This window comes from Pistacia vera, unplaced genomic scaffold (assembly GCF_008641045.1).
Source record: "Pistacia vera cultivar Batoury unplaced genomic scaffold, PisVer_v2 Contig58, whole genome shotgun sequence".
Lineage (NCBI taxonomy): Eukaryota > Viridiplantae > Streptophyta > Magnoliopsida > Sapindales > Anacardiaceae > Pistacia > Pistacia vera.
Window position 1 is genome coordinate 486,381 of NW_022196423.1, and position 72,089 is coordinate 558,469.

Genomic DNA, 72,089 nt, shown 5'->3' on the forward strand with positions numbered 1-72,089 from the left:
AATATGCTTCATATATCATATCACTTTTTGTAACATATAAACCTTCATATACAAAAAGCTTTATATATGTCTAACCAGTATGCAGCTATCATTTTTACATTATAATACCTAGATGATTGGAAAATTAACTATGAGTAATAGTTAATACCTTCCAATCATTCAAAAAATTCTAACAACAAAAACCATCATGCATACCATCTTCCATTTCAAATTGTGCTTTACCAAAAAAGTACTCTTGCATTTTCACAACCTACAAAACCATTAATACAAAAAAATCTTTAATTCCCATGTATATTCTCAATGACAACACATATATATTGAAAATTCAAGAAAAGATTAAGACAAAAACACCCCAAATATTTAATGCAAAAGAAAGAGGAAAATAACATGTTTAAATCTTCAACTTCACAATCACTAGTTCTAAAAAATGGCACCATGTAAGTTTAACAAACATATTTAAATATTCAACTTCACAATCACTAGTGCAAAAATGTCAACTGCAATTTTACAGTTTGCAAACTGCAATCTGTAAAATTGCAGACTGCAATCTGCAAAATGCAGATTGTAGTTTGCAAATATTCCGACTGCAAAATTGTAGACTGCAGTTTGCAAACTACAGTCTGCAATTTTACAAGTCGCAAATTGCATATTGCAGTTTGCACACCATCAAGAATCTTTCTTCACTCAATTAAATAACAAAGAACACATTATTATGTTATAGTGCAAAACCTTTAAAGTTTTACAAAGATAGTAGAGTGACCTACTTAGATATATTTCATGTCATGCTACACAATTTAAATAAAAATTAAAAACTTCTGAAGATAGGTCAAACTCTATACATAAACTGTGTGTTCATACAATTAAAACATTGAATACACATATACCTCAGCATGAGAAAATTTAGATACGAAGATAATACATACCTCACCAGCAGCTATACGAATGACATGAAGAGTACAACTTTGCCCAGAATTTCCTGCATCCAATAATTTAAAAGAGCAACAGTAAGTTTCTAAGTTATACCTAAAACCTCAATAGGAAATAATGAAGCCCAAACCGTATTTGAACTATACAACATATAAACAAAATACACCATTTTACAAGGGCAAAGTAATGATAATCAAGAATTCTTAAGTGCACAAACATGAAATTAGGATCAGACCAATAAGTAGAGAAACTGTGCTTCAAAAGCTAAAGTAATATTCTCAATTGCTAAGGAATTGACTAGATACAAGTAATTCATGATTTCAGAAGGAAAACTTTTCCCTGTAGATGGATCTCCAAAGACCTTTCCTCAAGGAACACACTCTTTCCATCCCCATGTCTCATAATTGAACATCGGTCGCTCTCGGATTTTTCTTAAAAATTCTATTCATCATTTTAAGCCATAATTTTAACAGGACATTCTAGAGACACATAAGTTGTTGCCATAATTTTCTCAAGTCATTCCGGAATCAATAACTCTTTAAAATACAATTTTCTTTCAACTCATTCAAATTTATCCCCTGTTTCCAGAATTGGGATTACTGAATTGAAAAATTCATAACAATTCAGCCCTTAATCCAAACCTCATGAAACTCTCCAGAATTAAACTAGACACATATAGGATTCATCAGAATTTAAAATCACTCAATTTGGATAAGAAAATAAGAATCAGATCATTTTCCAAAAATACATGTTCTGCAGAAAACAAAAATTCCAGAATTCACAAGGCAACTTCAAAAATCCATATAAAATTCAATCCTTCCGAGTTTTTGAGTGAAATAAATTTTTACACACTCCTAAAGAAGTTTACAACAACATATCTGAAATTCAGCTTCACACGAAAACCCAAAACATACAAACAATTTTCGGAATTCCAGATGGTCAGATTTTTGTACAGTGAACCCTTATATCAAAATCATATCTTTAATCAAATTTTGTTTAGGAAACACATGTATATTCTACCCACATCAATTTATTGAAATCAATCTCCCTATTTTAGTTTTGTTTTCATGAATTTGTACCAAATCATAGACAAAACAATCCAAAAGAGTTCTTTAAACCAATTGAATCATAAATCACCAAAAAGGGGAAATATCAAGCTTTACTCACCTCCCATTTGCTCAATCTCCCTTTGCTTTTTCCGATCACCGGAATTTGCTCGCCGGTGGCCACTTTTCCAGCTGCTTCCGTCTTTCTCTTCTCTCATCTCTCTTTATTATTGGTTCCATCTTCCTCTCCCTTCTTTCATTTCTTCTTCCTCTCCTTCTCTTCTTCTTCTTTCTCCCTTTTCTCTCTTTTCTTTCTCTCCTTTTCCTTCTCTCTTTTCCTCTCTTTTTTTTTCTTCTTCTTCTTCCCCGTTTTTCTTTTAATTGATTGGTCACTGTTCATCAAAATATCTAAAAAAATTTAAACTAATCCTCACTTATTTTGGCCATTACATTGTACTCTTCAAAACTTTAGGGAGTATGGACCAGCCCTTAGGATGTCTAGAAGTTGCCGAAAAACTAAGAAATTAAAGTCATCAAGAAGATGAATGGTCACAGATGGAGGAAGCTTAATGGTTGTTGGAATCTAAGAAAGTCTTACGTGATGACGGCCAGCCATTAGAGAAGGAAAACGGTCGTCAAAGGTGGAAGTTGGACGTTCTCCGGAAAATGGATGAAGATGGGTGGACGTTTTTGGCTCTGCATAACCTTCCATCTTCCTTTTATACTATTTGTAAAAACATTTAAGTTTGGTCCCTACATGAATGAGATGTAACAAAGTAAAGCCCAAATAGTAAATTTGACCCCTAAACAATAAAAATGAGACAAAATCAACCTCGTTTCATATTGGCGGGAATAATATTTTGTTTTCCAGTAAATAATTGGGTTTATGGTAACACTTATAAAATGTTACTGTATTTTAATTATATGGTAACATTATAAAAAAGTTACTATATTATTAGATTTATTATAACATTTTAAAAATGCTACTGTAGATATATTTTCCATAATATTTAAGAAAAAGAGTTATCATTGATATAACATGTGCTACAAAAAGTTAAAGTATTACATATAAAAATTGTTGTTGTAACATTTTAACATCAAGTGTTACCATAGATAGTCTACGGTAACACTTTAAAGAAAAGTGTTACTGTCCAGTGTTACCGTAAGCCATTTTTGTTGTAGCTACTTTAAGCCTAAAGAGGAAAATAATCCTATATGTGTTAAAAAAATTTCCTCAACACCTTAGAAATCGCTCAACGGTTGATTTTAGAACTTCTGGTGTATGAACTTATCAAAGGGCTGCACTTGAACCAAACCCCAATATATAAGTATATATTAGTTGTCATGTGTAATGATATTAAAAACTGCAAAATTTTGTCTTCTAATAGTACACCAGAAGATGGTCCGTACCCGAGATAAAATTTATGATATTTTGAACAATTTGACGGTAAGTTATGTATGTTATATATATATTAATTTATTTTTCAAGTAAAGTATCTGTATGAGAAGAGACTTGAAGCCCAAATCACATTACTGCTTAAACACTAAGATGCTTTCATACACAAGGCATGGATCGATCTAGTTTTCAAGTTGAATCAAAATGTTGCTGAAAACGTGAATATTGCAGGAGGAATTTATGTGGTTTTGATTATATAACGCGTATACTATCTTTCATCCACCTTTTATTTGTAATCACTCCTCACAGTCAGCCACACATTAAATTCTTGTAAAAATAACGTGTTTGATAGTGATGGCCGGCTCACAGATTGACACTCCATGAAGACTTCATTTTCATCCACATTTTATTTGTAATCAGTCCATCACAGTCAGCCACACATTAAATTCTTGTGCTTATTAACTTTTCTTAAGCAGATACGGTTCTCATAAGAAGATAATTTTCAGTATCTTTTTATTTTCATAAATTTAATTATTAATTAATAATAAAAAGGCAAATACATTATTGCATTACTCCTCACCTTTGCCTATTTCTCGTAGTGATGTTCTGAAAAAAAAAAAAAAAAAAAATATCACCCGTACTACGAGTGAGTGTTTTTATGTCATATTAATTATTAATTAATAATAAAAAGGCAAATCTTTTTATTTGAATTTTCATAAAGGGCCTGTTATGGCCGTCGACGGCCGGGAAGGTCAACACGACGGCCATCTTTGGCCGTCAGCGATGGCCAAAGATGTAGCCGTCGTTTTCGGTCAACGACGGCCAAGATTTGGACGTCGTTGATCGTCAACGACGGCCAGATCGGTGTAATTCCGGCCATTTATGGTTGGAATTTAGGCCGTTGTACAGATTTCGGCTATCACCGGCGGTGGTTGCCGGAATCTGACAAATTGGGTTGATGGGGGGGTTTTTGTTAATTTTTTTAAAAAAAAATTCAGGGGGCATTTAGTGAAATTAATAACCTTATGGGGTTTAAAAATAATTAAAAAAATAGGGTAATATTTCTGGAATAGTGTGCCAAACATTATTTGGAGAATAGGATTGNAGCCACACATTAAATTCTTGTGCTTATTAACTTTTCTTAAGCAGATACGATTCTCATAAGAAGATATTTTTCAGTATCTTTTTATTTTCATAAATTTAATTATTAATTAATAATAAAAAGGCAAATGCATTATTGCATTACTCCTCACCTTTGCCTATTTCTCGTGGTGATGTTCTGAAAAATAAAATAAAAAATAAAAAGATATCACCCGTACTCTGAGTAATGTTTTTATGTCATATTTGAAATTTTTTTTTTCTCATCTAAGTTTAAAATCACTATGATGAATATTGAATTGAATAATGTGATATATATGTATATAGAGACTTGTAATATGAGTTATATAATATTGATACGATGTTAATATGATAACGTTTCTCAAGGTTCTATACTCTCTTTCTCATAAATGAATAAATTGTGTTTTTTCTTAAGAAATTTTACTTCAGTGAGAGCAAGTTAGAACTCTCCCTCTAGAAGGAATAAATTGGTTTTTTTCTTAAGAATTTGAATTCTCATGAGAGAAAGCTCGAGGTTCTATACTTTGAATAAATTTTTTTTTTTTAATTTCTTCATGATTTGAAAATAAATGTATGTTAAAATACAAATTTTCAGTTAAAAATGCTCAAAGCATCAAAAACAGCAACGTATTAAACAGAAAGTTTCAGATTTTAAAATTTATGTTAAACACAATTTATAATCTTCTTCTTTGTTCCTCATTGGCAGGTAACTCGTCTAGAATGTGGAGGATTCATTCTCGTATTACGCTGGAACAACACTCTGTGCGATACATACGGTGTAATGCAATTCTTAAAAACGATGGAGCAGATGATACAAGGAGCAATAACACCATCAACAATGCCGGTTTGGTAACGAGAGCTCTTAAGCCCAAGAAATCCACCACGTATAACATGTTTCCACCATGAATACGAACAGCTCGACGACTCCAAAGACACCCTAAAAAACACAAACCCTAATGACTTGGATAACAATTCATTCTTCTTTGGCCTTGAAGAGATCGATTCTCTGCGCAAACACCTTCCTTCACACCTCAAAAACTGTTCGACATTCGAGTTATTATTAGCTAACGTATGGCGCTGTCTAACGGCTGCTCTTCAGCTAGACCCCGACCAGATTGTTCGTCTTTCATGTTTGACTAACTTCCAAAACAAGAGCTATAACTTTCATCTGCCAAAGGGTTACTACGGCAACACATTTGCATTCCTGGCAGCGTGTTCGAAGGCTGATCTTCTGTGAAGAAGAGGCTTGGGATATGCTGTGGAATTGGTGAAGAAAGCGAAGGCTCAAATGAGTGGAGAGTATATACAATCGGTGGCGGATCTTATGGAGATCAAGGGACGACCCAAGTATACGAATATGGAGAACTTCATTATTGTTTCTTATGGGAAGATTTCTGGTTTTGCAGAGGTTGATTTTGGGTGGGGAAAGGCTGTGTATGGAGGACCAACTGGAGCTATATCATTGATTAGCTTCTGCATGCAGTTCAAAAATGTGGAGGGGAAGTCTGGGATTCTGATGCCAATTTGCTTGCCCAAATCAACCATGGAAAGGTTTCAAGAAGAACTGAAGAAGATGACTCAAGGAACAATAACTGAGGATTTCTATGACATGAACCCCGCTCTCATGTTATCCAGGCTTTGAGTATCATACGCTATGTAATATATACTTATATAGAGGTGGTCAATCTCTCGTGCGGAAATCCTTTTATTTTTAAAATGCAAATCAAAGATAAAAGTATAATCGTTACATCATTCCCTATAAAATTATATATGTATGTATTTGAGAATTTTCATATATATGTATGAGCGTGATAAATCAGAGAATTCAAACATTGTCATGTTGATCCATATTTACTAATAATAATATTTTTTTTTATATAATTAATATTTATTAGAGTAAAAAATAATTATATGATAATTGAAATATTTTTGCACGAAACCAAAACGCCCTTCCTTTTACCATATAACTGATACGAGGATTGTTGATAGATAAATTGCTAAAAAATTTCAATGTTATACATCATATCAACAATTTTGAAGAATTGCTAAGATAGAAACCCTTAATTATACAAACAAAAGTTTGTGTTAAGATAGTTATATAAATGTAATTCTCTAGTAGATTTAGTTGGAAGCTAGTTTACTGTTGAGATAAACTTTGGTTAAATGTTAACTAGAGTTAATTATGTTGGGTTAGTTACTATGTAAGTATAAAAACACTGTACAACTCAAAATTTATAAGAAATATACACGAACACAATTTCTCTTCCAAACACTTCTCTTGAAACTGTACTTTACTCTTAAACATGGTATCAGAGCAGGAATTTTTTCTGCAAATTAATAAAAATTAGATCAATTAAACTCTTAATCTTCTTCTAATTCAATCGAAGGAGATCAGATTTAAGTAATTTCTTCAATTTCAGCTCGAATCCCAGCAAGATCCAATATAGTCGACGATGGCAAAGGAATCAGTTGTGCCTACGATAGACTCGAATTCGCCTCTCTACGTTCACCCCTTAGACACGCTTGGATCAGTTCTTGTATCTAAACAACTCATTAGAATGGATAACTACGGAATCTAGAGCAGATCGATGACTGTATCCTTATGTGCCAAGAACAAGCTAGGGTTTGTTAATGGAGTTTGTAAGAAGTCATATGTGCATCCTAATTTGGTTCCACAGTGGGAAAGATGCAACTCTCTTGTTCTAGCTTAGATCTTTAATTCAGTTTTGAAGGAAATCTTTAACAGGATTGTATATTCGTCCAATGCCTCTCAAGTTTGGCAGGACTTGAAAGAACGGTATCATAAAGTCAATGGGACTAGAGTTTATGGAATTCACAGAGAAATTGTGAATCTTACGCCAGGAACGAATACTGTCGCAATCTATTTCAACAAACTCAAGTCATTGTGGGACGAGTTGGATTCTATAGTAAGTCTACCCACTCTAGAGGGCACTTCGGCTAAGGCATATCTTAAGCATCTCAACCAACAGAAATTGCTACAAGTTCTTATGGGTTTGAATGATTCATACTCTATCATTAAGAGTCAGATTTTATTGATGAACCCTTTGCCAAGTGTTAAGCAAGCTTAGTCTGTAGTTAGCCAAGATGAAAGCTAGAGATTTTAGTTGGATTGAACACTAATTCGGAGGTTACTACAGCACCTTATGCTCAGAATAATGGTAAGAACCATAATCAAGGGTAGAAATATAAAGGAAGGAAACTCTATATTGAGTGCGAGTACTGTCACTTGGGTGGACATAAGAATGAAAATTGTTACAAATTGAATGGCTATCAAGCCAACTATCAATTTACAAAAGGAAAAAATGGCTCAAGAGCTAAATTTTCTGCTAATCAGGTGCAAGTGCAGAACTGAGCTATGGAAGATGCACATGCAAAACCTTTCAATACATCAGTTGGTCCTATTTTGACATTGGAGCAGTATAACCACATTTTTCAGTTGCTAGGAAAGGAGGATGTTAATCCTTCGGATTCCTCGGTTGCAAATATGGCAGGTACTTTCAATAGTACTCATAATGCTCCATTTTCCTGTTTAAATAGTAATTCTTGGATCACAGATATAGGGGCTACTGATCATATGACATATAATTACTCCATGTTACAATCCCCTATTACCATAAAGCCTCCCTCAAAATCACTTGTAGGATTACTCGATGGAACTAAAATTCACATTGCACATATAGGTTATATTATTTTGGATAATGGTATGCATCTTTCAAAAGTTTTACATATACCAGCCTTTAAACACAACCTACTTTCAGTCTCGAAATTTACAATCTCTAATAATTGTACTATCAAGTTTTACCCTGATTTCTATCTAATTCAGGATTTTTATAGTGACAAATTGAAGGGGATTGGTAAGCATAACCAAGGCCTATATTTTCTTGATCCAATGTCACAAAACTCTATATTGTCAAACGTAGATATATCAAATAAGGCTATTTGCAATGTTTTAAATAAATTTTCAGCAGTGTCTTTGACACGACCCGTCCCAACCCTTCTTATCCCATAGACTCTAGGCGCACCCATGAGACTTGGGTGATCGAGACATGCCATGTGGAAAAACTATAAAACTTGTTTATGAATAAATTAAACATCATAAAACTCTTCTAGCCAAAACATTTATAAGCACTGTTTTATTTTTTTCTCATGAATAGATGTAACGTCATTTGCAAATAAACAAATGTAACTAAAATTTTCACAAAATGAAATGTATGGTATCAAAATTTTCCATATATTTAATAATATAGAACAAGAAATAAATACATAATGAAGAAAACATAAACTTTGCAGCGGAAAATAAAACACAACTATAGAATATATGATAAAATGAAGTCATGTGACCCAACCTTGAGTAGATTCACTCCTCTGCACGATCTCCTTCTTGACCTGGCAGGGGGAAAAGAAAAACATTTGAAAACGAGAGGTAAGCTAGAAATGCTCAGTGAGTGGGGAATAAGTTAGTTAGAATAAAACATTTCAATATACAATAAAAACACTCATGCTTATAAAATTTCATTTCCATAAACACATTTTATAATATAAGCCACCTTTCATAAGACATGTTGAAATCTCTCATGGCAAGACTTCTTTCTGAATACTATTATGGTAAACGAATCAATAATCATGCATGTTTCTCTAAAAATATCATTTTTAAGAAATAGTTCATATACGGATAACATTTACATTTATAAGTTCCCATTTTCAAATAAATGATATACATATCCAAATCATCTCTCAATCACATGTGAAAACTCTCACCCAACTAGTACCCAAGGGTAAATCTGTCCAACCTAGCATGGGCACCTTATTGTTGAAACCAAAATATTTCTAGCTCTCAAGCATGTTTAGAGCTTCTTGACATGAAATTTTTGGTGTTTTTGTATTATCATCCTCAAGATTATCATCTTCCTCTTCTTATCTAATTCTAGTAATAATTTTTTTTAAGTTAAAACATGCATGACTTCTTACTCATTTAGATTACTAAGGAAGATATTAATTTCCATTTGATTAATGTAATGAAGTTGTCAAATCTGATCACTCAATTTTCCAATGAATTTTTGATATCCATTTCCATACTATTCTAATGCTACTAAAATAATGAATTAAAATCTTAATACTACTAAATATGAATTATAAAATAAGAAATCAAAATAATAATTCTTGTAACTACCCTTCTATTAAATTATAACCTCCTTATAATAATAAATTTAATTGGTCCTAACATTATGACTATAGAGAGATTCTACTATATATATATAATAAATTCTCCAAAGGGATGATGTATTTATTCTATATAGTGACATTTGTTAATCATATACTAAGTAAAGTGATTACCTCGAAACAAGTGAGAATCTCAGATAATTTTTTTTTAAGCAAGCTTTCATTAGAAGAAAAAAAAAAAATATATATATATATATATACAAAAGACCTATAAAGGGCAGTCAACCTACCTCAGGATAATCCTTGGGTTAGGACCCAAAAAAATAACCTATATAAGACTATGAAAAACACAAAAAACTCTTCCTACCTCGAGACATACCCCTAGTTAGGAACAAAACCAAAGAAAACCAGAAGACAATACCCAAATAGGCTACAAAAAACCAACAACCACTCCGCTCGATCCGAAAAACAGACTCCACTCTCAACGCCAAAAGCCCGAGGCATCGAACAAAAAAAAATTAATTAAATTCTTGTTTTTTTATGCCTTGCGTTTTGGTAACATTCAAAAAATAAGAAATGACAGAAAAAAGGCCAACGAACCAGGAAAAAACCAACTAAGATACCGCTAGGCAGACTAGCATGTCCAGCACTACGCACGCCGGCGTTAGCACTGGTGTGTGCAAATCTCAGATAATTTTCTCTTCACTTATATATATTGTTTGATAATCAAAGCCAGACCTGGCAAACGGGCCGGTATGGGCCGGGTAGTTACGAGTTGCAAGTAAAATGGGCACGGGTCAAAAAATTTCACGGGTCATACCCGTCCGTGTGAGTACAGGTCGATCCGCAAGTCACAGCGTTTATTTTGCTTTTTAAAATTTTTTCTCTCCAATTTTTTATTTTTAAGCTTTTTCTCCTATTTATTTCTTCACTCCCAAGTCTTCGTCTTCTTCTTCCCTCTCTCTCCAATTCTTCTTGTCTTTTTCTCCCTCCCCACTGCATATTTTTTCTTCTTCGGTTCGTTTTCTTCTTCTCCCTCTCTCCAATTCTTCATGTCTTTTTGTCCTTCTCCACTTTTTCACATTTCTTCTTCTTCTAATTCTCTCTAATTCTTCTTCATCTTTTTCTCTCCCTCCCCTTCTTCTCCCTCTCTCTAACTCTTCTACGTCTTTTCTCCCTCTCCCTTTTCTATATTTCTTATTCTTCTTCTCCCTCTCTCCAATTCTTCTACGTTTTTTTCTCCCTCTCCACTTTTTCATATTTCTTCTTCTTCCTCAGTCTTCACCCTTCCAATTCTTCTCTGTTTAATTGAAAAAAGAGATCGAGAGAAATGTGGCGTCAATGTGTGTTGATAGAGATTGAGAAAATGATTTTAGGGTTTTAATTTTTTAATTATTTTTTAAATAAAACTCGGGTACCATGAGCATTATCCAACCCACTCACATTTTTCACGGGTGGTCCGGGTAGGATAAATTTTAGGGATACCCATACCTGCCTATTTGATGCGGGTGCCCGTTGACCCGCGGGTACGGGTACCCCTTTGCTTGTCTAATTAAAGGATTGTTATAAGACTCTTAATTATACAAATAAGTTAAAAGAATTCGACAAAATGTAGATGAAATGCTACATCAAAGAGGACCTCAACTGTGAAGGCAAGGCAATTTCATTATCTACTCTTGTGTCTTGTCATATTGTTTGATCTTGTTATTATTATTATGATTAAGAAATGCCAACCAATATTAATTGTCATCCACAATTTTATTTCTCACTTCCCTACACCTTTAATATTGAGTTTTCTTTTTGGGAGATTGATTGAAAAAAAAAAAAAAAAATTAATGCTAGGAAATAAATAGTAGGACCCTTCACTCAATTATTTCAAAAGAAAAAAATATCTTCGACAAATTGAACAAAATGTTGATGTAAAGTTACCTCAAGAGCTAGCACAATGAAGACAAGTCAAATTATGTAGTCTATGCCACATATTTATTACCATTTTTAAGAAATGCCTATAGATAATTGCCGTCCACAATTTTCATTTCTCACAATGTAAATAAAAAAATATGTATATATAAGAATTAATTATCTAACTCAAGGAGTTCCCTTAGCAATCAAGGAAGTTTGCTCCCTTAAATTTTTAGATTCAAACCTTGAGTTCACCTACTACGATAATATTGTGGTTTATCTAGTCCTTTGATCTTGTTAGATGTTCAATGGTTTCTAAAAAAAAAAAAAAAAAAAAAAGAATTAATTATCAGAGGCAATGTCAGCATTTTGCCAGTAAAATTTTATAATTTTCAATTTAGTAATAGATATTTAGTATGAGTAAACTATTAGTCGACATTGTCGAAAAAAATTCTGTTTTAGAATAACAAAAATCCATAGAAGAGCTCAACTAAATATATAAATGAATTTATTAGCTAGGGTTTGGAGTAATGTTATACTTTTTTTATCTATCATTGAACCATAACTAATAAAAGGAATACAATTTTCCTATAGTACACCTTTTTTTTTTTTGGGGGGGGGGGAAGGGAGGAACCAAGCTAGCACAACAATCCACTACCATGGACAGTTTATGCACGACTCGGCAAACCCCTGCTGGTATGGTGGCCATTTAAATCGAGGATGTTCCGATAGAGAATTGAATTTAAGATCATGTGCATACCTACACTATTCATAATTCACCCTAATCATCTGGACGACAGATAGATAGATAGATGGATTTGCTACTATAAACTTAAGTTAATAAAACACGTTGTTAAGACATTTCTGATGTATTTTTCAATTTGTCTTATTCATTCTCAACCATAGAGAAAGAAGTCTTGGTCAAGATTCATCTGAAACACATTTTGCGCATGTAATTACTGAACAAGGTGTGCACCGACAGTCGCTAGCACCACTCTATTAACTATAAATACCTAAACAAATAAACCCCTCGTATTCAAAGTCCTTGAACACTCAACCTAACTCAAGCTATCAGGTAATCAACCCAACAATGGCATCAAAATTTTCCCACTCTTTCAAAGTAACCCGGCAGGCCCCGGAACTGATCGCTCCCGCAGAGCTGACGCCACAAGAAGTGAAGAAACTTTCAGATATAGATGATCAAGAAGGGTTCAGGTTTCAGGTCCCGGTGATATTCCTGTACAGGAATAATCATCCTTCGCCTGCAAGGGAAGGGCGAGATCCAGTGAAGGTTATCAGAGAAGCACTGAGTAAAGCGCTTGTGTTTTATTACCCTTTGGCTGGAAGGCTGAGGGAAGGGGAAAATCGGAAGCTTCTGGTGGATTGCAATGGCGAAGGGGTTTTGTTCATTGAGGCTGATGCGAATTTCTCACTTGATGAACTTGGTGACCAAATTCATCCGCCATTTCCATGTTTGGATGAGCTTCTGTATAATGTTCCGGGCTCTGACGGCATCCTTGGATGTCCACTGTTGCTTATCCAAGTGAGTTTACAAAGACTTCAAGTCGACTTTTCTCTTCATTTTTTTCATATTAAATACCAACATCCTTAATTTTACAGGTGACTCGTTCGCTATGTGGAGGATTCATACTTGCTCTACGTGTAAACCACACCATGTGCGATGCATACGGCGTAGTCCATTTCCTAAAAGCCATGGAAGAAATGGCACAAGGAAAACCAACACCATCTGTAACCCCAGTATGGCAGCGACACCTCTTGAATGCAAGAAACCCACCACGCATAACATACATCCACCACGAATACGAACAGCTCGACGATTCCAACGACACTCTCCACACCACCAACCCCAACGACCTCGACCACAAATCCTTCTTCTTCGGCCCTGAAGAGATCTCCTCCCTCCGAAACCACCTTCCTCCCCGCCTCAAAAACAGTTCCACATTCGAAATAACAATAGCTTGCATATGGAGATGTCGAACGGCTGCTCTTCAACTCGACCATAACCAGACCGTTCGGTTTTCTTGCATAACGAGCGTCCGAAACAAGAGCAGTGGAATTCCTCTTCCTCAGGGCTATTACGGGAATGCGTTTGGATACCCCGCCGCGTGTGCGAAGGCGGGGAGTTTGTGTGGCAGTGGACTGGGGTATGCAGTGGAGTTGGTGAAGAGGGCGAAGGCGCAGATGAGCGGAGAGTATTTGAGGTCGGTGGCGGATTTTATGGTGATGAAGGGGCGGCCCCGGTACACAAATGTGGAGAACTTCATCGTTTCGAATTTGACGAATTCGGGGTTTACAGAGGTTGACTTTGGATGGGGGAAGCCGGTGTATGGTGGGACGGCGGGAGCTATGTCGTTGATTAGTTTTTGCATGAAGTTTCAAAGAAAGGATGGGAAGAATGGGATTCTGATTCCGATAAGCTTGCCGAAATCAAGTATGGTGAGGTTTCAAAAAGAGGTGAAGAAGATGACCGCTCAAGGAGCATCAATGGAGGATTTGTCTGAAATGAAACAGAGTGAGAAGTTATTATGTAAGCTTTAATTAAGTTTGATTTAGTTAGTTCCAAGATATTAGAATATTATAGATTATTGTGGGAAAATCAAAACTTTCTTTGTTGTGTGGTAAGGATTTAGAATGTCGTGTAGATTTATTTTAATTGGTTCTATTTATTTTTATTTTTGTTATAAGCTTTCACTGACACCAAATGGTCCCCAAATTAAAAGCTTACACTGAGACCCCTTTGACCTTAATCCGTCAAATTGACATTAAAATTAAATGGGTACAGTATCATATGTTGTTCAATCTTTTAAAATTACAAAAGAGAATTAAAAATTAAACTCAAAAATAAAATAATGGAGTTAGGGCAAAGTTATATCAATGATATGGTTTTAAACAAAAATAAAATTGTGAGGGGGTAAATATGATAAAAACTTGACAAAGTTACCATTCAAATTATATGTTTTTAAAATTGTAACAAATACTAAAGAAAATAAATCTTACAACTTTTGATACGAAAATATTTAAGTAAGGTTATGTATTTTAACAATTATCAATGCTAATAAAGCGTAAGATTCTAATTTCCGATTGTTAAATCTCAAAAGACCCGACGATTTTCGGAAAACAATTAAATGGGTATGCACTTCCCTATTAATATACAATGGCAGATGCTTTCACAAGCTTCAACTCGTGTTTTACCAGGTAAAAGAAGAACTCAGCATTATGCATTTTTTGCTTTATGAATTTACATGGAACCCTAATAGGAATTTACATTTCTCACCCTCAACTCCCCCCACCGCACAAGGATCAAATACGGAAAAAATGTTTAAAAAAAAAAAAAAAAAATTCGAGGGGAAAAATAAAAAAAAGCACAATCAAACCCTTCTTCAACTCTCACTGTTTTTATACCAATCTTGCTTCCACCTACCCATTTTATAACAGATGGAAAGCAAACCTAATTTGATCAATATGAACCCCCTATAAATGGTGTCGAAATCAAGAACATCACCATTACATTTACAGACGATTTTATAAGATGGTGTGTTAATGAGCCAAGTCCTCGCTCCCGATGCCTACACTTGACTTGTCAATCATTCGTACATTGTATCGTTCGCATACTCTAGGCCTGTTCTCTGCCCACCACTGCTCCACTTGTTTCTCACTAAAACGCTTCCGACTGCATTAACATTATACTGTTACAGTCAAGGGTGCCTAGCAAAGTAGGAAAATTGAACCTTTTTTTAACATAAGAGAAATGAGTGTTGCATGAAGCGAACTCACTTTAGATCCTTGAAGCCACCAGGGAGGGAGGTAAGTGTTATATATACACCAGGTTCATCTTGCTCCACCCATTCATTATCATTAAGTGATTCACCTTCTTTCGTCCTATTCCCATTTCGTGTTGCTGCTTCCAAATGTCCCTGTTTGGTATGACCTGAACTGCGAGTACTGGCAGTGCCAGACCCATTAGAAAGCAACTGATTGTTTGATCCATTGGACTCCGGTTCTGGAAATGTTGTTTGAACAGTCAGCCGGTCAAGTGAAACATTAGGTATATCATTGGAAGCAGGACTGGAACCAAAAGAAGTGAAGGTAGGTAACTTGATGCTCCGTACTGCTCCCACGGGAAGCCTCTCAGCCATATCCTTTAACTATTCATCATAAGAAAGAAATGTTATGGTCAATACAGAGGAATCGAGGAAAGCACAAGTAAACTCAGTTAACCGATGAATCCATATCACAGAAACAAAGAATTGAGTATCATGGCATTTTAAAACATGTTTGCAATTGAATATTGTGTGCCAGCTATTGACGCAGCTGGAGGTGCTAAAAACACCATAATAAATATGTACTGAAATCACCTTCAGTAAAACTCAAAAAAGGGATACTCTTATCAAACCGACACAGTATCCCCATTAAAAGACATTGGTTTATTGCACAGGGATATGAGTCAACAAGTTGCAGAATCAGAGAATGATGACCTTGCAGAAGACAAAAACCCTTTGAAAGTACAAATCAAGCCATAAGAGGGTTTACAACCTAGGATAAGTGGCTTCTACCGCTATTAATTTCCTTCTAAGCATAAATATAGCTTAAATACTTTTTTGCAGAACAAAGCAGTTACACATGCATCCAGGAAGCAATCAAACTTCATGAAACAATTTAACTACCGAACCAATTCCAAGTAAGATAGAAAATAAATAAAGAACACAAAATTTCAGCATATAGAGTCCCCAAAGAGTGATTTTAATTCCCTGCCACTTCCAAACAACAGGGTAATTGTTACTTTATGTAAATAGACATCCCTCTTACTTGGGCAGTCAGAGACTTGATAACTTCCTTTGCTGCTTTGCATTTTGCAGTCTCTTCCCCTGCAATTGCTATTGCCTCCTTCAGCTGTTTAGTTGTCCTTTCCAGCTCAACTTCTTGAAGCTGCGCTTTGCGAATAAGATTCTCCACCTGAGGGAAAATATCATTAGTTGTCAAGCAAAAATAAAAAGACATATGGGCAAGAATATAACTTGTAGACTTAGAGCCCAAATACAGCTTTTAGGCCAAAGATAAAGCTTAAAGATCCCTCCGAAATGCTAATGGCTAAATTGAAGGTATTAAATAGTACTTGCTTCAACCATAAAATTTGGCATTAAAAAAATCATCAAGAAATTAGTTAATATAAAATAGAAGGGAAAAAAAAAGATCTCTACCCAAACATGATAGTTCCCCAACTCTCTGTCAATTTTAAACAGCTAATATCTAGCTCACAATCTATTTTTAAGACTAAAAATAACCCAAGTTAAACTGAATAGTGGACTAAAGCATCCCAAACCTGACACCAAAGCATTTCAAACAGTAAAAATGATTTGAAAAGTGATATATAATTTGTAAAAGGAAGCACATACACTTTCATTCACATAAATACCACCCTATGTATTTATATGAATGCACCATTTCCATTGGAATGATTTACGCTTCACCAAGTTTACCCCCACAGAGATGATATCAACTATTAAATTTTAAAGAATGTAACTGATGAACACCCGACCTGCCAATCCACCAACAGTCCAACAATCTATCCCCAACACAGCCAACACACACACTCAATGACAAAATATCCTGTTATATTACCAATCAAACAGTACATTACATCCAGATAGTATTCACTCAGTAGCCATGTCCTAGTAGTACTCAAATGGCATATGACAGAAATAAAATAACAAGTACATAAAGGAAAAAATGGTAAATGCACGACTGACTTCGAGGGTCAGCAGCCTCCACAATCACTGACTTCGAGGGTCAACAACCTCCCTTCCTAAATGACTGAAATCTTCTCTATATCTCTCTCTCTCTCGCATCTTGCCCTTTTTATTCTCTCCTAACACCTTTGATTTCTAACAGAATTCTTCTCTCCCCTCCTCACAAGCCACCTGTCCTTCTTATAACAAACTCTAACCTCCTGCTTAACCAATATTCCCCTGCTTCTTCCCTCTCTTCTTCCTATGGTAGACCACACCCTTTGGTTGCTCATCATTACCCTCCCCAAGGAGAGCCACCTTGTCCTCAAGGTGGAAAGAAGGAAACTGACATTGGATGGTTGCAAAGTCTTCCCAAGTGTTTTCAAACAGGGGAAGGCCTTTCCATTGAATGAACACTTCCCACTGTCCATTAAGGAGTTTTCTAGTTTTGAGTACAGCTTCCGGTTCAAGTTGTAGAATAAGATCTTCATTGAGGGCAGCTGGTAGTGATTGACTATTGGGAATTGGAAAAGTAGCCTTTTTCAATTGTGAAACATGAAAGACATTGTGAATACGAGCTGAAGGTGGAAGTGCCAGCCGGTAAGCCACTGCCCCAATTCTGTCCGTGATGACAAATGGACCGTAAAACCGCGGGCTAAGTTTCTCATTAAGTCGACAAGCGAGAGATTTCAATCTGTATGGCCGCAGTTTTAAATAAACAGAGTCCCCAGCTGCAAACGTGACTTCCCGGCGATGGTGATCAGCATAAGACTTAATGCGGTGTTGAGCTTTGAGGAGATGCTCTTTTAACTCATCTAAAATACAGTTACGTTGCTGGAGTTGCTGGTCCACTTCTTCGACAGAAGAGGTGTGGTCTGAATAGGGCAAAACTGTGGGCGGATCATGGCCATAGAGCGCCTTAAAAGGACACATTCCGGTGAAGCGGTTATAAGTAGTGTTGAACCAAAATTATGCCCATGGAATCCACTTGGGCCATAACTGTGGCTGTCCACTTACAAAGCATCTGAGATACGTTTCTAGGCCACGGTTTACTACCTCTGTCTAACCATCCGTCTGCGGATGGTATGCGGAACTCATATGTAATTGGGTACCAGATTGTTTAAATAATTTGCTCCAAAAATGACTCATGAAAACTCTATCTCGATCGGAAACAATGGTGCGGAGAAACCCGTGCAAGCGGACCACCTCTTTTATCAACAGGTCCGCTACCACTTTGGCCATGTACGGATGCTTGAGAGGTAAAAAATGGCTATATTTAGTCAACCGATCCACCACCACCAGAATTGTATCAACCCCTTTTGCTTTAGGAAGGCCCATGATAAAGTCCATAGAAATGTCTTCCCACACTTGGTGAGGAATTGGTAACGGCTGAAGCAACCCCGCTGGACTCATGGCGTCATATTTATTCTGTTGGCAAACAGGACAGGCAGCCACAAATGCTTTGATGTCATGTTTCATCCCCTCCCAAAACACCACATTTGTGAGACGCTTATACGTCTGAAAGAACCCCGAATGGCCCCCAATGAGCGATGCATGAAATTCCTGTAAAATTTTCTGGGTGTGAGGCCCGGATTTAGGAAGCACCAACCGATTATGGTACAACAAATGGCGACCCACAATCTGTAAGGATGATGACTGTCGGGGTTGATTAGGAGTTGTTGCATGATCGCACGTAATCGATCATCACTCTAAATAGCATCTTCCAAACTGTCCAGGACAGCAAAACAACCCACTGAAATAGCCTGAAGGTCAACCACGTCTGGCATCCTAGAAAGAGCATCTGCGGCTCGGTTCTGAGGTCCTGGTTTGTACTGAATTGTGAAGTCTAATCCCAGCAACTTGATAACCCATTTTTGTTGATTCTCACTTAGTAATTTCTGATCAGTTAAAAAATGAAGACTGCGTTGATCCGTTCTAATAACAAAACGTCTGCCCAACAAGTAATGGCGCCACTTTTGCACAGCCAGAACCACTGCCATTAATTCCCTTTCGTAAACTGACTTCAGCTTTGAATTGAGGGACAAACCTTTGCTGAGAAAGGCAATCGGTCGACTTTCTTGCATTAGCACTGCACCTAAGCCACTACCCGAAGCATCGGTTTCTATGACAAACTCTTGAGCGAAGTTAGGCATCCTGAGAACTGGAACACTGGTCATGATCTGTTTGAGTTCGTCAAAAACCCCTTGAGCTGCTGCATTCCACACAAATGAGTCATTTTTTAACAAGGCAGTGAGTGGAAGGGCAATTTTGCTGTAATCGCGAACAAATCGGCGATAGTATCCTGTCAATCCCAGAAATCCTCTTAGTGCCCTGATGTCTCTCGGTGCTGGCCATTTGATAATGCTCTCGATCTTTGAAGGGTCAACGGACACCCCTTCAGCCGAAACCATGTGCCCCAAATATTCCAAATGTGACTGCCCAAAGTTACACTTCTTTTTATTAACCACCAACTGATTGTCCAAGAGCACTTGCAAGGTAATGCGTAGATGCTTCGCATGCTCGTCCATCTCCTTACTATAAATTAATATATCGTCAAAGAAAACCAGCAAAAATTTTCTTAGATAAGGTTTGAAAACGTCATTCATGACTGCCTGGAAGGTAGCTGGTGCATTGGTGAGGCCGAAGGGCATTACCACAAACTCATAGTGCCCTTCGTGCATCTGGAAGGCTGTCTTAAGGGTGTCCTCTGGTCTCACTCGGATTTGTTGATAGCCTGATTTTAAATCCAACTTAGAAAATACCGTCGCTCCGTCTACCTCATTAAATAATTCGTCGATGGCTGCAATCGGAAACTTATCCGGAACTGTCACCTTGTTAACTACCCTGTAATCAACACAGAATCTCCCCCCCCCCCCCCCCCCCCCCCCCCCAATCTTTTTCTTCACTAACAAAACTGGACTTGAGAAGGGACTGATGCTGGGTTTTTTATTTCCGAGGCTAGCATTTCCTTGACGATACGCTCATTTTCATTCTTCTGGTAGTAAGGGTACCTGTAAGGTCATAGATTTGGTGGTTGCGACCCCGGCACTAACTGAATGCGTGGTCTCTAGTTCTGGCGGGTGGTAATCTTGGAAGTGGATCAAAAACTGTACTAAATTTCTACAAAACTTCCAATAACCGATCATCAATCTCCTCACTGTTATCACTCTGTTTCTGAATCTGTCCAAACTCAACCAAACACCCATGTCCTTCACTCTGCAATGCCTTGATCTTAGCTTTAAGTGAAACCATGGTTTTGCTGAGAGATAGGTCTCCGCGCAAATACACAATCCGGTCTCCGAGTTTGAACTTCATGGTTTGCTCTCTCCAGTCCGTGGTCGTTTCACCCAAAGTTTCCAGCCATGCAATTCCCAGAACAAAGTCCGCACTGCTCATATCAAATGGGAAGAAATTTTGGATAATCATCACCCCTTGTAGCTCCATGCAAACATCCTTACATTCTCCCTCACATCTCACACTATACCCATCACCCACTCTAACCCCAAAGGACTGAGTTTTCATCACAGAAATACCCAAACACTCCATTACCTTTGAGCTAATGAAATTATGGGAAGCCCCACTATCAATTAACACAATCAGCTCCTTACCACAGATTCTGCCCTTAAGCTTCATGGTCTTTGGACTGTGAATCCCCATTACTGAGCTAAGAGAAAGCTCAACCTGTTCCTGCGGTGGCTCCCTTTCAGATTCGATAAACTCTCCTCCACCATTTGGGTCTGGATCATCCTCTTCCTCATCGATTAAAATAACCTGAAACTGCTTTTCCCCATATTTGTGACCCAATGAAAACTTACCATCACATCTGAAGCAAAGACCCTTCTCTTTTTTCTTCTGGATTTCTGCGTCAGTCATTCGGCGGAATGGAAAATCACGTCATTGGAAGTTGGGTCTGTCGTAGGGTCAAAAGGCTGTCGGTGGTTGGTGGAAGTTGGGTCTGTCATAGGGTCGAAAGGCTGTCGGTGGTTGATCGTGACTGGAAGAGTTGGTCGACGAGCCATGAGTTAAAGATTCTGGCGATCGTCGTTGGAAGAAAGTGTTAGGATTTGATTTTAGGGATTCTGCGCTATTTGGGAATTTTGGGTTTGGGTGAAAATCGGTTCGGGTCAAGGTTCTTGATCCATAGGGATATCCCAGCCCATTAACACGTGCATGTTTAATTACTCCCACTTGGGCTTCTTCAATCACATTATTTCTCTCCTCTATGCGTTGGGCCAGCTCAATTATTTGAGTTAGAGATGTGGGCTAGGCCAAACGAACTTCAGCTCTTATCTCCAATTTCAGCCCATTGATAAAAGCTGCCTGTAAAATTTCCTCTTTCTCCCCTACCAAGAGTGCAGCGACGGCTTCAAACTGACGTCTAAACTCCATTACTGACCCAGTTTGCTTCATGGCCATTAATGACTCATATGGGTTGAGTTCCTGAGATCCACTAAACCTTTGAAGAAGTGCAAGCTTAAACATGGCCCACGACGTCGCCAGAGTTCGGGATTCCGTCCACTGAAACCAATTAATGGCTTCACCCTCCATACAAACTGCTGCCGCTGTTAATCTCCCTTCTTCAGTTATTCCGTTGAGGTGAAAGTAGCGCTCAACTCTAAAGATCCATCCATAAGGATCTTCGCCAGAAAATATTGGCATCTCTAACTTTCTCCCACTCATTTCACTGTGACTTTGGCTGCTGGTGCCAGACCCACTCGCCCCATTTGAATTTTCATCATGGTGAGATCGGACATGTTCAGACGATCGTATCTCATTTCTACCAACTTCTTCTTCATCCTTCCTTCGTACCCAGGACTGTAATTCCACCAGGCACTCTCGGATGGTACCCATCTTAACTCCCAACTTCGTAACCTCTTTTTCCATATTATCTAGTCTAGAGTCCATTCTTGTCACAACCATAACCCAGAACGCAAGGCTCTGATACCAACTGATGAACACCCGACCTGCAAATCCACCAACAGTCCAACAATCTATCCACAACACAGCCAACACACACACTCAATGACAAAATATCCTGTTATATTACCAATCAAACAGTACATTACATCCAGATAGTATTGACTCAGTAGCCATGTCCTAGTAGTACTCAAATGGCATATGACAGAAATAAAATAACAAGTACATAAAGGAAAAAATGGTAAATGCACGACTGACTTCGAGGGTCAGCAGCCTCCACAATCACTGACTTCGAGGGTCAACAACCTCCCTTCCTAAATGACTGAAATCTTCTCTATATATCTCTCTCTCTCTCATCTTGCCCTTTTTATTCTCTCCTGACGCCTTTGATTTCTAACAGAATTCTTCTCTCCCCTCCTCACAAGCCACCTTTCCTTCTTATAACAAACTCTAACCTCCTGCTTAACCAATATTCCCCTGCTTCTTCCCTCTCTTCTTCCTATGGTAGACCACACCCTTTGGTTGCTCATCAGTAACCAACCAAAATTTTATTTTAAATTCCATCATTAATACTGGCTAACGAATCCATTTTCACAAGTTATTGTTGCAGATGTCAAGCAAATGTGTACAAATTGAGTCATTGACAACTAAAATGCAAAGTAGAATAAGCCAGCCCTTCTGCTAATCATTCTACCAACTTGTTACATTGCCTCTCCACTTCAGTATAGAGGGCGGATAGAAGGGAACAAATAAAAACATTCAAATCTTGATACTTACAACACTAATGTCCACAATCTCTAGATATAACTCCAAAATTTCCATGATCTAGATCTCATCATGGAAATAAAATTTTGATTAAAGTAAAATTATTCAAATGAAAGGACAGAAAGAGAATGATAGTAACTAAGTCAGATTTAAGAATCTTCCATAATCAAAGCAAATGAAGAAAATAAACACTTTTCAAGCCAGACTATAGAAAGGAAGTTCTCCAATAAAATTCTACTAGCGGTATTCTTCATAAATATCAAAATCAATAAGTAGATGCAGAATTAGAGAAAATTATATACCTGATCTCTTAATTTAATAACCTCTTGGCTAAGGCTATCATTGGTCCTTTTTGCATCATCCACAACAATCTTTGGGGAGGTAAGTCCTCCCAGTGTTGGCGTTGGAGTTGTTGAACGAGGTGGGCTGGGCCGTCTTGATATTGGCGATGTTGCTCGAGAAACAATTCTTGACCCAGGAACATAAGCCGAGAAAAACCTCTTGGATGACCCAAACATTGGATTGAAAGATTTTGAGATATTAAGCGCTCCCCATTGGGAGCTTCCATTTGGAACAGGAGAGACACGACTGCTATTGAATTCTAGTTTCTTGTTTCTCTTAGATCGGCTTTCTGCTTGCTTGAAAGATTCCATTGAAGAAAACCTTGCCAGTTGTGCACGAGACCTAGAATCCAACTTCTCATCTTTATCAATAAATTCATTAGGACCCTGATTGATGCTTCCTCTTCTACTTACAGAGGACTAGGATGAAGCATCAGTTTCAATGGCATTCTATGTATTTTTCAATTTGCCTTATTCATTCTCAACCATAGAGAAAGAAGTCTTGGTCAAGATTTATTTGTGATAATTATTTGTATAAAAAATATAAAGGATTTGGGATACTCCTTGTTTTGAGTGTTAGAGAAGCAGTTGAAAATACTAGAGTTGGTTTATCGACGAAGAGAAGACTGAATTGAAGTGAAGATTTTTGGGAAAGCGGCCAAAGTGTGTATGTTGCGGTCTATAGTGGAGAACTTGATGAGATTTTATGATGGAAGCTATTTAATATTATTGTTAACTTAGTTGATACATGAGTAAGGTAACTTATTTATAGTTTGCAAAGTTGATGGTTTCAACCAACCTAAATCGGCCTACCTATTCTATAGCTCTCCTTAATTTTCTACATTTTTTTAATTCCTAATTATTTCATTTACTTTATTATTATTATTTTTCAAAACAATAACACTACGGACACCGAAAAAGTTACACTGAAATTCTGTACCAGCCTACGTATAATGCACGTCTGAATTTTTTTATAATTTTTTTCTAGTGAATGGCTGTCCATCACATTTGGACGGCCGTTCACTCACATGGACGTCCGTCCATATACAAGGGACGGGTGTCCCCATTTAAAGGACGCCCGTCTCTGATTAAAATACAATTAAAAAATTCGTAAAACATTAGGGACGACCGTCCATGTATTATGGACGGCCGTCCATTATTTCTGGACGGGCGGCCACAAATAATGGACGCCCGTCCTTCACTCAAATATGAAAAAAAAAAAAAAAAATTTTGGGGACGGCCGTCCATAAATTTTGGATGACCGTCCCTTACGTTTGGACGGGCATCCATTCCATCCCTTACATTTGGACGGGCGTCCATTCGTCCATACTTTTAATAAAAAAAAAAAAATTATAAACAAAAACCCATTCTTCTTCTTCTTCGTCTTCATTCCTCCTCTCTTTTTCTTCGTCTCAAGTTGCCATGCTGATGCAAACGAGAAATCCAAGTGCCCAGACAACTGATTGACGGTCTGTGAAAATTACAAATATAAATCAGTAAATGCTTTTATTTCTATTTGCAGGTTCTAGACATACATGCACCAGTAGACACCAAGTCATTTTTTTTAATCAGCTTCCAGAAAAATAAATTAAAAAAGGAAGCGAAAAAGATATATGGACAACAGTATAGATAATTACCTTTCCAGTATTAGAATCCACCAACATACCCTCTGGGTTGTCTCCAACAATTATTAGAAGTTTACCATTAGGACTCAGCGAAGTATGCTGCAAAAGCACAAAATAAAAAAAAATAAAAAATTCAATTGAAAGCTTCAGCCTGCAAGTGCTTCATATATTGCCCAGAGAAAATTTACAATTATTAGAAGTTTACCATCAGGTTTTGTGCTTCATTTTCTGGGCATACAGGAAAGCAAGCACAAAACCTGATGGTAAACTTCTAATAATTGTAAATTTTCTCTGGGCAATATATAGTTGGTTGCAAAAGGTTTTGTTATGCCTTGTACACCTAAACATAATGGGATGACTGAGAGTCATAGTTGCACTATTAAAGATATGATGAAATATAGTTGCACTTGGATTTCTCGTTTGCATCAGCATGGCAACTTGAGACGAAGAAAAAGAGAGGAGGAATGAAGACGAAGAAGAAGAAGAATGGGTTTTGTTTATAATTTTTTTTTTTTATTAAAAGTATGGACGAATGGACACCCGTCCAAATGTAAGGGACGGTCGTCCAAAATTTATGGACTGCCGTCCCCAAAGTTTTTTTTTTTTTTTTTCATATTTGAGTGAAGGACGGGCATCCATTATTTGTGGGCGCCCGTCCAAAAGTAATGGACGGCCGTCCCTAATGTTTTACAAATTTTTTAATTGTATTTTAATCAGGGACGGGCGTCCTTTAAATGGGGAGCCCGTCCCTTGTATATGGATGCCCATCCATATAATATGGACGGGCGTCCATGTGAGTGAACGGCTGTCCAAATGTGATGGACGGCTGTTCACTAGAAAAAAAATTGTAAAAAAATTCAGACGCGCATTACACGCAGGCCGGTACATAATTTTGGTGTAACTTTTTTGGTGTCCGTAGTGTTATTGTTTTCAAAATATCTTAATTGTTAAGATTTTTGTCCTAAGTTATCACAGATTGCAGATCTAGGGCTAACAAATCAACTGTGTAACAAGATGAAAAATCACAGATTCTGTTCCCTAGGTAACAACCAATCGTTCCAAACCACAAAGTGACCACAGATTAAAGCAGTGAATCATCAAGCATTAATCAAACAGCATATCAAGCAAAAATAAAATAAAGATCAACACAAGAATTTATAGTGGTTCTGCTGGGTAGCCTACATCCACTCTTCAAGGCGCAAATAGGATATCATTACTATCACAGTCAAGGAGACAATTTACAGGGTATTTAACAAAGAAAAAAACAGATTGAGCAAAGAAGAATACAACCCAAAGAAACCCTAGCTTTCTTCCCTTTTCCCCTTGCTACCAATCCATATCAAATGGAATCAATTTATACATCAGCCACCTTCCAGGATCAGCCTCCACTTGGTACCTCAAGAAGATCCAGCCGTAGACAAGCAACAAATTTCGTCTTCCATTAGAACATTCTAGAACAAGACAGTTAGAGAGGAGAAATCTGTGCAAAAGAAGAGGGTTGGATTGAATGAGTAGACAAAGTCATTTTAGCTCATCTTAAAACGATGACGCTTGGACCCCTTTGACTCTCCCAATTTTTTAATTGACTCCACCATGGCACAAACACAAGCCACATGATCACAATTCTCCACCTTGGCTTTTGTTTTGACACCCTATTTGGCCTTAGAAAATAGGCTTCTGCTCAGGTAACACTAAGAAGGCTCATACAGAGCCTTTGTTTGTCACCAGTGACAGGTTTTGTAAGCATATCTGCTGGGTTGTTAGAACCATCCACCTTTTCAACCTTAATTTCAACTTTATCAATCATCTCTCTAATGAAGTGGAGTCGAACATTAATGTATTTAGTCCGTTCGTGAGATACTTGATTTTTACAAAGATGTATGGCACTTTGACTATTGTTGTAAACTGTTACAGCCCTCTGTTGTAAACCTAACTCAGTCACAAAACCCTTCAGCCACTTTGCTTCTTTTGCTACCTCTGTTAGTGCCACATACTCAGATTCAATTGAAGATAATGTAACCATGTGTTGGAGTTTAGACTTCCAACTAACAATGTTTCCCCATACTGTAAAGACAAAACCTGAAGTTGATTTCCTTCTATCAACATCACCAGCATAGTCTGCATCAACAAATCCTTCAACATAGTTGTTTTCTTTATGATTCCTCCTATACACTATACCTACTGAACTAGTCCCCTTTATGTACCTCAAGATCCATTTTAATGCAGACCAATGGATTTTCCCTGGATTACTCGTGAATTTGCTCACAATGCTTACTGAATAGGCCAAGTCAGATCTTGAACATATCATCAAATACATTAGACTACCCAACACATTAGCATAAGGGACTGATGACATCTCAAGTTTTTCCTCTTCAATTTGGGGACTTTGATCTTGAGACAGCTTAAAATGCTGATCAAGGGCAGTTTGGACAGCCTTTGCATCCTTCATATTGAACTTCTGCAGGATCTTTTCAGCATAATCTTCCTGAACCAGGTTTAAACTTTCATGAACTCTGTCTCTAATGATTGATATCCCAAGAATCTTTTGAGCCTGACCCAGCTCTTTCATCTCAAATTTGGTGTTAAGAATCTTTTTCAACCGAGACAATTCAGATTGTTCATGACAAGCCACAAGCATATCATCCACTTACAATAGAAGGAAAATCTAAGTCAGTTCAGAAACTCTTTTTAAATAGAAACAACTATCATAATTACATCTATTAAAACCTATCTCAATCATGAATGAATCAAACTTTTTATACCACTGTCGTGGTGACTGTTTTAGACCATACAAGGATTTTTTAAGTAAACAAACTTTACCTATAACATTTTTGTGTCCTTTTGGCTGCTCCATCAGAATGGTTTCTTCCAAATCTCCATGTAAGAAAGCTATCTTCACGTCCAATTGTTCCAATTCTAGATTAAATTGGACAACAAGTGACAGCAGAATTCTGATTGAGGAATGCTTGACAACTGGGGAAAAAATCTCATTGTAATCTATGCCTTCCACTTGTGTGAACCCTTTTGCAACTAGCCTTGCCTTATACCTGGTGGTTTAGTTGGGTTTAAACCTGATTTTCTTTTAAAAAAATCCATTTACACTTGACCACTCTACAATTTCTTGGCTTATCTACTAAAATCCAGGTTTCATTCTTTATCAGGGAAGAAAACTCTTCTTCAATTGCTTTAAGCCATTGCAATTTTTCTGGTCCTGACACAGCCTCTTGAAAAGACTTGGGTTCATCACTCATATCATCTTCAACTTGTAAAGCATAAGCCACCAGATCAGCATACCCTAATCTTCTGCTTGGAGGTTTGATCACCCTTCTAACTTTATCTCTAGATGGTAATTAGACAACCCTAATTCATTACCATGGTTCATCTGCTCACCTTCAAGTTCACCAGTTTGATCACCCACAAAATTTTCAGAATTGTTTTCTTCAGCTTGAATCTCATCAGCTCCACCTTGATTCACAGTTTGATCATCTTTTGGGTTTTGAAGTTCTAGTTCTAAGAAATCTGATCTTGATGGACTGCCCTCTAAATTTTCAGAATCATCTCCAAGGCCAGGTAGGATTTCTTCTCTAAAAACAACATCTCTGCTGATGATACATTTCTTAGACTCTAAGTTCCAGAGTTTATAGCCCTTTACCCCATCTGAATAACCTAAGAAGATACATTTAATGGCTCTAGGTTTTAATTTGTCTTCTCTAACATGGACATAAGCTAGACACCCAAAAACTCTAAGGTTTTCTAGTTTTACAGGATGACCAGTCCACTTCTCCAGAGGGACCCTAAAAACTATTGCTGAAGATGGAGTTTTGTTGATTAGGTAGACTGTTGTGTGTGCTGCCTCTGCCCAGAATTTAATTATTAGCTTAGAGCTAGACATGATGCTCCTAACTCTTTCTAAAATGGTTCTATTCATCCTCTCACAAAGACCATTTTGTTGTGGGGTATTCCGTACTGTTTTGTGTCTCACAATTCCATGTATCCTACAAAAACTGTTAAATTCTTCATTTACAAACTCTAGACCATTATCAGTCCTAAGTTTCTTCAACTTATTTCCAATTTGTGTTTCTACAATAACTTTCCATTCCTTAAACCTAGAGAATGCCTCATCCTTGGTTTTAAGGAAATAGATCCACACATACCTAGAATAATCATCAACAAAACTAATGAAGTATCTACATCCTCCTAGTGAGTAGTGCCTAGACGGCCCCCAAACATCTGAGTGAACATACTCAAGTGGTGAACTTGAGTAGTGTTGACCAGATCCAAATTTAACTCTACTCATTTTTCCAAAGACACAATGTTCACAGAAAGCTAGACTTCCAATCTTATCCCCACACAGCAGGTTTTGCTTGTCTAGTTCTACTAAACCCTTCTCACTAACATGTGCAAGTCTTTGATGCCATAATAAAGTTCTATCTTGAACTTCTGTTGACCCAACAGCAGCAATTCCACTCTCCACTCTACCCTTCAACACATATAACCCATTTCTCTTCTCAGCTTTCATGACAACTAGAGATCCTTTCATGACACTAAGGCTACCATTTACTGCCTTATAGCTAAACCCATTAGAATCTAAGGTTCCTAGTGAGATTAAATTCCTTTTCAGGTCAGGGATATATCTAACGTCTGTGAGAGTTTTAGTTACACCACTTTGAAGATTTAGCTTAACTGTGCCTATACCTTTTATATGACACACAGCATTATTCCCCATCATAACTTTCCCACCATCTAAAGGTTGAAATGAGCTGAACCATTCTCTATTTGGTGTCTTGTGGTAGGTACACCCTGAGTCTAGGATCCACTCCTCACTGGTTTTACCCTCAGAAATAACTAAAACTTTAGAACTCTCATATCCCTCATATTCTACACCAGCACTGCATCCCTCACTATCTCTTTCAGGTTTCTGTTTGTTCTTTCTCTCAGGACAGTCTCTCCTAAAATGACCCTCCTTATGGCAAAAGAAACATTTTCAATTTCCTGTCCTAGACTTAGACCTATTCTTATTTTGCCCTCCCTTTTTCCAATTCTTCCTATCTGATCTCCCTCTAACATTAAGACCTTCACCATCACCACTATTTTTATCTCTCATCCTATTCTCACTATCCTTGGCAAAAATAGCCTCCACTACCTCTTCTAACTTTAGTGTTTGTCTACCATATTTAAGGGTTTCCACAAAGTTAGAATAAGATTTAGGTAAAGCATTCAACAAGATTACTGCCTGATCCTCATCATCAATATCTATAGAAATACTTTCTAGATCCTGAATCACTTTCAAAAAAATCATCTTTATTATCTTTCAAAGATTTCTGCTCATCCATCTTAAAGCCAAACAACCTCTGCTTTAAAAATAATCTATTAGGGACAGTTTTAGATTGATAGAGAGAGTTTAACCTTTTCCAAATTTCAGCAGTTGTCTTCTCCTTCTTGACCTCCCGAAGGACTTTGTCACCCAGTCCAAGGATCAAGGAGCTTTTGGCTTTGTCTAGCATTTCCTACTTCTCGGAATCTTTCATGGTCTCTGGTAGTTCAGTCTCTTCCTTTAAGGCTAAGGTTAGCCCTTCTTTGATCAGTACTGCTTCCATCTTCATTTTCCACAGACCAAAATCATTCTCACCTGTAAACTTTTCAAGTTCGAATTTAGTGGACATGATTAAAGTTTTAGCCTAAGAAACTGGTCACAGAATACTCAAAACAAAAAAAACAGAACACTTTACGAAGCCCTGAACTAGGCTCTGATACCAATCTGTTAAGATTTTTGTCCTAAGTTATCACAGATTGCAGATCTAGGGCTAACAAATCAACTGTGTAAACAAGATGAAAAATCACATATTCTGTTCTCTGGGTAACAACCAATCGTTCCAAACCACAAAGTGACCACAGATTAAAGCAGTGAATCATCAAGCATTAATCAAACAGCAGATCAAGCAAAGATAAAATAAAGATCAACACAAGAATTTATAGTGGTTCGGCTGGGTAGCCTACATCCACTCTTCAAGGCGCAAATAGGATATCATTACTATCACAGTCAAGGAGACAATTTACAGGGTATTTAACAAAGAAAGAAACAGATTGAGCAAAGAAGAATACAACCCGAAGAAACCCTAGCTTTCTTCCCTTTTCCCCTTGCTGCCAATCCATATCAAATGGAATCAATTTATACATCAGCCACCTTCCAGGATCAGCCTCCACTTGGTACCTCAAGAAGATCCAGCCGTAGACAAGCAACAAATTTCGTCTCCCATTAGAACATTCTGGAACAAGACAGTTAGAGAGGAGAAATCTGTGCAAAAAAAGAGGGTTGGATCGAATGAGTGGACAAAGTCATTTTAGCTCATCTTAAAACGATGTCGCTTGGACCCCTTTGACTCTCCCAATTTTTTAATTGACTCCACCATGGCACAAACACAAGCCACATCATCACATTAATGTTTCTAGAAGATCTAGAATGTGCATCATAATTTATTACTCCTGTTTGATGCTCATTCTTGTGACTTCGACCAAGTCTCGTAATCGTACGAACTTTCCTCTTGGTAATGCTTTCATGAAGATGTCTACTATCTATTCCTCAATCCTACAATACTTGAGTTCCATTTCTCCGTTAGCTGCTGCTTATCGAAGAAAGTGGTACTTGCTTACAATGTGCTTTGTCCGATTGTAAAATACTAGATTCTTTGTCATTGCAATCGCTGACTTGTTATCACAGTAGATCTTTGTAGGCTTAGTTCGTATTTCTCCCTTGTCTTCAAGTATGCGCTTTAGCCATATAGCTTGACTTTTAGTTAATGCTGATGCAATATACTCTGCTTCTGCTGATGATTGTGCAATTGTTGCTTGTTTCTTTGATGCCCAAGCGAACCGAGTGTGAAAACATATGCTGATGTACTTTTCATGTCATCTACGGATCCTATCCATTTGCTGTCGGTGTAGCCAATTAGTCTTGAGTGAGGTGTGAATTCATACCAGATGCCATAGTTCTTTGTTCCTTGTAAGTATCTGAGTGCTCGCTTTACTGCTCCAAGTGAACTTGAGTTAGACTTTGCATGAATCTTGATAGTAGACAGGTTGCGTACATCATGTCTGCTCTTGTGGTTGTTACGTAGAGTAGACTCCCAATAAGGCTTCGAAATTTTGTTTGGTCTGTGCTTGGTGAACCATCTTTTTTTTTTTTAGAGCTTTGTTGTTGTCGAGTGGAATAGCAACTGTCTTGCATCTTTCCATGTTGTACTTCTTTAGTAGAGTTTCGATGTATTTCTTCTGACAGATAAAAATTCCTTCTTTTCTTTGGCTTATCTCGATTCCAAGAAAGTAGTGCATCAAACCCAGATCTGTCATCTCGAATGTGCTCATCATGTCTTCCTTGAAATCTTGAACCATCTTTTCACAATTGCCTGTATAGATCACATCATCCACATATAGAGAGACGATGAATGTGTTTTTTGTACCTTCGTCGATATTAATGTATAGTGTTGGCTCACTAGCTCCTCCTGAATCTTTGCTCTTTGAAGTAATTTTTGTTAGGAAACGATCAAGTTATGCCAACGGAACAAAAACATAAACAACATGGATTGTTCCTTAAAACCAAGACCAAGGCACAAATTTACAATTTATATAACATATATTAGAATCTGTAGGAAATCAATTTAAAGTTAAGAAACAATACCAACATTTAGAGGCTCCTCCAACTTTAACTCTGAATGGGATTCGCTATCGATCCAAGGGTAGGATCGAACCAACGGTAGTCCACACAAAGATAATCTCAACGAACTAAAAAGGGATTTGCTAGATCCTCTTTAGTCTTAAGAACCAAGAACAAAATCAAAGAGCAAACTGGCGTGGGAAGAGAGAAAATGGGGTTGGAATTTTTCAATCAATGAATATAAAAGACTTTATGAAAAATTACTTAATTCATGGAACACATGCACTTATGTAGTGCATGTGAAACCCTATTCCACTTAGGAATAGGCTTAGGCACAAACCCAAACAGCACCTATATCCAAACAACCCCATTTAGATATTTTAATTTTAATTATCATTATTTCAATTCAATTCAATTAATATATATTTAATATATTAACATTTAACAATAACGATAATTCAATTAAATATATGCGAACACATATGTAAATATAATCTCACTTATTTAATTTTAATATCAAATTAAATAAAGGCTACGACCTCAGCAAATTTAATTGCACTGTGAAATTACCAAAATACCCGTTCACCTAAAAAGACGAAAACGCCATTCTTATAAGCTGGTACTTAAATTATAAACTCTCACTACACATAGACCAAGATTGGCCCCTAGCAAGGCATCATGGCCACCCGATAGATTCGAATTCAGTGAAGCAACTACCTGTCAACGATATGGTTACCATATAATCCAATCCTTTCATCATTCGTTATCTCGACAAGACCAAGGCATAGAAATAGTGTCAACCTCGGTAACTCTCGATATTATGTATTTAGTTACTGGACCAATAAGCTGTATTATAAACTGGATAGAGCAATAAATCAATCCCATTATGGCCACAGTTTTAGTGTCATTGCAATTTACTGAATTGCGCCGTGAGATAACTTCTCCTGTACCCGGGAGTGATGAATCCTTTGTCAATCCATCATAGTCTTGATACACTCCTTGATACAGCCAATCACTACGGTATTGATAGCTCTGAATAGAACTGTGTTAGGCTAGTGTCAAACTACACCAATCGGTGCACATGGCACTCCGGTGATCTCAAGTCTAAGAATCACATGCACCACCATTCGTTAGAGGATTTGTTCTATAGACATTGGAGTTACCATCCATATAGAATCGTCTGGTGGGTCAGTCCAATGAACTTGCCTATAGCAAGCACCCATGTGTTGCACCAGGTTATCATCAAACAACATTGACAAGTGAGATTAGTCACTGCCTTTCGAGAAGGTCGTTCAACCCTATGATAGTCTTACCGTATTATCTGTGCCCTTACTTCAGAATAATACTAGGGCTACAAACGTTTCTAGAATGGCCACCATATGTGCTCATAGGGTTCTCACTATCAAGATTTGAAACACTTGATACCCTCGTCACGGTTCTACCATTCTAAGGACATATATCAACACTTACAATGATAATTTACGCGATTTACGCGATATAGAATAAAATGCCTTTTATTATTGATTAATGAACATTATTACAAAGAGTCAATTCTACAATAATTGATTGGCTCTAGGGCATCTACTCTAACAATCTCCCACTTGCACTATAGCCAATCATTCATGTATTTAATACCAAATGATCTCAAGTGCCTGTCATGCTTCTGCTGCGACAGAGGCTTTGTCAGTGGATCTGCGAGATTGTCGTCAGTATGCACTTTACTAATCTGCACGTCTTTCCTCTCAACTATCTCTCTGATGAGATGGAATCGTCTGAGTATGTGTCTGGACTTCTGATGAGACCGTGGTTCCCTAGCTTGAGCAATTGCTCCATTGTTGTCACAATAGATGTCTATAGGATCAACAATCGTAGGAACCACACCAAGTTCAGTGATGAACTTCTTAATCCAGACTGCCTCCTTGGCCGCATCTGACAATGCAATATACTCAGCCTCCATTGTAGAGTCCGCTACAGTGCTTTGCTTGGAGCTCTTCCAGCTCACTGCACCGCCATTGAGACAAAATACAAACCCTGATTGCGATCGATAATCNAAAAAAAAAAAAAGTATGGTTTGCCGCTTGGAACCTCCAGGTGCTTGCTGTCTTGTAAACACTATACTTATAAAATCATAAATTTATTTTGTTGGCTTGAAACCTCTTGTTACTCTTTCATTTTACAGATTTTTTATCTTCTTTGACGTAGTAATGCATAAATCAATTGAAAAGGGTATCTACTTGCTAAGGAAAACTCATTCAGAGGTTGGTATGTGCATTTGTTATGAGTTTGAATAATGATTTGAGAATTGAGAGCAATTAGCGGCAGGAGTGGGAGGTCATTACCAAATGTTTGAAATAGTGCAACTGGCTTTTAGAAAATGATAAAAAGGTAGTAGTTGCGTTGGCCACTAACTATTGTTGAGATTATCTAGAAATACAACTGTCAGAGGCTTATTTTGATCTCACTGGGGATAATTGATTGCTATGTTAAAGGTGATCTTCACTAAAGTATAACCAGTGGTGCAGGTCTGAGGTTACATTGTGGATGAGATTCATTCCAGAAGTTTTGATTACTTGAAAGCAAAATTGCTTTGCACCTATAAGTGTCTATATGGATATGAATTTGAAGGTAACATGTTAACATAATATTTCGTATATTTTATTATTTATATTTATTAATATTTGTAGTTGATCATTGTTTTGTAGATAATGAGGTGAAAGATGATTCGGATGATGATCTTGATGTGCCATTGACTGATCTCGAGACCGTGGAATCAAGAGACTCTATCACGCCCACTGTGGAATGAACATTTGCTATCCTAAGAATGTTTTTTGTTGAATATTGGATTATGTATTTGTTTATTTTAATTGGTATTTATAGTTTATTGATTTATTTGGTTTGTTTATGTGTAATTGTGTATTAGTGATTTTGTATTTGTTTGTTTTGGTTGGTATTTGTAGTTTTGTATTATATGTTATTGTTTGTTTATGTGTTATTTGTTTATTTTGGTTCATATTTGTTTATATTCTTAATTAAAATAAATTTAGAATAGTTGATTTAGGGGGTGTAAATGTAAAAAATTAAAACTGCAGGAATTTTGGGGGTGTAATTGTCATAATTGAAAACTGTTAGGGGTCAAACTGTCAAAACTGAAAGCTGGAGAGAGAAAAAACGGTCCACCCGCGGGTCCACCCGTACCCGTATAGGGTAGGGCACAGGTCCAAAATATTGGACCCGTATATATCCACCCGTATAAGACCCGTACCCGTTTTACCAGTACCCGTTTTACCCGGCCCGTACCCGACCCACCCACCCGTTTTGCCAGGTCTACGTACAACGGTACAAGTTACAATTTTAAAAACATATAATTTGAATGGTAACTTTGTCAAGTTTTCATCATACTTAACCCATCACAATTTTATTTTTGTTTAAAACCATATCATTGATATAACTTTGTCCTAACTCCATTATTTTATTTTTTAGTTTAATTTTTAATTCTCTTTTGTCATTTTAAAAGATTGAACAACATATGATACTTTACCCATTTAACTTTAATGCCAATTTGACGGGTTAAGGTCAAAGGGGTGTCAGTTTAAGCTTTTAAAACTATAAGAGATATCTTTGATAAAAAATGTTTAAGTTATTGCTCACATGATACATCCTTTTCATTTTAGTTTATGATGATATCCCATTCTTTCCTACTCGTTCGTTGTCCATTCTACTGAAGAATTATTGATGCCACATTTGGGGACCATTATCTTTTCAGACGACTAATGGAGTCGTTCACATGTGAAGTTCATGGTTGCTCTTATTACTCTTATAACAAAATTAAAGATAAAATAAACTGATGCAATTAGTTTATATGCTGAATTTATACATATAAAATTACTCTTTATCACGTTATTTTTATTAGAATGGATGATCTGAAACTCATACCAGACTTCATGGTTGTTCTTATTCTATTAGAAAATTCTAATCTATATGACATTCTAAATCCTTACCACACAGCAAAGAAAGTTTTGATTTGCCCACAATAATTTATAATATTCAAATATCTTGGAACTAACTAAATCAAACTGAATTAAACCTTACATAATAACTTCTGACTCTGTTTCATTTCAGACAAATCCTCCATTGATGCTCCTTGAGCGATCATCTTCTTCACCTCTTTTTGAAACCTCACTATACTTGATTTCGGCAAGCTTATCGGAATCAGAATCCCATTCTTCCCATCCTTTCTTTGAAACTTCATGCAAAAACTAATCAACGACATAGCTCCCGCCGTCCCACCATACACCGGCTTCCCCCATCCAAAGTCAACCTCTGTAAACCCCGAATTCGTCAAATTCGAAACGATGAAGTTCTCCACATTTGTGTACCGGGGCCGCCCCTTCATCACCATCAAATCTACCACCGACCTCAAATACTCCCAGCTCATCTGCGCCTTCGCCCTCTTCACCAACTCCACTGCATACCCCAGTCCACTGCCACACAAACTCCCCGCCTTCGCACACGCAGCGGGGTATGCAAACGCATTCCCGTAATAGCCCCGAGGAAGAGGAATTCTGCTGCCCTTGTTTCGGACGTTCGTTACACAAGAAAACCGAACAATCTGGTTATGGTCGAGTTGAAGAGCAGCCGTTCGACATGTCCATAAGCAAGCTATTGTTATTTCGAATGTGGAACTGTTTTTGAGGCGGGGAGGAAGGTGGTTGCGGAGGGAGGAGATCTCTTCAGGGCCGAAGAAGAAGGATTTGTGATCGAGGTCGTTGGGGTTGGTGGTGTGGAGAGTGTCGTTGGAATCGTCAAGCTCTTCGTTATGCGTGGTGGGTTTCTTGCATTCAAGAGGTGTCGTTGCCATACTGGGGTTACAGATGGTGTTGGTTTTCCTTGTGTCATTTCTTCCATGGCGTTTAGGAATTGGACTAAGCCGTATGCATCGAACATGGTGTGGTTTACACGTAGAGCAAGGATGAATCCTCCACATAGCAAACGAGTCACCTGTAAAATTAAGGATGTTGGTATTTAATATGAAAAAAATGAAGAGAAAAGTCAACTTGAAGTCTTTGTAAACTCACTTGGATAAGCAACAGTGGACATCCAAGGATGCCGTCAGAGCCCGGAACATTATACAGAAGCTCATCCAAACATGGAAATGGCAGGTGAATTTCGTCACCAAGTTCATCAAGTGAGAAATTCGCATCAGCCTCAATGAACAAAACCACTTCGCCACTGCAATCCACCAGAAGCTTCCGATTTTCCCCTTCCCTCAGCCTTCCAGCCAAAGTGTAATAAAACACAAGCGCTTTACTCAGTGCTTCTCTGATAACCTTCACCGGATCTCGCCCTTCAATTGCTGGCAAAGGATGATTATTCCTGTAGAAGAACATCATCGGAACCTGAAACCTGAGCCCTTCTTGATCATCTATATCTGAAAGTTTCTTCACTTCTTGTAGCGTCAGCTCCGTGGGAGCGATCAGTTCCGAGCCCTGTCGGGTTACTTTGAAAGATTGGGAAAATTTTGATGCCATTGTTGAGTTGATTGATACCTTGAGTAAGGTTGAGTGTTCAAGGAAGTTAAATACAAGGGTTTCTTTGTCTAGGTATTTAAGAGTAATACTACATTAACAACCATTTCTCACAAACTTACTCACAATCCTGACGTGGCAGCTTACAATTAATTAGTGAAACTCATGTGGGATCCGTTGTGAGCTGACCAATTGCGAGTTGTCACGTCAAGTTTGTAAGAAAGAGTTATTGGTGTAGTAGTATTTGTTAATAGAGTGGTGCTAGCGACTGCCAGTGTACACCTTGTTTCACATGTTTAACAGTGTGCAACAGCTATCGCATATGTTTTTTTATTAAAACACTTCGAAGTTAGTATAATCATGTGAAAAATGTGTTTCAAATTAATAAATTATGATGCACATTCTAGATCTTCTAGAAACATTAAGATATTTTGTAAAATAATAATAATAAGGTGTTGATACAAAAATTCGCACCAAACCAGAGAGATCCAATTGACCTTGGTGGAATCGGAACAGATGTGGCCGTGATTACGGATAATTAGCAATGGATATATGATAAAATGCGATAAAGTAAATGACAATGAGGTTTTTAAAGTCGTTCAGCGAGGTAAACTCTTGAGCCTACGTCCATTGTTCTTGTATTTGCTATGAGAGCTTACAATAAGAGTTTTATGTAAAATTTCTAACCCCTTTTTTATCATTCGAGGGGGTTTATATACAATATAAAAAGAAAAGAGCGAAAATAAAGGGATTACAATTGATTTGAACTGCAACTCTGATATTCTTGTGATTGGGCGTTGTGACTGCGCAAAGAGTGTTATTAATCTGATCATTCCTGTAATATCTGGGATATGAAGTTGTCTGGGAATGGATTGAATGATCATTCGGGTTATTCGCGACTAGCTTGTGCTGGGTCAAGCTATATGTGCTGGGTCAGACAACCAGTAGAGTCGGACTAATTCTACGTTGATCTAATACCTTGCAACTCACCGAGCTTGATGGAAAAATCACACACAACATCTGCCCCTAGTGTTCGATGCTTGTTCGAGCTTCGAAGACTATTGCTCGATTTGATATCAAGCTCGACACTAGCAGCAGGTCATCGGATGTAGGTTTGGTCACCGGATGCAGAATTACAGAATTATGTTAAAATTATAGAATCGCGTATGTACACACGATGTATAGAATTCAGAAATAAAGAATAAAATAGAAAATGTTTAAGTTAAGCGTGTTATTAGAATAGAATTTTGGGCTTTCCAAAAAAGTATAAAAATAAAAGCCTTAGAATTAATAGAGTGCATGCCAGAGTCAGACACGTATTTTGGGATCATGCATAGACAACATATAAATGCATAACATAGCATAGCATATATTTCAGAAATTTTATAACCATTGGAAATGTCTAGCTAGTTATTTTGCAGATTTACAAAGCGTGTTTTCAGAGGGCTGTTGTGATGGGGAACCTATGAGCATTTGCTGCGTTGGCTAGTGGCGACAGAGATGCAGAAGTTTCCTACATGCACGCCGCCATCAGTGAGCGGCATCAGAATAGAAAATAGAATTATATAATTCGCAAGAACTGCATGTGGATGAGGATTGTACATAGAAAGAATTTCAGAATACGCTCACACGACCAAGCTTCCAAATCCATGGCTTAGCCTAGTCCGATCAACAAACCAGAGTAAAAAATAGAAAGAGTGTCAGAAAGAAAGAAAATTGGAATAAGAAACAGAAAACATAAAGAATTTTAGAGACAAAGAAAAATAGAATAAGAAATAGAAAACAGAAAGAAAAGAAAAGAATTTTCAGAAAGAATCCAAACATGATCATTTGTATATGCATTAGACATTTTATGTGCATTGCACATTATGCATTTATGCATAAATTAAACAGTTTATTTATTATTGCATGTCTGACTAGCCAAGAAAAGAAAATAGAAACCCATGAAAATAGAGAAGAAAAGAAAATAGAAACCCATGAGAATAGAGAAGAAAAGAAGAAAGAAGCCTACGAGAATAAAAAAGAAATTAGAGATATACAATAAAAAAACAAGAATTAGATACATACTAGAAAAGAACAGAAATTAGAAACATGACAAATAGCATGAAAACTTAGTGATTTGTTGAGTAGAGAAAGAAACATAAAGTTATAATCTAGCAGAGAAGAGAAATAAAATGATAAATAATAGCACACCCCTAGAAGGGTTTAGAAAGATTTGAGAAAAATAGAAGACTGCTAAGTAGTATGCTTGAGAATAAAGAGAGAAAGCAAGCAGAAATTTAGAAGCAGTATAGCGAAAATGGGGACAACAGAGTAAGAACATAATTAGATTTGGCTTACTTACTAAACATTTTTAGCTCACCCCCTTGCTTTCCTTTTTTTTGCAGGTATTCGATTATAGTGGTCGAGAGACGTCAGGCTAGTGAGAGGATTGTACACACTATCTCAGTGAAGAAATTTAATGTGGATTTATATATGTGAGAAATAATCTTTGTGTAATAGTATGTTATAACTGGATTAAGCATAAAAATTTTAGACAAATACCCTTTTTAAACTGGCAATTCTCTAGATTCTCTCGATAGGATTACTTAGTGATACTTGCCCAGTAAGACATTACATTTTTGGTATCAGAGCAAGATTTTGGAGACCTTAAGATATTTTCTGAAAGAAAGTTAGATCAGAAGCTAGTTAAGAAAGTGATATGTATGCCTCTCAAGCCACAATGATGTGCTCTGTAAGCTGGCCACTGTAAGTAATTTTCTTTTTACTTGTGTGGGTTGATTTTTATTTATGATTAATAGAAGTTGTGTTTTTGATCTAATAGTAAGAATTAGTAGAGAATGTGGGTGAGATTCCTAATCCCCGACAGGGTTGTACACATGGGTTTAGATGAAGCAAGGTTGCAGTCTCATATATTTAGTAGCGGGAGAGTAAGCCTCTAATTTAGGAAGATTAGTTTTGAATCCAATGACTGCAAACCCATTGGGAAGTTAACCCTAGAAAGAAAAACTTGAAGGTAAGTGGGCGTAAGGCCTGCATAGTGTTAGGAAACGACCAAGTCATGGCAGCAGAAAACAAAAATTATTTACAACATAGATCGTTCCTTAGAACCAAGATCAGAGCACAAATTTACAATTTATATAATAAATTAGAATCTGCAGAAAATACAGTCTAGAGTTAAGAAATTATACACACTTTTAGAGGCTCCTCCAACTTATCTCTGTATGGGTTTTGCTACCGACCTAAGGGTACGATCAAACTAATCGTAGTTCACACAAAAATAACCCCAAGGAACTAACGAGAGATTTGCTAGATCCTCTTTAGCCTTAAGAACCAAGAAGAAATCAAATAATATTTGATGCAAGCAAAAAGGCAAACTGGCGTGGGATGAAGAGAAAGGGGGTTGGAATATTTTAATCTCAATAATTGAATAAATTAATTTTAATTCACAAAGTGTTGCACTTATATAGTGCACACTTTGCCCTATTCCATCATGGAATAGACTTGGGCACCAACCCAAACACCCCTTGTATCCAAACAACCCCATTTAGATATTTTGATTTTAATTATTAACATTTAACAATAGTAATAATTTGTTTAAATATATGCGAACACTTATTTAAACGTAATCTCACTTATTTAATTTTAATATCAAATTAAATAAAGGCTATGACCTCAACAAATTTAATTGCAATGTGAGATTACTAAAATACCCTTTTTGCCTAAAAAGACGAAAACGCCGTTCTTATAAACTGGCTCTTAAATTATCTTCTATGTATGTGACTCGCAGGCTCCTCATCATATCGGTAGTGTGTAGTATCACGACTAACACCAATTAATAGTCTCACTACACACATACCAAGATTGGCCCCTAGCAAGGCATCATAGCCACCCGATAGATTCGGATTCAGCGAAGCAGCTACCTGTCAACGATATGGTTACCGTACAATCCAATCCTTTCATCATCTGTTATCTCAACAAGAACAGGGCATAGAAATAGTGTCAACCTCGGTTACTCTCAATATTATATGTTCAGTTACTGGACCAATGGCCTGAATTATAAACTGGATAGAGCAACAACTCAATCCCATGTGGCCACAATTTTAGTGTCATTGCCATTTACTGAATAGCGCCGTGAGATAACTTCCCTTTAAAGTAGGTGCCCTAGAGCTAGACCTGGCAAAACGGGTGGGTGGGTCGGGTACGGGCCGGGTAAAACGGGTACTGGTGAAACGGGTACGGGTCTTATACGGGTGGATATATACGGGTCCAATATTTTGGACCCGTGCCCTACCCTATACGGGTACGGGTGGACCCGCGGGTGGACCGTTTTTTCTCTCTCCAGCTTTCAGTTTTGACAGTTTCACCCCTAACAGTTTTCAATTATGACAATTACACCCCCAAAATTCCTGCAGTTTTAATTTTTTACATTTACACCCCCTAAATCAACTACTCTAAATTCAATTCAATTAAGAATATAAACAAATATGAACCAAAAAAACAAATAACACTAAACAAACAATAACTATAATACAAAACTACAAATACCAACCAAAACAAAACAAATACAAAATCACTAATACACAATTAACATAAACAAACCAAATAAGTCAATAAACTATAAATACCAATTAAAATAACAAATACATAATCCAATATTCACAAAAAAATTCTTAAGACAGCAAATGTCATTCCACAGTGGGCGTGATAGAGTCTCTTGATTCCACGGTCTCGAGATCAGTAATGGCACATCAAGATCATCATCTGAATCATCTTTCACCTCATTATCTACAAAACAATGATCAACTACAAATATAATAAATATAAATAATAAAATCGAAATATTAGTTAACATGTTACCTCAAATTCATATCCATTAGACACTTATAGGTGCAAAGCAATTTTGCTTTCAAGTAATCAAAAACTTCTGGAATGAATCTCATCCACAATGTAACCTCAGACTGCACCACTGGTTATACTTTGTGAAGATCACCTTAACATAGCAATCAATTATCCCAGTGAGATCAAATAAGCCTCTGACAGTTGTATTTCTAGATAATCTCAACAATAGCTAGTGGCCAACGCAACTATACCTTTTATCATTTTCTAAAAGCCAGTTGCACTATTTCAAACATTTGGTAATGACCTCCCACTCCTGCGCTAATTGCTCTCAATTCTCAAATCATTATTCACTCATAACAAATGCCATACCAACCTCTGAATGAGTTTTCCTTAGCAAGTAGAACCCTTTCAATTGATTTAGCATTACTACGTCAAAGAAGATAAAAAATCTGTAAAATGAAAGAGTAACAAGAGGTTTCAAGCCAACAAAATAAATTTATGATTTATAAGATGTGTTTACAAGACAGCAAGCACCTGGAGGTTCCAAGCGGCAAACCATACTTTTTTTTTTTTTTTTTTAATAATAAAAATGTTGAGCTAAAACAAAATTGATCAGTGAACCAACAAAGAATTTAATTCAATAACTCTTCCAAGCTGAATAAAATTGCCCTTGGCTGCTAAAGGGCACTCATTTTCTTAGTTTCCCAGTGCTGGACCATTCTGCTGTGTCTCACAATAGCCAAAGCAACTCCCATTTTACTGACTCCTTGAATGCTTTAACTAGCATATTGATATGGCTGAATTGGTATGTACAGAACATGAAGGTTCATTTTTTTTTTTTTTTTTTCTGTTCATTTCAATCATCACAAACCCAGAAAGAGAACACATAAACAAGATCCATTGCTATTCTACTCTTTCCAATTCATTTCCATAACTTTCCTCCACTTTCTAAGTAACCAAACAACAAAATTTAAAACCAAGCACAAACTGAAACATAAAACTATACCAACCACAAAAAAGAAAACCAAGCAAAATTCATTCCAAAAAAAAATTCATTATCACTAAAGTACGAATTTAAAAAAGATCCCATTGGTTTCCAAAACCATCAAAAACTTCTCTTAAACTATGATAATCATCATAAATTCCCCTAAGATCACCCCAAACCTCTTTAAATCTCATCAAATTAACCATAAACCTCTCTCACAAAGGGACCTATTTGTCAATTTTCCAAACCATAAGGGTCCATCAAACTGTACCAAACCAAACATAAGCAACTATGAAAGAAACTCAAACAATTCTTCCTAAAAACTCTTCATTCCAGTAAAAATTCATTCACTTCCCAAAAAAATAAAAAAAAAAAAATAATCGAAAAGGATTTGTTTTTGAAGAAACCTGTTTTTGCCGAACTTCGCTTCTGATCTCTCTCTGAGCCTCTATTTCGTTACCGAAGTAACGAAGTGATGAATATTAATCGAAGAAGACTGATGAGGCGATGACTGATGAGAGACTGATGACGAAGTGACGATGCGGCCGCGATCTGAGACTGAGAGTCGAGAGATCAGAGATGAGATGGATTCGTGATGACTGTGACTCCGTGAGAGGGAGGCGTGAGAGGGAGGCGTCAGGCGTGAGAGGGAGGCCTCAGGCGTGAACTGTGAAGTCTCAAGTCTGTGATAAAAAATAAAAGACTTTTAGTTTTAGGGATTCATTCAGTTCAAAACAGAATAGAAGGCTTATACGGGTGCCCGCGGGTGCCCATGGGTTCACCCGTATGACCCGTAATTTATTGGACCGGGTACGGGTACGGGTCAAACAAAAATGGGTTTAGTTTATTGAACCCATACCCTATATTTTTTACCCGGGTACGGACCGACCCGCGGGTCCATACCCGTTTTGCCAGGTCTAGTTGTACGGGATATCTTTGATAAAAATTAGTAAAATTATTCTCCACATGATATAAACGCAAACCTTAGGAATAGTTTATAATAATACCCCGAGTTTGAATTAACTTATTTCATCTCCTGAATTTTTTACGGTTATTTATTATTATATGAGAATTGTTAGGTACAAATTGCAACATCGAATGCCATTAACAAATACTTCCTCCCGTTTTCTTTTAATTGACGTTTTAAGTGTGGGCACAGGTTTTAATAAAAAAACAAAATTTCTCTCTCCCACCATTTTTTTCCTTGATTTCGCAGATGGGAGAGACTTTGAAAGTGGGAAACTTTCCCATTTATATAAATAACATTTTTAACACCCGTGTGAACTGGAAGGAAACCCCAAAAACTCACGAGTTCAAGGCTGATCTTCCAGGGCTCAAGAAAGAGGAAGTGAAGGTGGAGATTGAAGATGACAGGGTGCTTCAAATAAGTGGAGAGAGGAACATATAGAAGGAAGACAAGAAAAAGAGAGAAAAGATGGAAGCAGAGACAGATTAGAGAAATAAGAAGTGGGGATGGAAAATAAGGAAGAGAAGAGAAGAGGGGAAGAGATAAGATAAAAGATTAAAGATTAAAGAGAGACAGAGGCAAAAAGTAGAGAAATGACAAGATGGAATGGAAAGAGAGAGGGATGATAATAAGTGGAGAAGGCATGATCAAAGATGCAACAAGAAAAAGGCGGAACGACTTTAATTTTGAAAATTTTAAAAAGTCTTAAAACTACAATTAAAAGAAAACGAAGGGAGTACTAAAGAAAATAAATCTGACAACTTTTGATACGAAAATATTTAAATAAGGTAATGTATTTTAACAATTACCAATGCTAATAAAGCGTAATATTCTAATTTTCGATTGTTAAATCTCAAACGACCCAACGATTTTCGGAAAACAATTAAATGGGTTTGCATTTCCCTGTTAATATACAATGGCAGATGCTTTCACAAGCTTCAACTTATGTGATTTACCAGATAAAAGAACTCAGCATATGCATTTTTTGCTTTATGAATTTACATGGAACCCTAATAGGAATTTACATTTCTCACCCTCAACTCCCCCCATCACACAAGGATCAAATAGGGAAAAATGTTAAAAAAAAAAAATCGAGGGAAAAATAAAAACCACAATCAAACCCCTCTTAACTCTCACTGTCTTTACACCAATCTTGCTTCCACCTACCCATTTTATAACAGATGGAAAGTAAATCTAATTTGATCAATATGAACTCCCTATAAATGGTGTTGAAATCAAGAAAGACCATTACCATTACATTTACAGACGCTTTTATAAGATGGTGTGTTAATGAGCCAAGTCCTCGCTCCCGATGCCTACACTTGACTTGTCAATCATTCGTACATTGTATCGTTCGTATACTCTAGCCCTGTTCTCTGCCCACCACTGCTCCATTTGTTTCTCGCTAAAACGCTTCCGACTGCATTAACATTATACTGTTAAAGTCAAGGGTGCCTAGTAAAGTAGGAAAATTGAACATTTTTTAAACATAAGAGAAATGAGTGTTACCTGAAGCGAACTCGCTTTAGATCCTTGACGCCGCCAGGGAGGGAGGTAAGTGTTATATTATATATATACACCAGGTTCATCTTGCTCCACCCATTAATTATCATTACGTGATTCACCTTCTTTCGTCCTATTCCCATTTCGTGTTGCTGCTTCCAAATGTCCCTGTTTGGTATGACCTGAAGTGCGAGTACTGGCAGTGCTAGACCCATTAGAAAGCAACTGATTGTTTGATCCATTGGACTCCGGTTCTGGAAATGCTGTTTGAACAGTCAGTCGGTCAAGCGAAACATTAAGTATATCGTTGGAAGCAGGACTGGAACCAAAAGAAGTGAAGGTAGGTGACTTGATGTTCCGTACTGCTCCCACAGGAAGCCTCTCAGCCATATCCTTTAACTATTCACCATAAGAAAGAAATGTTACGGTCAATATAGAGGAATCGAGGAAAGCACAAGTAAACTCAGTTAACCGATGAAACAAAGAATTGAATGTCATGGCTTTTTAAAACATGTTTGCAATTGAATATTGTGTGCCAGCTATTGACGAAGCTGGAGGTGCTAAAAACACCATAATAAATATGTACTGAAATCACCTTCACTAAAACTCACAAAAGGGATACTCTTATCAAACCGACACAGTATCCTCATTAAAACGTATTGGTTTATTGCACAGGGATACGAGTCAACGAGTGGCAGAATCAGAGAGTGATGACCTTGCAGAACACAAAAGCCCTTTGAAGGTACAAGTCAATCCATAAGAGGGTTTACAACCTAGGATAAGTGGCTTCTACCACTATTAATTCCCTTCTCAGCATAAATATAGTTTAAATACTTTTTTGCAGAACAAAGCAGTTACGCATGCATCCAGAAAGCAATCAAACTTCATGAAATAATTTAACTACCGAACCAATTCCAAGTAATATAGAAAATAAATAAAGAAGAAAAAATTTCAGCATATAGAGTCCGCTAAGAGTGATTTTAATTCCTTGCCACTTCCAAACAACAGGGTAATTGTTACTTTATGTAAATAGACATCCTTCTTACTTGGGCAGTCAGAGACTTGATAACTTCCTTTGCTGCTTTGCATTTTGCAGTCTCTTCCCCTGCAATTGCTATTGCCTCCTTCAGCTGTTTCGTTGTCCTTTCCAGCTCAACTTCTTGAAGCTGCGCTTTGCGAGTAAGATTCTCCACCTGAGAGAAAATATCATTAGTTGTCAAGCAAAAATAAAAAGACATATGGGCAAGAGTATAACTTGTAGACTTAGAGCCCAAATACAGCTTTTAGGCCAGAGATAAAGCTTAAAGATCCCTCCAAAATGCTAATGGCTAAATTGAAGGTATTAAATGGTACTTGTTTCAACCCTAAAATTTGGAAAAAAAAAAATAATCAAGAAATTAGTTAATATAAAATTGAAGGGAAAAAGATAAAGATCTCTACCATGATAGTTCCCCAACTTTGTGTCAATTTGAAACAGCTAATATCTAGCCCACAATCTATTTTTAAGACTAAAAATAACCTAAGTTAAACTGAATAGTGGACTAAGGCATCCCAAACCTGACACCAAAGCATTTCAAACACTAAAAATGATTTGATAAGTGATATATAATTTGTAAAAGGAAGCACATACACTTTCATTCACATAAATACCACCCTATGGATTTATATGAATGCACCATTTCCATTGGACTGATTTACGCTTCACCAAGTTTACCCCAATAGAGATGATATCAACTATTAAATTTTAAAGAACGTAACCAACCAAAACTTTATTTTAAATTCCATCATTAATACTGGCTAACAAATCCATTTTCACAAGTTATAGCTGCAGATGTCAAGCAAATGTCCACAAGTTGAGTCGTTGACAACTAAAATGCAAAGTAGAATAAGCCAGCCTTTCTGCTAATCATTCTACCAACTTGTTACATTGCCTCTCCACTTCAGTAAAGAGGGAGGATAGAAGGGAACAAATAAAAACATTCAAATCTTGATACTTACTAAAATAATGTCCACAATCCCTAGATAAACTCCAAAAGTTCCATGATCTGGATCTCATTATGGAAATAAAATTTTGATTAAATTAAAATTATTCAAATGAAAAGACAGAGAGAGAATGATAGTAAATAAGTCAGATTTAACAATCTTCCATAATCGAAGCAAATGAAGAAGTAAACACCTCTCAAGCCAGACTATAGAAAGGAAGTTCTCCAATAAAATTCTAATAGCAGTATTCTTCATAAATATCAAAAACAATAAGTAGATGCAGAATTAGAGAAAATTATATACCTGAGCTCTTAATTTAATAACCTCTTGGCTAAGGCTATCATTGGTCCTTTTTGCATCATCCACAACAATCTTTGGGGAGGTAAGTCCTCCCAGTGTTGGCGTTGGAGTTGTTGAACGAGGTGGGCTGGGCCGTCTTGATATTGGCGATGTTGCTCGAGAAACAATTCTTGACCCAGGAACAGAAGCCGAGAAAAATTTCTTGGATGACCCAAACATGGGATTGAAAGATTTTGAGATATTAAGCGCTCCCCATTGGGAGCTTCCATTTGGAACAGGAGAGACACGACTGCTATTGAATTCTAGTTTCTTGTTTCTCTTAGATCGACTTTCTGCTTGCTTGAAGGATTCCATTGAAGAAAACCTTGCCAGTTGTGCACGAGACCTAGAATCCAACTTCTCATCTTTATCAATAAATTCATTAGGACCCTGATTGATGCTTCCTCTTCTACTTACAGAGGACTGGGATGAAGCATCAGTTTCAATGGCTTTTCTTAGTTTATTAAAACAATTATCACAGACACGATAAGGTTTGTTGGGATTAGGTGCCATCGAAGCCCTAAGGGACTTTTTACTGCTGCATGAATGACAAAAAACCAGTCCACAATTATAACAATTGTGACGTTTTCTTTTGAAATTAAATGGTAAGCGACAACCAGAGCACATGGACTGATCAACACCTGAGACCCACTTATGAAGGCAGATAGCCGCGGTAAAATTAGTACCACAAGCAATACTCTTGACTTGCTTGTCCTTCAGGGCTTCCACCAGCGACGGGGAGTTTCTGTCATCTGTATCCCCATGACCTAATCGACCATTTGCTCCCTTGCCCCAAGTGTAAACTTCAGTTTTTGAAGTTAAAACTGCAACATGATAAGCACCGCAAGCAATCTCCTCCACAAAACTCTTGAAGAGTTTTCCTTCAACACGTGTGGGAAGCTTGCCATCAGCATGTGGATTTCCTAGTTGACCATAAACAGGACTGCCCATAGTGTAGACATGGCCTGCTGTTGTAAGTGCAACTGTCAAACTATGTCCACAGGCAACTTGACAAAAGTTGGGTTCAACAAGAGCAGCAACACATGTAGGCACAAGTTTGGCTTCCTTGTCCCCATGCCCAAGTCGACCTTTATCTCCATCTCCCCAAGTAAATAGCTTCCCTGAGGAGCAGTTGCTTGAACTTGAATTCCCTACCATAACCTCAACAACTGCAGCAGTATGCCAAACACCACAAGCTGCCCGAACTGTCCGGAGTCCCTTAAGAGATTCCACTTCTCTTGGAATAGAGATACTTTTCCGATCTCCATGGCCCAAAACTCCAAATGTACCATCACCAAATGTAAACAATTGGCCAGAGGAGGTTACAACAGCCGTATGCCAGGGTCCACAAGAGATATATGAGACATGTATGCCCTCCAAGTGCCCATTTACTCTTTTTGGAACCCAATGACTCACTTCATTTCCATGCCCAAGAAGACCATAATTGTAAGTCCCATCACCCCATGTATACAAATCACCAGACAGTGTTACAGCACAAGTATGATACTCACCACAAGCAACAAGCTCAATGTTCATATTACTGAGAGAATCAACAAGCTTTGGATGCAAAACATCAGAGTCTACGCCATGCCCTAGTCTGCCTCCTGACTCCTCTCCCCAAGAAAAAATCTCTCCTTGCTTGGTTACTAGGGCAGCATGTCGTCCACCACAGGCAATGTTCTGCACATCTAATACTACAGCAGATTCTAAAGCTTTGGGCAACAAAGAATCCATTTTCCCAGCAAAACAACTTCCAACTCTATTAGGTCCACCACCCAAAACACCATCCCCAATGCCTTCCCCCCAAATGAAAACATCACCCAGAGCATCACCATCATCATGACCAGAACCTTGGCTTGATGAGCTAACAGCACTGGATAGACTAACTCTAAAAGCATCCATCGACATTGCCTTCATATGACCATGTACACTATCTGAACCTCCCGAAGACAAAGAATGAACTGAAGCACTTGCAGAATCTGGAGGGAAGAAACCCTTTGGAGGAACAGCATATAGTATCACATCTGAATATGCTTTATCCAAACCATTTTTAGGGGGACTGTCATATGGAGTGTGAAGGCGAAGGTGATCCCCATCCTGAATTGGAAAAAAAAAAAAAAAAAGGGTCCTCAATATTACAGTCTCACAAGAGGAGAAAGGCAGACAAAGGAAATAATTATACCTTCTGCAAGCTATCATTACTACCAAATGGTGAATTTAAAGGAGAGCTTCTACGTGTGTACGTTCTAGGACTATTTGCTTCAGAGGGAATTCCATCGCTCCTTGACTCTGTTCTCCATTTTCTATGATGGCTTCGTGAAATCAATGCTTTTAAACCACTAAACCATACCTCAGCTTCGTCTTTATCTTTGCAAATCTAGATATAAAATAAGATCACTAGATAATATTAAAATTTCAACAGCAATAAATTTTTAAACCATAATATACAGCACCAGGATAACATTTTACAATACAAGAATCAAGTCAAAAGCAAACGCATCGCAGAAATAAAATAAAGGAAGCTAAAGAGTACAATGGAAAAATCCTTACCAAATCAAGGGATCTGTCATTATATATAAGAGAAAATGACTGATATTCCTTCTCAGGCCGTGGATACCTTTGAAAGATAGGCTGGAAAAGATTAGGCCATATACAATCAGTGTGCAGAATAAAAAAAAATACAGAATTCGCAAATGAAATTCATTGCAATAGAGCAAAGGACATTAAGATCAAGATTGAGTTGTCAGATTGAGATTTTCATGAATATAGAATTGGTTTAGACAACAATGATGATTCATTTGCAGATTAATTTGTCTAATTCATTAAGAAAACTGAACTGCTAATAGCATATAGACATGTAAAAGCATATATAAGTTGTCTGGGCCATGCTAAAATTTTCTTATTAAAGCTATATAACGGATACAAAAGGCTAAACATATAATAAGTTCAAAGTTTGCAGACCTTTAATTTATGTTACTCTCACAAGCTGCAAACAAGTGACTGAACTCCAAAAACATGGTAAAAATCAATATATAGTAACTACTAAAAATATGCTTTCTCCACCAAGACACTTACAGTGCGTTGCCCAGAGATGATTCGAGACACATGACTCAGTTTAAGGTGCTTCTCCTCTTTCCCAGAGAACCATATTAAAACAGACTCATCCTGAAAGCAATAACATAATTAAACGCTCAGATTAATAGGAGGAACTATTTGACTATTAGCTGAATTATATAACAGGAATTATACTGAAAAACAACAATTATTGAATAAAGGTATATACCTAGTGCATATAAACATTAAAAATAACTATTCAAGATAAAGGAACCAAATCAAATGATTGCATTGGAATCTCACAAACAGAATAATTAACTAGCATATGAAAAGGATAAACTGGATATACTGAAAAGGACAGATGCATTTTGGAGGGCCAAACGTGTAGTACATGAGATTAAAGTGGTGTGCTAGAGTCAGTAAAATCAGATCAAACTTACATTGGAAAGTCGGAAAGGACAAAACTTGGGCTTTCCCCTTCTTCCATACTTGAGCAGGTATGCCCCTTTTTTTAGAGCAGTAATGGCCTGTAGTAAAGATCATCCAAAATCCTAACTTAAGCATATGAATCATATGTGTGATGAAAAATAAAAAATTACAGCTGAGAAGTCCAGTCAACAGTAGCAGAATCATAAATGAAGATGAAAATTGAGAGCATATTTAAATGACTAAAAGGACGGAGCTGGCAAGATTTAGCACAAAAAGTACACCCTGACAAATTTGCATTCCAAAGTACAAAAAATAAAACAACAGATTGAATCTGCAGAGGACCCACTCAAGATTTCAAAACAAGATGTGGTTCAGCAACTTTTGCTAAAGCTTATCCACTCTTATTTCCCTTTTAAGCAATAAGGAATCACCTTGAACATAATGCAAAGACCAATTTGCTAATCAATTAATACAATTCCATGAGCCGGTATGCTTAAAGACCTTATGTCAGTATCTCCATCCACATTTCTTTCCATTCATTTCTTTGCCTCTTTGATGCAAAAAGATAAATGCCAAAACACAATGTCTCAGATTATTACTCATTTTAATTCCCAAGGGATTTCTTTGACCTATGATCTGCTCAAGGATAGCCCTCATAGAAAACAAACTATATAAGAACAAGCTAAATACGATGTTGTCACACAGTCCAGTTTTACATGTCTTAAAACATGATTTCTGCATGTCATATTCAGTCATACATTATGAGTAATGGGTGTATCAGGATCCCCTGACATTGTGACCGACTATCTTCATTAACAGCATTGTGTTGGCTTGGCTGGAAGCACACTCTACTTGATGATTTCCTTTCACTTATCAAAAAACTAAAGCCAAATTGCTGCATTCAAATACCAAACATTCAATTGTTCTCTGCCTAAACTAGAATTATGAAACTCCCTCCCACCCTCATCCTCCCAGTCGTCAAGTTCAAACCACAAAAGCAGTGTAACAGAAAAAGTTACATCATGTCACAGCTTAGATTACCATCCAGACAACAAACACAACAAAATCACCTAACAAAGATATTGTCAACCTTATTTCAAATCATTCTAACTAAGAAGTCCAAGCCATTCACAGAAGCTATATATAGTCTACTCTGAGCACTTAGCCTAATCCACCTGAACACATTCTATAGCTTCTAAACATATCCTACAAACCATAGCACAAAAACAAAGTAACATGTCTATACATCTACAAAGGTCAGCGGTTACACTACGGTACTCGTTCAGGAATGAAGTTGTGTTCGAATTCCTATTTCATTGCCCATTGGAAGTCAAATGTTTCAAGTATCATCTTACACAAATATGAGAGTTATATTTTCATCTGGTCACCACTTCACAGTTTCAAGCAACAATTAACAAATAAATAATTAGAAAAAGAACAGTAATATTCTAAGTACCTAATTTCACAACTATAACCAATTAAGCATATCATTCAAGAATACCTGCTCGATGTCTCTCTCAACGGGGCCGGTTCTGCTAAGATCCGAAGCCATCCTATCAGTCCTTGACATTGTAAAAAAGCTTATCAAATCTCCAAAATATCCACACACTAAACAATCTTAAACTCATCCATTCTCAAAATCAAACTCGTCCATCCACCAACCTCCTCACTCTCAAACTAAACCCTAATTTCACAACATCCTTCAACCACAACCTCGAGCTTACTTCAACCATCATGATCACTCACTTCAACTCCAGCTCCTTCACTCAATTGCACTCACTTCAAACTCCAGACACAAAGAAAAACCGAAGCAAAACGAAGTTCCCGAAGCAGTTGCAAGAATCAAGAACCGAGAATCGAGAACCGATCGACAAATGAAGTGAAGAGTAAGTGTTTGGTTGGCGAGAAAGTGGGAGAAAATCTAAGAGAAAAATTAATTTGATGAAATGATGATCTGATTAGAAGTTGCAGAGGAGAGAAGAGAGAGAGTAATTTATTTATTTTTTATTTACTAAAGAGAGAGAAACTTGAATTTTAAAGAAAAAAAAAAAAAAAAAAAAAAAAAAGAGGAAATGAATTACTAAAGGTAAAAAGGGGATAATGCTGGAGAATATTTATGTAATTTGACACTTGCCAGTGTGTGTACTTGCTTTTGCTGGCTGCCTTAGCTGCTGTAACAGGGAGGCTGTCTAGTTGCTTTCTTATTTCTGTTTTGGGCTGTTTGGTGGCTGAGAAAATGGTAAATAGTAAAAACGAAATGGGTTTGGAAGATGGAAATTGGAAATTTCCCGGAAAATCTTTCTGTCTTGAGTTAAAAAGAGAATCATACACGTGTCACAGATTGTAGTCTGTAATATTTTGGGATTAAAATTTTTTTAAAAAATCACTTAATATTTTTTGAATAAAAAATAAAAAAAAAAGTAAATTGAGGAGTTTTTATTTACAATCCGAAAATAATTTTTAAAAACTAAAATAGATTTAAATTTTTGAGTTAAATCGTATTTATAATATTGAAAATGTATTTGATATTGATATTCAAAAAAAAAATAATGTAAAACTATAAAACAATCTTTCTTTTTTTAACCAAACGTACATTCATAATTTTTGTATCTCTTGTTTTAAAAAAATTATTTAAATTAATTTTTATTTAATAATTCAAAATTATATTTTTATAAATCAAATATTAGTAAACTTAATTTAAAAAAATAATGTTAAATCCAAAAGAGAAAGAGAAGGAAAAAGGGAAGACAAAAGAAGAAATAAGGTAAGGTGAAAAGAAAAAGATGTGCAAAGTGGGATGAATACTTGATCTTTTACAGCATCCATAATGGCCAAAGCTTTTTCCAACCCTATGTATGAGTTAAGTACATTTGTCTCCCTGAAGTTTGGTCTAAGTAAATTTTGGTTCAGTAAACTCTGAAAGTAACACTTAGGTCTTTTGTTTTTAGTTATCAATCATTTATATTTTTTAAAAAAAAATCTAAAATATATATCTTGTTATATAAATGTCATTAAAATAAAAAAACAATATAAAACAAATAAGGTATTACGGATAACTCTATTAAAAATTAAGAATAAATTTGTAAGTTACGAAAATAAAATTAACAAATAAATAAGGGGCATTTTAGACTTTTTAAAAGAATTTTAAACAACCGGTAACAAACAAGGATTTTTAAGTGTTACTTTAAAATTTAAGACCGTAGTACTAAGGCTAAATTTAGGGACCAAATGTATTTAACTCCCTATTGATTGATGAGGACTAAGACTAACACAAAATAATGGTTCACTTTGGGAAAAGAGAAAGGGAGACCAAAGAGCAGAGAAGTAGAATGAATAGAAGAGCACAGCCACACACGCACAAATGTGAAATTTTGGTCCCAAAAATGGCCTACTTCTCTAACCACAAAGGTGGTGGGGTTGGGGGGGTGATGGTGTTGCTACAACAACAACACAAGCCCAACAAATCACCCATTAGCAACCACACATCAAAAGAGGAGGCCCTTCCTCTTCTTCTTTCTCCTTCATCCACCAAAGATTGGGTCCAAATCAAAAACCTAAGAAAACATCAATTGTCAATGGCTCAATAATGGAGATTTCTTGTTGGGTAGAGAGAAAGACAAGCCTCTTCTTCAAACTATCCACTCATTTCTTGCTTTTTCACTTCTAGATACCTAAATATATCTATCCATTGAAATCCTTTTTTTTTTTTTTTTTTTTGGTATCCAGGGGTTCGAACCAACTTGTGACACATCTCGATTATTCCCTTGAGCTTGAGGTTAACGGCTAGATAAAACTATAAGACTATCATTTATTAGTAGTATAGATATTTGAATTCTAAGACCTCTTAAGTAATACATTCAATAGTCTCAAACGAACCGTCAAACTACCTAAAGGTAGTTAATCCATTTATTTTTTATATAAGGTTTTCCAATGAAATTTTAACTGACCAATTGGTCGGAAAAATCAATATATATATATATATATATATACACACACAAAAGTTCTCGTACATGGATGTCCCTAAAGTTTTTAACATGCAAACTAAAGACCCAGTAGGTGTTATCTTTGATATTTGCATTTTGTAAAGGAGTTAAATGACTATAGTTGACCCAAGGTTTAATTACATAACAAATGATTCCTTGAAGTTTGTGAAATAAAAAAAATCCTTCTACCGTTAAGTTTTAGATGCTAAAATAAACGATATGAGGGTAATTAAGTAAATATTCATCAACTCGTAATAGTGTAAATCCTAACTACTCAATAACAACCATCAGGGGGGCGATGCCATTAATCCTTTTGTAAAGCCAGGGATTCACACCATAAAAACCGCAACAAAGGTTAACTAAAACAATTAATTGTGTGCACTAGAGATTGACTAATACATGAAATTGTAACAAGAATTCCGAAAAGGCAGTGCTGAAATGTTAACCAATTAGAGTAAAATTCAGACAAAGGTGCCTTTGCATACCATGATTAGCTATGTTTTTAATACATCATCTACAACTAATAGATTCAACTGATGAGATTTTTAATCAAAATTCATAACTCTATAGGGAGAAAAGGAGAAGGAAAAAACAAAAAAAAAGCAGCTTTACAGATATAAACACCTGAGCATTACATAGGCAACATCAAATTGGTTGGTCGCGACAAAAATTATCTGCAGATTCAGATCTTTAACTAGTAGAGCTTACCCTGTTAGAATGTTAGCATATCAACACATTCAGCTGTACAACCCCATCGAGTTGCAAACTAGCATTTACATCTCCAGCGGGTGATACTGAGAACCTCTCAAACATTTGTACCATCCATTAACCGGAAAATCTTCACTCCATAGAAGAACTAGTTTCCGCAGTTTCATCCTCACTGAAGCTAGATGGCATATCAGCGGCAGACCTAGATTAAACATAATGGAGTCAGAAGGTAGGTAGTTATGTCCAGTAAAATCTTTACAAAGAAAGAAGACATCAAGAAATAAATTTCCAATATCCGCAGAATAGGAAAATGATCTGAAATTGTTTAGCTTTGAACTTCCAGTGCAGCCAGGAAATTTCAAAAAAATACAATATGAAATAAGAGAGTATCTTATTGTTCTTTGGGAGACTAAGAAACTCTGAAATTATACTGAAAAAAATTTCATATTTGCAGAATATATGCACAACACAATGTGAGGATGCATGTGTATGTGCAAATATACAAGCACATTGCAAAAAGATTACAGTCAAATGCCAAAAAGTATACAAACCCTTTAATCTGATTTGTCCATCTCAGGATTTCAGCATATGATGATTTGACCATATTATCTGGCCGTGGAAGATTAACTTTTTGTTGTTTCACTACCTTCAATGTCAAGTTTAACATGGAAAAGCATCAAAGGCAAAGCAGAAAACTGGTTAAGTACAAACAACTATATACATGTGCCAACATTTCAATCAGAGCCCAAACTCACTTTCATTTCATTTTTCGGATGCTTCTTTATTCTTACTGGATCACGATTCTCTTTTATTGCCTTCCTCTCCCCGTAAAGTTTCTCCACCTACAAACATATAATTATATGATTTTGGTTCAAGCCAAAAAAAGTCAACAGGAGACATTGAATAAGAGAAAATATAAGTAGAAGATATAAAGTAATAAAAAGACCTTTGCCATCCTTTTAGATGGCACTCTCTCCTCTGCGTCGAGAGAATTACTGCTCCCAAGTGTCATATTTGAAGGCTTAGATAAGTAGTCACTGTTTTGGACGATCTTAGGGCTGAAGTTATCATAGTCATGCAACAAAGGCTTTATTCGTTCACTAGTAATTCTACCACCACGATGATCATGATGGTTCAAAACAGAATTCCCAACAGCATCGTGCTTGTTGCTCAACTTATAACAGTGGTTGCTATTGTAAATAGAAGTTTCTCCAGCAGAATCTTCATAAATATCCATGCTAGAATTCTGTCCTGGGGAGAAATTAGAATAATGGAGATGAGAAGACTTTTGTTTCAATTGACGGTGAGATTTCATGCCCTGACAGTCAGATCCACGCAGCGTTTCTGTGCCAATATACAAATCCTCAATACCCATCTTGGAACCAGGTACTTCATATCTCTGCAGCAGAACAAAGCAAAAGAAAACCATAAGAAAACTTCATTGCATATGTCTATATTACGCCGCTTCCAGGAAATCTAATTATAAATGATGTTTAACAGCTTCAATGAAGATGAGGCACTAGTCTGCTCAGCTTTTAGAGAAACTATAATTCTACAACCACACTCATAATTGGTGATGCTCTTTCATTTCAATCACAAGAACAAAATTTCAGCAACTTTATCAATATCAATGTTTTACCTTAAAAAGTTTTTACAATCTCACATAGGATCCAACATTTTTATACATGCAATAGATATGTGGAGATTGGAGTTCCTTCTTTCTCGGTTACTTTGGTTATCTTTTGCTCTACTGTGGTTGTATGGCCTTTTTTTTTTTTTCAATTTTCTTTTTTCTTTATTTTTCAGGAAGAGGGAAGTTTGGATGCCTGGTATCAGGAAGTGGAATGGAGGATAATGGCAAAGCGAAGGAGGAGGTGAATTTGTGGGCAGTGATAACAACTGCCATAACAATGAGGCCTAATATTCCAGCCCCTTGTAGTGTGGCCCAGTGCTATGATCCATATGGGGCCAACGTATCTGTTGAATAAGGAGCTTAATGCTCCAGAAATACAGAATAGAAGCTCAAGAGAACATATGTCCAACTGGAAAATACTAGTAATAATTATTAAATATTTATGAACATCTTAGTTAAAATTCATTTGTACATGCAAAGATCTAACTAATAATAGGTTTAGTACAATTGAGTATGATTTAATGTTTTCATACTGCACAATGCAGTTGCCAAACTTGCCCCAAGACACAGACAGTTTGAGATGCAGAAATGTAAGAATCAGAAAGTCCACTTACAGTGCCAAGATCACTTCGCTTTTCAACACCAGGTGCATCCAAAGAATGAAGCCATGTGGATTCCTCAACATGGAATGGCTCTGCTGTATTTAACAGAAAAGAAATATAAATATTCTGTCACATAAAGATTTGAAAACTTAATAAATAATACTAATAATAACATCAAAGTTAAACTAATTACCACGAATATTCATGTAAAACAAATCAAGCTAACAAAAGAAGCCACTGATGCAATAAATAATAAATGGTCTGATCTGGTTCAAAATTATTTGGTTTCATACTTTCTGTCAGAATTAATTTGGTAGTTTATTCAACTCTGCTGTAAGGTCAGTTTTGGAGGGTTTTACATTAAGGGTTCTATTTTCTTCCACTTGTTGAGTAACTGAGTTGGGTTTGGCTCATTTATGGTTATTAAAGATGCAAGTACATAGGGATTTAGGAAACTTGGGGCCCAAATTGTTGAAAGGTTTAATATGGAAGAATTTTATTACAGCTCTACCATGGGAGTTAACAGTAGAATTTGATAGCTTATCACAAACAGGAACAACTTGAATAGGTCACAGGTACCAAACAAGATAAACACCATGAAAACACCAAATCACAAGAAGTCCATCAGAAGACATGAATAAACAGCATAAGAGTTTTGCCGCATTGCAAACAAAAGTAAAAAGAGAATGGTCCTACAGTTATTCATGAGGCATGAGCTAAAGCTCTATACATTAAATTAACACCTCTGCCATCATGTGCGTATAAGAATTTTTCTGAGGCTGATTTGGTTAGTGTCATTCCAATTCTCTTGGATCCCTTTGTTTATTGAATATCAATGTGCATTCAGAGGAGGTGAGAAAGCTTTTCTCCTGTGGAGATGCTGTATATTGGCTGCAATATGGGTTATTTGGAATGAAAGAAATAAAAGAATCTTTGAAGAAGCTGAGGATGAGGATGTGGAGCTTCTATGGGAGAGAGTTCATACTATAGCTTCTTTGAGGGCTTCAGTTACAAATAAATTTGATAAGATTTTTTTTCTACATTCAAAGGGATTGGGCTGCTGTTGTTTCTTGATTTTATAAAATCCGAACTCTTGTTTTGTCTTTTATTTTATGGATTCATAATGTAACTCTTTGTAAAATAATCTTTTTTTAAAAATATTTTTCATGTCTCATCAAAAATAGAGAGAGAGAAAATAAGAGCTGAAGCCTTCAGCAAAAATAGAGCAACAACTTGAAATGATAGCTGCAAGCAAAGCCAACATAGGAAATCAACTCAGATACTTAGGATTCAAATGGAGCTCATATACAGTCAATTCCAATTTGTTTTCCTTTGTTCACACACAGGATATTTGTTTTTACTATCCCAGAAAGCATAAATGCCTTATACTGTAAAGAATTAATTTCGGAAAGCTTATAATCAGAGTTTACAAGTTAAACTTAAATAAATTGAGTCAATTCAGGGGAATTTCAGGTGCATCAATTAACATGTAAATATGAACCCTCTACAAAATACTTCTTCATAATTGTCATAAAATTGTGAGACTAACCTTTGTAGAGTTATTGTCATAAAACACATGTTAAAATTTATTCCTTGTTAGATGCACATTATTCAAACACCAACATGTCTATTTTATAAGGAAACAAAGGACAAACAATGTCATCATAATTAATGAAGACCATGCACTTCCAAGACACAACTTTCTCAGAAATTATCATTTCCCGTTCATTAAAACAATTTTCACATTTTGTTTAACTTGGCTTGTGATGGTTACATTCATTTGGTCATCAAATGTCAAAGAACAGAAGAATTCAGGTGTCATTTAATTCTTTCCTTCTAAATTGAGAAACTACAAAAAGAAAATCAGTAAAAAAAAAAAAAAAATAGAAATAATTGACCATGAGAGAGACACAAAATTGGACAACGTCAGGAATTCCTTCTAATAGAAATATAGAAAATTATTAGCATCAGACATAAATATAAGTAAGACAACTTACCATTGACTGGTTCATTACTTGGGGACTCAAATGCACCAGGAGGAAGTGGATCAAATTCAACACCAAGTAGTGGACCATCCTCCTGATATTGCCTCCCCAGTTGCATCTTAACAGCAGTAATAGCAGAGTTTTCAGTATCACCCTTCACTTTCAAATATCCTGATGGCTTATATTCCTTACTTTTAGAGGTATTGCAGTTTATGGGTGTTATAGCTCCATTTTGTCTTATGTATCTAGACGCTTCCTTAGTATAAGGATCGTCAATTCGAGAATAAATTCTATCTTGCAAGAATGAGCTGCTTTCTGAAGACGTATCATCCCTTTCCATCCCACTAATATGTCCCGTATACTGACTCCTATGATCATAGACAAGATCTGAAGAGGGAAAATCCTGGCCACAGAGCCTTCGACTCTCAACCTCCCTAGGATCAATATTTCTAATATCCCCTTGTTTGGTGCTCCCACAAGAATCTTGCCAGAGTCCACTCCCACGATCCTGAATAATACCACTTGAACGATCCTGTCGTCCACTAGCGAATCCTTCATCAATTTTTTTGTCTTTTAACCGCCTGTGGCAAAACCATCCAGATATTTGCTTTTCTGTCAAGCCTATCTGCTCTGAAAGTTGCATTTTCATTTCTTCCGAGGGATATTTGTGCTCTGGGAAAAACCAAAAAAAATAATTATATATATTTCTTCTCAAACCATAACTCAATCAGTTTCATAAAAAGCACCAAAATGAGATATGACATGCAAAACTTTAATACCATTATAGAAGTTCTCCAAAGCCATAACCTGAGCTCGAGTCTTGAACCGCCTTTTCACATTCTTCTCCAAAGATACTTTATTTTCTTCAGAATGCATTTCACTTGAATCTAAAATAGATAAAAGTAAAATATTTATATTAGAGATAAAAATGATAACTACTGTGAGCATGGAAATGTAAAAGTCAATATATATTCATCACTATTGGCAGCTAGCCTTTAATAATTATCATTAATAAATGCATATGAGTAGCTGACTCATACATTTACCAAATCAAAGTACATGTCTGTATGCAACCACTTGCTCAGCTGCACACAACCTTTTAATAATATTTCTTCACCATGCATGCACACAAATCTTCTATTATTTCAGATACAGAAAGAGTCATCCAATTCTCAACCCCAGAATTCTTCCAGCATCCCTCTAATTTACTAGCAGCTCTCTACCTCACTGTCGCGATAAAATGTACCAGCAGTATATTCCTTAGGGATTAGCCAAAAATATTGAAAAAATAGCTTTCGCATAACTAACATTCAAGATTGTAGGATTCACAACATTATTCCAAACATCAACACAGAGTAAAGGAAAAGGAAGGGTAAAAAAAGGAAGAGGGAATATCTCATTAAGCGATCAAAAAGGGCATATGATTTCTACTTCCCATAGTACTCCTTTCCCTCACATTTACCTCCTACCAAATGGAGGGAAAAGCTAATACCAATTGATAGACATCAAATCATGGTTGCAAGAGACAAACCCAGTGATTCCATAGGTCAAAAAACCCATAATCAAACTTTTTCAATTTAAAAGGAAAACATGAGCTTCCAACTACATCACCACACCCAAATGTGAACCTCTCTTGGAAAGTTCATTAACTCCTATCTTCCTCTGCTTAAGCACCCTTTACTTTATAATTTTTTTTTTACTATCATTGGATACTAAATACTCTTACACTTCATATTTCTTGCCGAAGCCTTGAGAAGATCATACCGCATTGTGCATCAAAGTAAACGCGACCATCAAACATCATTTAAATCCATCTCGGATTGAATCGTTTCAGGAAACATGGATCAAATCATTTGGCACAGCCACTACAAAATGACTCACAAATTAATTGAAGTTACATGAACAGACCAATCAAATGGGATCATCATGACTCTAATCAATAGACAGACCTTTCAATCTAAACTACAAAACAATACAAACAAACATTAACACACAAAAGTATGCAGAACAAGTCTAACACATCCCCATTACATAAAGATTCCTCAAAACAGAAGCGAATCACGTCATTTAGATTTCAATGCAACTCACAAACTGGCTTCAGAATTCCACATCCAACGAAAATCTTCTAAACTAATAACCAATATTCTGCCATGCATGCTAAAATAAAACAAAACCCACATACAACACTATTCAACGAAACGAATCCGACATAAACCCGATAAACTTCATCAAAAACAACAAACACACACATCACAAAAACGATTCAAGATTAAGAAAAGACAATAAACATTCACCTTCCATGGCTGGTGAATTTCTCAGAACCCGTCTCTACAAAATTGTTCGTTTGATTGGCTCAAAACAAGAAACCCACTAAACCCAAATGCAATTGCATGAACTTGATGACATGAAATTGTAGAGAGAGAGACGAAGAGAAGTCGTTTGTTTCTTGTTCTGGTTATGATTTCATTTGCTTTCGTTCACATTGAATTTTAACAGTTGGGTATTGGTTTTTTTGGTCAATTAAATGTGAAATTAGCCTCGTTCATGTTCATTATCATGTTAGTTAATTAATTAATCAACTTTTTTATTTTTGTATTGTCAGAAAGAACAAAAAGAGAACAAAGCAAGGAACAATGAACAGAGTCAATTCCATTTCCACCCCTCAAGTTTAGTAAAAAAATTATTTACCTCCAACTTTAGGAAACGAACGACGATACCCCAAACAAATGTCTTGTTAGTTAATTGTTACGGTACAAAAGGTAAAAAAGATATATTGAATAAACAATTGGGGTTTTGGTCTAACAGATGATCACTTTTATATTCAAGAATTGTAATAATACCAAAATAATCATTTATTTGATAAAAAATTCATGTCGTTTACCTAAAACCAATGTTATGAAAATCGAATCGGATTAGCCGGTCCAACCATCAAACGACCTTTTTGGGTTCGAAATTTTAATTTTACTATTCATCCAAATCCCTAATTTGATCATCAATGAACAAGGGGCTACCAAGTGTCGAGTTTAAATGGCTTTTGTAAAGTAGAGACCGATAGTTCAAGGGGTAGTGTTGGATTGAAATTTTGGATGCCGGAATTTGGCCAAAAAAATCAACCTAATATGGGAGTCACGGCTGACAAACGGGGGGCTACCAAGTGCCAAGATTATAGGGGTTTTGTAGAGTGGAGGCTGGTGGTTTGGGTGGTGGTGTTTGATTGAATTTTGGACTCCGGAATAAGCAAGAATTTGGCTAGAAAAATCAACCCAATCACAATAATGTTCGCGAGTCACGGCCGATGAACAGAGGGCTACCAAGTTCCCAAGTTAGAGATGTTTTGTAGAGTGGAGGACGGTGGTTCAGGTGGTGGTGTGGGTTGAATTTTAACCATCGAAATCAGTAGAAATTTGACTGGAAAAGTCATCACCCAAATAGATTTTAAGGGCGTATTTGCTATATTTCAAACCTCGAGGGACTAAAAATTTTTTAGGGTTGTTCTTGTAAGATTTCAAACTTTTTGGACTATCGGAATCAATAGTTTAACCGGTCAGACTAGTCAAACCATGAACCGAGACCTTGACCAAGGCCTGGCTTAGTTTTCAAAACATTGCCTAAAACAACTAGTCACTTAGTCAAAATTACCAACAGCTTATTTAAAATACATTTTGAACAGTTATATTTAACCGACAGAGATGTTATCTAGCGTTAGTTTGTCAAAGTTAGGGGGAGGTAAAGGGGTCTCAAACCTTAGGGTTGGACTGTTGAGTAATAAACCCCCAAAAGAATATGATGTTTAATGCAGGCAGGCAGGCCTTGTCATGGGCTGGTCCTGTGGTCCACTACAATCAATCATGAGAGAGATTCTCACTCTTTTCGCTCACACCAACACGGCAGTATTCCCGGATTCCCTGTTACATCAATCCTTCGATATGTAGGATTAAAGACAACTGGATTGTGATTTTCTGTCAGCATACGTGCGGCCAGTTTAAAAGGTGTAAATTTGTTCTAATATTGCTGTTTTTCAGTTTTTACATGTGAAATTGATTGAAAATGATGTTCTGTTGAGAGTTAATACTAGTCACTCTTAATTTGCAGCTGTCATTTAGCCAATTTTCCTTCTTTTTTTTTTTTTAGTGATCAGGAGAATTCCCACTAATTAAACATATCTCAACTAATCCCTCGAGCCCGAAACTAACGACCGGATAAACTATCAATGATCACCCATATTAGTAACTGAATGGAATCAAACTCAAGACCTTTTGTAGATTTCAATGCCAAAAAAAAGTATCTGAAAAAGAAAGTGTATTTTAAAAAAGAATTTGAGAATTTCTAAAATTGAAAGCAGGAAAAATTTCTCCTCAAGGCGGCAAAACACATCACAGTTCTAAGAAAGAATGAAAAAGACAAAAGGGCTTCAATATTATTTCTTGCTTAATTCCAAAATCTGTTACAATGTTGGGCAGCTGCATTAGTTAGCTTGGAGGGTTTTCAGTTCCTCAAAATGGAGAATAAAGTATTTCTCGCTAAACTGGGGCATTAAGTTCATTCTACCTTCTTGCTAGATTTGGCATCGGCACCTTCTTCAGATGTTCCAGCAGTTTTTGATTCATCAAACTCCATCAACTGCACGTAATGTCAGAAGAAATTGATGTATTAGCCACCATATTTTAAATGTGTAAAATAAAACTTGATGGCATACGCAGAAACAAGATCGCAAGGATGTTGAACAAACCGGTTTGACTTCACCATTCCATAAGACGTGAGCAGCCAAGAATCCGATTACAGAAGGTACAATATACAAAAGTGCAGGCTGAATAACAAAGACAAATCCCAATCAAAGAAACCACATGAAATCAATGAATAAGATATATGCCACGGTAGAGGATATTAAAAGAGCGAGAAACATGTGATAGTTCACCTGTGCAGCTTGAAACCAGTTCATGACAATAATAGTGAGGATCAAACCAACTGTATATCCCAGAAATGCACTCTTAAAATAATGGCACCCTTTTCCCCTAGATACATCAAATCGCAGTGCTAGCGCCACAAAAATACCTAAATGCCAAAAGAAAAAAATGGTGATACACATTGTAAGTATCAAGGAAATTAATTGTACTGTAACCGTGTTTCTATTGCTGTTATTAATCATGTACTATAGTGCAAAAATCATTTTGAGTTAATAATTTGTTTTGAAGGATTGAACCAGCCTAAATACTAAACCACAAAATTTTTGAACCCAGAGAATGAGAAGTCTTTATGTAGCTCAACCATAGTATACTTCTGCCCAGCAATTTATTTCAAACTCGAAGGTTGTCCATCAAAGAAAAAAGCACGAAACTGATAAGTTGGTTGTCAACTCAATGATAATAAATAAGCCATTTCCTTTGGCGAAGGGTCATAATTTCACTTGTATTCATGTTTCTCTTGCACAAAGTCAAACCCCCAGTTTCCTTGGATAATTACAAAGACTAACCCACACAACTTTGACAATAACATCAACCAAAAGATCCTTGAACTTAATTTTCCACAACATACCAGGGATTACAATGTCACCAAGTCCAAGCATGGAGTATGGTCGTTTAAAATCTGCTGTTGGAAACAAAAGCTGCAGAGAAAATGAATTATCATTAAAACCAGAAAAGAGTCAAACACAACACTATGTAATAATATTATCAATATGACATACACATGAAGTAAAAAATTCCACACTTGAGCCAGAATAATATCCGAATTAAGCTGGAACACTAACCTTGATAGGAGCATCGAATGATTTTGCAACACTAACCATAACTGGTGTGAAGAAAACCCAGAATATATCGTATACAAAAAGTCCAGCCTGCAATGAATTTGGATGTCAAATCACATAGAATAAGGAATTGCTGAGTGAGGGAGGAAAGCATGTATATGAGAAAACAGCTGTAAGTTTTTGTAAACACTGAAGCGAACAAAAAATAACAAGGATTTGTAGCAACTTCCAAACTTTGGAACTCACTGTACATGTTTAAGAAAGTTGCAATAGGATGAAACAAACAATTTATCTTTTTTTCTTTTCTTAACTATATTAAGTCTTCTAAGAGAGAAAAATTGGAATAAAGTGATAGTAAGCGTCACATCAGTTACAAAATCACTGATGAAAGGTGATGATTTGAATAGTTGAGTTCAATCATACACAAAAGGCTCATACCGAATCGAAATGATAACAATGATGATGATAACATCACCTAAGGAGTTCATTAAATTGACATCAGAAAATGTTAGACAATCTATGGTGACGGCAAAACCTATAAGCTGAAAAGATGACCTCTCTGTCACAAAAATGTAAGCACACAGACCAAAATCCGTAAACTAATACATGATCTTGATAGGAAAATTTGTATACAATGTCATAGTCATGCAGACAACAATGCCACATATTAAAGCAGATTCAAGATATCAAACTCAAAAACATATATCAAACTCACAAACACATATACATAGAGCTGACCAGATAAATCAACCGTAAATGAATTATAATGTCAAGAATAAGCCCAGTGGTTGTCATGAAGGGAATCAGTTTTATTGTCACTTTTATCTTAGCAGAAAAGGAAAGATACGCTCCGCAATTTACAACTACGACTACTCTAGATGCCTCTGTTAGTAAAGAACAATCAATCACTACAGTGGCTTGCATAACTGGAACATGCTATGAATAACTCTATAAAGCAGCAACTAACAAGATGCATATTAAAAAAAAAAAAAAAAAAAGGAAACTTGAACTAAGTGTAAAGAGGTCAAAAGCTACATATATTTTAAATCCAGTCAACTCAGAAAGCTCTACCAGCAGACGAGGCAAAAAAAGGGGGTGTGGGGGAAATAATATGCTAAGAACAAAATCTTATTATTTCCTTTCTTTTTAGAGCCTCAGTGTTGCAAGAAAATTTATTAAAATAACTATTCACTTCCACAAGAAAATTATTAACCCTTGATAAATGGTAGTTTAATTGCTACATATATATTACAAATACAAATCTAAGATCCAATTGTCACTTATCCCTACTTTTAGGAACTAATCGTTGAAAAACAAGATTCCTTACCAAAAGAATGGCACCAGTCTTGAAAGACCCAAGAGAAAGCATTTCAATTCCCTGCAAATAACACAAAAAGGAAGTCCTTGATATCACAAAGGTTAATCAACATATGCACAGTCAACTATAGATGATTACAACATGAAAGCAAGTGGTGAATCTCAATAAATCCTATTTCTTTTCCATACAGCCCATGTTTGCACAGATATAAACAATCACACTCAACGCAATGCCCGAAATTGAGATAACTGAACCAAAGAAAATAGAAACAGAACTGCTAAAGAAACACTTCAGTTTCCAACTCTGATAATAAACAACAGCAAGAGTGAAAAAAGAACGCCCATCAAAATCATAAGTAACAACACAGATAACAACTCTTGTAGATAAAAAATAGAGAGATCTGAAAGAAATGTGTTATAACAAGCTATGGAAGAGATAATGTATTCATTAAACATTGATTAAAAAGCACTCTCTAGCCAACAGAAAATTGCAACTTTATAAAACTTATAAATTAGATTGCACAATAAAGTTATGCTATATAAAAAAAAGGTAAAGATTCGTAAATCAAAATTAGAAAAATATTTCAGCAAATAGAGGCACAAACAACACATATATATCTTTTTGAATAGATCCAAACCTGAATGCAGAATGCGAGGCCCAAAATATTGTTAGCTAACCAATGTTTCTGGGAAGCATACCATGCACAGAAAAAGGTCCCAGGGATTGCTGCAACAATCTGAGACCTTGTGAAGTCAATCTCCAAAGCTGTGTAAGAAATGTGTAAAGAAAAACATCATTCTGCATAATACAAGCAAGATAATGCGATGGGATCAAATGACAATTCTGAGAAACATTAGACTGGCATAGTACTCTAAAACGTAGAAAGACTATTTAAAAGAGAAAAACCACTATGCACAAAGCTAAAAGTTTCCATTGAAGTGTCTATATAGGGTCACTGTAGGATAGACACATTGCTTTTATGACGCATAAAAACCAGAGCAGACTCTTGAGCAATGTCCCAAATAACAAATTATGACACTAGAGCAATCTCATTCTAGTTTTTGATGGTGTTTGTACAGAGGACACTGCTACAAGTAATGATGCAACAAGAAGACACCACAAAATACTAACAAATGGTGATACGAGCCAATAACCTATAGGCCGAATGGCAACACTCCTATTAATTAAAGCGAGTTTGGGCTGGCAGGGGAAGAAACAGATTTTAAATAAACTTGAGCGCGTACGTACAATTCTCTAAGCCAAAAAAATAAAGGAAAAAAGAAGAAAAAAATTGGAAGCAAACAGTAATACAGCCTGCTCGATGGAAACTAATTTCCTTTGTGTCAACAAAAGCCTAATCCTTTTTCATTTTGTAATGCCTCCATTTTTCACACCTATTTCCATTACTTCCAAAACTAACAGATATCAAAGGCAAAATCCACATATGTTCATTTTTTGAATAGAGCAACAAAAAACAACTGAAAATCTGAATTCATAACTACATTTAGTGAACTATGTCACAAGAAAAAATAAGAAAAATATATTAAAATTTGAGAATCTGCTTTAAGAGAATTTATAACTAGATTTTCCCCAAAAAAGAGCTGAAAGAAGGTTACATACAACGGAAATACGGAAAACGCCAGACAATAACGTCCTCATTCCAATGCTGTGGCAGGAACCGTTTTATAGCAGGTAAGATCGTTGCCCTTTAAAGGAAGACATAATGCATGAAATCGTGATGCAAATTAAATTAGTTCAATATGCTATAAAATATAATATAGACAGCACTGAATTCATATGAAAAGAACATACGAAAGAGCGATGATCCCCAGAACAAAGAAGTAGCAAGTCAACACAGCATTAACCAAGTCTTTTGAAAGAAACTTGAAGAGTAAGAACAGTGACAACAACATTGCACTCCCAACAAAGGGAAAGCGCATAGCATGCTCATTAGACATAGTCTCCTGTGTGATAAACAAAACAAAATACAGACAAGTTATTCCAGCAATTAGACAGGGAAAGAACAGAAACAGAAATACAGTGCATCAATACAAGCAGTACTTACTGATGGTGGAGTTGGCTTGACAGATCGGTAGCATCCCACATAAACTGTGAGGGATGCTGTCAAGATAACATTTATGTTTGGGTTTACGTTCACAACAAGTGGTGCCAACGTTAAACCTGCAACCATTAATCATTCCATGAAAATCGATCAAGCTCCTCGACAGGCAAAAGTGAATCATATTCAAGACATAAAATATAAAAACCTACCCTCTCTGTTATGCTTTTTACTAGGCACATCTAAAAATTATATATCCTTCTTTTCTTTTGCCTAAATTGACTAGCCTCGCTTGAAATTTAACTAAAATACAGGCATATCCTCCACGTTCCAAATATTCACCAAAAACATGTAAGATTCTCCTCTATTCTCTCCAAATATCAAGCCAGGTCAACAAAACTCTATATTTTTTTTTTTTTCAAAATTTCTTCACAGTATTCCTAAATTACTGACCCAAAATCTTGAATCCATAAGAACAAACACAAAAACAAATCAATGAGAAACAGTAACAACTAACAACACTTGTGATCAAGAAAAACAAACCTGCCAAAGCCAAATTCGCTATCCGTTCATTGTTCTTCATGGCTACTCTTATTCAATTCCGCCTCCGAATCACGTCAAAAATAAACGAAACAACGAACAAAACCCTACAAACCAAACAAATCAAATCATAAGACAAAAATTAAACAAGAATTCTCCAAAATTTTCTGAGAAAATCAAATCGGAACCAAACCTAACAGAAGAGAGAGAGAAACAAAGGATCTGAATAGCGTCTTCTCTCTCCAAACGAGCAGATCGAAGACTTTGAAGACGCAGCGATCAGTTAGATAGGGTTTTAGTTTTACCTTAGCTGTTTGACGATTAAATTTCGATCTTTTAATAGCTGTTGACAATCGAAGAGGGCGTTCATACAACTCCCGTCACAGCCAATGATGGGTCAGGAGATTGTCTTGTTAGGAGGGCTGGGTGATACGTGGCGGAAATTTATTGGACCATTATGGTGGTAGTTGTAAAGGTGGTCACGGAGTTGGAACTGTAATTGTTTTGGTAACAAGGCGTCAAGGCGTAATTTGGTAGGGAAAGGTAATAAAGGTCTGGACAGATGCGGGTACTTTCTGAGTGAGCCACGTCAGTTGACTTCCTGGATCCAATTACTTTTTGACATGTCAGCATCCCAAAAATATCGGCCTGACTCACTGGGCAATTTACAGGGACTCTCCCCTAAGGATTGCAAAATTACAGAAAACCAAAGTATAATGAAAATTTTAAATGAAGGACATCAGCCATTCAGCCCCCTGAGGTTTGATGTGATAACAAATTCTCCTTAGAATTTCTGAAATAACAAAACTTCCCCTATTGTTAGTGAACACTTAATGAACAGTTAGAACTTATAATATTACAATTTACGAGTTGATAGATACCTACCAAATTGTTTTTCTATCGTTTATTTTAACACTTAAAACTTAATAGCAGTAGATTTATATTATTTTAAAATCTTCAAAGAAATTAACGTAATTAGCTTGGAAAATGAGTCAAGTACGCTATTGAAATTTAAAAATAACCTGTATTTTATAAAAAAATTACATACAACCCCCTAAAAAGTGAAAATTACCTCTACAACTTTTTTATTAAAGTAACATCATAGCAAAATTACATCCAATACCTATATCAAGTAAAATTTTAAAAGCCATTTAATTTTTCAACTAAACCCAGGTTTAAAGAGCGGATAAGCCCGACCCAATCCGGCCCAGCCCGAGCATTTAAAACTTAGGCTTTTTCTTGGACTGGGCTTGGACTTGCCCGGCCAGGTCCGA

The 72,089-nt window shown here is 36.4% G+C and overlaps 5 protein-coding genes and 1 pseudogene across 7 annotated transcripts; 1 reads left to right on the forward strand and 5 right to left on the reverse strand.

Moving 5' to 3' along the window:
* Positions 1-12,589: 12,589 nt before the first annotated feature.
* Positions 12,590-14,273, forward strand: LOC116109446 (methanol O-anthraniloyltransferase-like). The gene is made up of 2 exons (XM_031395657.1): positions 12,590-13,114; positions 13,192-14,273. The coding sequence occupies exons 1-2, from the start codon at positions 12,662-12,664 to the stop codon at positions 14,128-14,130; spliced, it is 1,392 nt and encodes a 463-aa protein (XP_031251517.1). The 5' UTR covers positions 12,590-12,661; the 3' UTR covers positions 14,131-14,273.
* An 856-nt stretch (positions 14,274-15,129) lies between these two features.
* LOC116109426 (PH, RCC1 and FYVE domains-containing protein 1-like) lies at positions 15,130-23,653 on the reverse strand. The gene is made up of 4 exons (XM_031395639.1): positions 23,303-23,653; positions 16,399-16,545; positions 15,367-15,737; positions 15,130-15,262 (listed from the first exon to the last, which is right to left on the reverse strand). Exons 1-4 carry the CDS (start codon positions 23,651-23,653, stop codon positions 15,130-15,132), a joined length of 1,002 nt encoding a protein of 333 aa, XP_031251499.1.
* Positions 23,654-36,580: 12,927 nt separating this feature from the next.
* LOC116109443 lies at positions 36,581-38,176 on the reverse strand (annotated as a pseudogene).
* An 8,318-nt stretch (positions 38,177-46,494) lies between these two features.
* Positions 46,495-54,240, reverse strand: LOC116109441 (PH, RCC1 and FYVE domains-containing protein 1-like). The gene is made up of 8 exons (XM_031395652.1): positions 53,746-54,240; positions 52,256-52,342; positions 51,837-51,926; positions 51,312-51,392; positions 50,944-51,138; positions 48,726-50,858; positions 47,486-47,632; positions 46,495-46,838 (listed from the first exon to the last, which is right to left on the reverse strand). The coding sequence occupies exons 1-8, from the start codon at positions 53,812-53,814 to the stop codon at positions 46,539-46,541; spliced, it is 3,102 nt and encodes a 1,033-aa protein (XP_031251512.1). The 5' UTR covers positions 53,815-54,240; the 3' UTR covers positions 46,495-46,538.
* A 2,454-nt stretch (positions 54,241-56,694) lies between these two features.
* Positions 56,695-63,554, reverse strand: LOC116109445 (homeobox-DDT domain protein RLT1). 2 transcript variants are annotated; one of them, XM_031395654.1, is made up of 8 exons: positions 63,450-63,554; positions 61,935-62,042; positions 61,168-61,827; positions 59,183-59,262; positions 57,882-58,334; positions 57,691-57,777; positions 57,487-57,581; positions 56,695-57,137 (listed from the first exon to the last, which is right to left on the reverse strand). In XM_031395654.1, the coding sequence occupies exons 1-8, from the start codon at positions 63,454-63,456 to the stop codon at positions 57,068-57,070; spliced, it is 1,560 nt and encodes a 519-aa protein (XP_031251514.1). In that variant the 5' UTR covers positions 63,457-63,554; the 3' UTR covers positions 56,695-57,067. The 2 variants fall into 2 exon arrangements, with proteins under 2 accessions (XP_031251514.1, XP_031251516.1); XM_031395656.1 differs by lacking the exon at positions 57,487-57,581.
* Positions 63,555-65,547: 1,993 nt separating this feature from the next.
* LOC116109448 (signal peptide peptidase) lies at positions 65,548-71,161 on the reverse strand. 2 transcript variants are annotated; one of them, XM_031395659.1, is made up of 12 exons: positions 71,009-71,161; positions 70,819-70,922; positions 70,282-70,397; positions 70,029-70,180; positions 69,837-69,922; positions 68,854-68,981; positions 68,226-68,276; positions 66,902-66,988; positions 66,688-66,757; positions 66,071-66,207; positions 65,885-65,962; positions 65,548-65,775 (listed from the first exon to the last, which is right to left on the reverse strand). In XM_031395659.1, the coding sequence occupies exons 2-12, from the start codon at positions 70,856-70,858 to the stop codon at positions 65,695-65,697; spliced, it is 1,026 nt and encodes a 341-aa protein (XP_031251519.1). In that variant the 5' UTR covers positions 70,859-70,922; positions 71,009-71,161; the 3' UTR covers positions 65,548-65,694. The 2 variants fall into 2 exon arrangements, with proteins under 2 accessions (XP_031251519.1, XP_031251520.1); XM_031395660.1 differs by having other exon boundaries at positions 71,014-71,152.
* Between the last annotated feature and the right edge of the window lie 928 nt (positions 71,162-72,089).

Coding starts and splice junctions, on each gene's coding strand:
- LOC116109446 (XM_031395657.1), top strand. CDS start 12,662: ATGGCATCAAAATTTTCCCACTCTTTCAAAGTAACCCGGCAGGCCCCG. Junction 13,115..13,191: donor GTCCACTGTTGCTTATCCAA/GTGAGTTTACAA, acceptor TTAATTTTACAG/GTGACTCGTTCGCTATGTGG.
- LOC116109426 (XM_031395639.1), bottom strand. CDS start 23,653: ATGGAATCTTTCAAGCAAGCAGAAAGCCGATCTAAGAGAAACAAGAAA. Junction 16,546..23,302: donor TTATTAAATTAAGAGATCAG/GTATATAATTTT, acceptor ATTTTCCCTCAG/GTGGAGAATCTTATTCGCAA. Junction 15,738..16,398: donor TCAAGTCTCTGACTGCCCAA/GTAAGAGGGATG, acceptor TATGATGAATAG/TTAAAGGATATGGCTGAGAG.
- LOC116109441 (XM_031395652.1), bottom strand. CDS start 53,814: ATGTCAAGGACTGATAGGATGGCTTCGGATCTTAGCAGAACCGGCCCC. Junction 51,927..52,255: donor GTCCTTTCCGACTTTCCAAT/GTAAGTTTGATC, acceptor TATTGCTTTCAG/GATGAGTCTGTTTTAATATG. Junction 51,393..51,836: donor TCATCTCTGGGCAACGCACT/GTAAGTGTCTTG, acceptor AATCTTTTCCAG/CCTATCTTTCAAAGGTATCC.
- LOC116109445 (XM_031395654.1), bottom strand. Junction 59,263..61,167: donor AAGTAATGAACCAGTCAATG/GTAAGTTGTCTT, acceptor TAAATACAGCAG/AGCCATTCCATGTTGAGGAA. Junction 58,335..59,182: donor AGCGAAGTGATCTTGGCACT/GTAAGTGGACTT, acceptor GTTCTGCTGCAG/AGATATGAAGTACCTGGTTC.
- LOC116109448 (XM_031395659.1), bottom strand. CDS start 70,858: ATGAAGAACAATGAACGGATAGCGAATTTGGCTTTGGCAG. Junction 70,181..70,281: donor TCAAGCCAACTCCACCATCA/GTAAGTACTGCT, acceptor TTTATCACACAG/GAGACTATGTCTAATGAGCA. Junction 65,776..65,884: donor GGAATGGTGAAGTCAAACCG/GTTTGTTCAACA, acceptor CATTACGTGCAG/TTGATGGAGTTTGATGAATC.